At 41.8% G+C, this 72,089-nt stretch overlaps 3 protein-coding genes across 4 annotated transcripts; all 3 read left to right on the top strand.

Annotated features, from left to right (window-relative positions):
- The first annotated feature begins 4,740 nt into the window (after positions 1-4,740).
- SNRPA1 (small nuclear ribonucleoprotein polypeptide A') lies at positions 4,741-9,282 on the top strand. The gene is made up of 9 exons (XM_053464789.1): positions 4,741-4,905; positions 5,681-5,828; positions 6,370-6,448; positions 6,790-6,836; positions 6,988-7,090; positions 7,817-7,896; positions 8,371-8,446; positions 8,589-8,682; positions 9,113-9,282. The coding sequence occupies exons 1-9, from the start codon at positions 4,824-4,826 to the stop codon at positions 9,169-9,171; spliced, it is 768 nt and encodes a 255-aa protein (XP_053320764.1). The 5' UTR covers positions 4,741-4,823; the 3' UTR covers positions 9,172-9,282.
- Positions 9,283-10,775: 1,493 nt separating this feature from the next.
- SELENOS (selenoprotein S) lies at positions 10,776-16,728 on the top strand. 2 transcript variants are annotated; one of them, XM_053464791.1, is made up of 6 exons: positions 10,776-10,936; positions 12,315-12,440; positions 13,075-13,181; positions 15,108-15,179; positions 15,818-15,899; positions 16,037-16,728. In XM_053464791.1, the coding sequence occupies exons 1-6, from the start codon at positions 10,852-10,854 to the stop codon at positions 16,114-16,116; spliced, it is 552 nt and encodes a 183-aa protein (XP_053320766.1). In that variant the 5' UTR covers positions 10,776-10,851; the 3' UTR covers positions 16,117-16,728. The 2 variants fall into 2 exon arrangements, with proteins under 2 accessions (XP_053320766.1, XP_053320765.1); XM_053464790.1 differs by having other exon boundaries at positions 16,034-16,728.
- Positions 16,729-22,864: 6,136 nt separating this feature from the next.
- On the top strand, positions 22,865-50,348 carry CHSY1 (chondroitin sulfate synthase 1). The gene is made up of 3 exons (XM_053464784.1): positions 22,865-23,354; positions 26,248-26,743; positions 48,208-50,348. The coding sequence occupies exons 1-3, from the start codon at positions 23,008-23,010 to the stop codon at positions 49,798-49,800; spliced, it is 2,436 nt and encodes an 811-aa protein (XP_053320759.1). The 5' UTR covers positions 22,865-23,007; the 3' UTR covers positions 49,801-50,348.
- The last annotated feature ends 21,741 nt before the right edge of the window (positions 50,349-72,089 follow it).

Here is a 72,089-nt window from a genome sequence, read left to right as displayed (position 1 = left end):
CCAAACCCTGCCTTTTACAATTCAGTACAGCCAAACCTATGGAGAGGTTAAAACATGATCTACCTATCAAAAAGAAACTTACCCCTATTACCGGTTCATTTTCTTCCCCCTGAAGCCACTGGCCCAAAGAGGGACACATGGGGGGTGGAAAGAGTGTTTGGGTCTATGGGCACCTTGTATGGCCTTGACATTTATCCCTTTTGAAATCTAGACAGTAATTCACATTTTTTATTTTTATTTAGTATAAATAGAAACGTACAGATAAGACGCTGTGATTGAAAATGCAGAAAATGCAGAAAAGAAACCGCAGCGTTGAAACATAAGATAAATAAGATGTCTTGTCCAGTGTGCCGCGATTCCCTGATCGTTTGTCATCCCATTCTGCATACATTAAAAGCCACCTTAGTGTATAATTCCAATTAGCAATATTTTTCATGTTACAAATCATCCATAAAGAGATGCCATCAATGCATCATCATAAGGTTATTGCACTCCGCAGGTTGCTGCCCATAGAAGAAGAAAAAATAAAACCCTAACATAACTGCCACCACATAAAAGGAAAGCAAAGGAGGAGTGAAGGTATACCTATCCCCAAATGCCTCCAGCAGTACAAATAGGTAACCCCCTCTGTCTGTGTCCCCCGCGGGCCTTCCGTCATCTAGACCCCCAGACCACCAACATCCTTGTCCCTCGCATCATGAAAGATGTATTGGTGGAGTTAAGGGGGAGATCCAGTGTATTATTATACTGTTTCCACAGCTGGAATAAGGTTTTAGCCACCTTGCCTTTTGCTTGGGTTTCCTCCACCCAGCCCATGCTTGCTAGGGAATATATTTTTGGGTAAAAATCCAACATAGTAGGTGGGGTGGTGCGTAACTATGTAATTGAAGATCAACAAACTAAAGAATGGTCATTGAGGGGAATTTCTCCTGGCCATTTCGTAAGGTAAAGATGGAGTCTGTGGAGAAACCCAGAAAATACGCCGGTAAATCCCCCCTGTCTCATTTGGTAAAAGGAAAGTCGCACTTGCCATTCTGGACTTTAGGATTATTGGTAAGTGGAAGAAAAAGCAAACGTCTCCACAAGAGTTTCAGTTTAAGTCTTGTTCCCTTCCGTGCTTTGATCACTGAATATAACGGCTGGAAGCTCTCTATATGGGGTATGTGTTGTCAACTTGACTTGTTGGTAAAATTGTTGATCCAATATTGGATCAGTAAATCTTTTGGGGTCGCCATCAACCAATCTATGGCGTGCCTCAAGGGAGAAGGCCAGTTATATTGTTCTAGAGCTGGAAGATTAATCCCCAAGCGTTGTTGTAATTTAACTATACTGATTCTCTTGCCAAATAAAGCTGCTTTAATTAAAGTTAATATGGTTATTGTATTTGGGTTTTAACAACAGAGACATAGTGTGGCATGGATACAGATGGATAGGGGAGAAGATCATTTTGAATAAGTGAATCCCCCTGTAAATGTTAGGTTCATAGTAGACCAGGATTTAATTTCACGTATTAATCGCTGTAGTAACATTAAGATTATACATATCTTTTAGATATTTAGGAAGGCGAAGCCCCAAGTATGTAATATTGCTAGACATTCATTCAAGTTTATTCAAATGTGGAGTATATGGCAGACACCGTTTCCTACCCAGGTGTAAGGCCATTGGTTTTTCTAGATTGATTGGGAAGCCAACAACTCTATGAGACATAGTAATTTAAATTTTAAAAAAGAACGCAGGTCCATCGAATCCAACCTTGCTGTTGACAAAAGGAGGAAAGAATCGGTTATCTCACTGGATCAACAAGTAAGTCACCGTATGTTCTTATAAGCTAAAAATACAAAGGCATCAAGCTCATCTTTAAATGATCTATCATGGAATTTGATAGCACCAGATCTACGGGTAGCGAACTCCATGTGTTTATTGTTCTTGCTGTAAAAACCCTTTCGCTGCTTTGAATGGATGACCTCATGTTCTTCCCACAGTCCTATTAATGAACAGGTTATCAGAGGGCGGCTGGCATTGTCCCCATACGTATAATATCACATCCCCTCTAAAACGCCTTTTTGTGTAAACAAATTCAACTTCTGCAGCAATAAAAGTGGCATGTGCTGGTCTTATTTAATTGCATTTGTCCGTTTTGATTTTTGTTCTCTGACTATTTTTCGCAGATTTTAAGCCCATAAATTAAACTAAAATTGTACAGCGCTGCAGAATATGAATATGATAAAATGAAATTTAGGATTTTTGTGAGTGAAAGCATTACTGATAAAGAGATAATGTGCTGGAAGACCTAAAGCTCTTAGTCTTATGCTCTGTGCTGAATATAACAACACTGACACACTGTGGCCGATAAGGGAGTTACATGAATGAAACGATTGAGACCTTCCATTATTATTATTATTATTACCGGTATTATCTTTTATTTATATAGCACCAACCGTTTACACAGCGCTTAATACAATACATATATTCAAAGGGTACGGCAAGACGAGAATTGACAGACTAAGACAAAGCGATACATTAGGTGGAGAGAGCCCGGCTCGCAAGCTTACAATCTTGACATAGCATTACGGGTCTATACAGGCATAGCACTTGTGTATTTGTGTACGCAAAATACAAAGAAACAGCAGTAATCGTATATATACAGTAAAAACAAAAGTCCAAGGGCTGAGGGAACAAGGTGAGTAAGGAATGGGGAATAATCCTCCTCAAGATTATTAATGATGGAGTCGAGCTGAGCATCAGCCTACCTGTTCCCTACTGAGGATCAGCCAATTCCTGGCAAACCACAAAGATTCCTACAAACCACACATTGGGCACCAGATTCTCTGCACACCCAAAAGCTGTGGTATTTATGAAGCACCAGAGGGTTCTGTCATGAAAACAATGACACTAAAACTGACATAGTGCACGGTTTTCAAATGCATCTCCATCCGTTAAGACATATTGGTACAGAAGAAGAAAAGGGCATTGATCTTGTGAGCTTACAATCTATTAGGAGATTGAGAGGAATGAGCGTGAAGGAGAGGGACTACTTGGGTGGAGAAGTCAGTGGCCTGGAGATCTTGATGGTGGAGAGAACTGTAGTACTCCGAACATCTGGATCACTGCATATTTTTATATGTAACCCAACTTAACAGAGTTAAAAACGATCCCATCCACTTTTTTGTGCATTGGGCCCCAATAAACAAGGTGCTTTTGTGTACTACAACTCTCATGATCCTCAGCCAAAATTACAGCCATCAGTGTCATAACCCACAAAAAGAGGGTTCACTACTGGGGATAAAAGGGGGTAATTTTCATTCTTCATATACCCGAAAATGTCTTTTATCCCCTCGTCATGTTTGTTATGGTGTAGCTATAGAATTTAACCGCTTTATATGTTTGCCTACCCTGCATTATATCGAGCTGGGTGTACGATCTACTTGTGTGCAGACAAACATTTATTGGACGCATTTATGAAGGGAGGTCGGGGCTTTTTATTGCTTTTACTATTTGTTTTTGCGCATACAAATAAATAATAAGAAAAGGCTTTATTTGCATGTTTTACCATTCTAACATGATATGATGCAGTTATCTAGGAATATCTTAATTTGGCCTGCAAAGAAAAAATTAGAGTGAAATTGGTGTAAATCAAGAAGAAATATACAAATATTAAAATTGTAAAGTCTTAAGTATATATATATATATATAGTTTTTAATTGCGTATTTAATAAAATGTTTGCTTTTTTTATTGCTAATCCCAGGGATTCAGTTCCCAATTTGTTGATCCTGCCCCAAGTATTAGGATAGGCGGATAGGTCTGGTGGTAGTTGTGTTTGTGTCTGTCTAGGATTTTGCATTTACAAGAGGATACCGTGATTTCCTTTCACTCCTCAATGTACAAAAACTGAAGCTGAAGGAAGATGTGAGTGGGCTTGACCAAAAGCCAATGTTTCTTCCCCCAAAAAACAATTTAGAAAACCACTAAATGCAATAAAAGAACCCCCTGCACTGCTGCGTATTGCGATTGCATATTCTTAGAGTAACCTCACGTTGGTGCAGTTTCTACGCAGCAGTAGCTCGTGCAGACGTGTATGATCTTTGGTAAATATTATTGTTGCTCTGAAATAGTAGGATATTCAGCTTTATGAGCTGTAGCGATAGATTATGGGGATTAGATCACCCAGCACTGTGTATAGTATTTACATAGAAACAATGCGTACTTCTCCGGATATGAAGACTCAGACCTTAATCAGTCCTCGATCTCATTTTAAATTCAGGATAGCATTAAGTCCCTCAATGTTTTAGCATCTACCCCCTCTGCTGGGAAGCTGTCCCACTTAATTACCACCCTCTCAGTAAAGCAAAACGTCCTTACATCATATCTAAACCTCTTAGGGCCTCTAGTTCTCAAATTTCGTCTACATAAGCCTCTACCTTAGAACCTTATGTATTGACAAAAACAAAGTTAATGTTGGAAGAGTTTAATGGCCGACTCAATTAACTGCCATAAAGTGTAAAAAGACCGCAGCGGAAACCCTAATAAAGATGCTGAGTGTAAATCTCGCAGACCACTGATACGCTTTAGTTTGAAAACACATAAATGATTCCCAAATCATGCGATAGGTAGCTTCTACTATCGATTACTTAAGCCTAGGTCAGTTTGTAGCGAAGTATTATAACACAGTTCACGATTGGACAAAGTATTTTCAGAAATGATGGTCTGATTGGCTGTGGAAACCGAACGGAAGTGACGTTTCAAGGCCCAGCAAGTGGAAGGCGCAACGCGTGGATCTTGATTTTATAGTGTCGCTTTCTGTTCCTTTACTTCTGGAGGAATCATGGTAAAGCTCACGGCCGATTTGATTGAGCAGGCGGCGCAGTATACTAACGCCGTGCGGGACCGGGAGCTGGACCTCAGAGGTAAGTTAAGAGTTAATAGTGCTATTGGGCGCGGAATGCGTTTGTGTTAATGGGTGAGGGCTGAAAATGGGCAGCTGTGGTGTTTAGACGGGCATTATCGGGTGCTGTTAGGCCCGTTAATAAGCAGTATACCTATGGAGGGCTGGACAATATAACCCGCGGGTGGTGTTAGTGGGTTTTCTTTCGGGAGCCGTGGCTTCCCGGCATGTGAGTTCGTGCAGCTCGGGCTGAGAGGTACTTGTGACTGATTTCCTGGCGTGTATTAGAATGTAACCCGATTAAACCGGTGCAGAAGACTGAAATAAGCTTCGGTAACCTGAAGGGAGTCCCACGGAAAAACTTTCCTCCTCGAGTGTGAAATCCCACGCTGTACGCAGTCAGGTTACCGATCCCTCCACTGAATCTCCTGCACACCTGGAGGCTGCCATTTGTTGTCACTGATGACTTTCTCTGCACACCGAGCTCATTCTTTATGTCAAGTCAGTTCCTCTGTAGACTTCCATTAGTTAGAAAGTCCAGATGGGTGATAGACTGAGTCACTCTATTACTTACCCCCAGACACTAGGAGGAAGAGTCTGGGCGTTCGTCGAGTAGATTGGGTTAAGATAACTAGAATGCATAGCGCTTTTGTTTTTTAACCTATATTAGTAGTAAAAATGTTGGGTGTCCTTTTTTTTAATGTGTAACAAGAGTTGTGTGTGTTTCTTCATAGTCCTCACAACGTGGCATTAGTTTATATTTTTTATGTTAATATTGTGTCATTGTCCTGTTCCAGGCTATAAAATCCCAGTCATTGAGAACCTTGGTGCGACGCTGGACCAGTTCGATACAATTGATTTCTCAGACAACGAGATTAGGAAGCTTGACGGCTTTCCCCTTCTTAAAAGACTAAAAACCTTGCTTTTAAATAACAATAGGATATGGTGAGTGTGTCTGTTTGTCCTACATTTCTGACTTAGTGCATAGATTAAATTGTCATTAATCTGTCTCCAGACATTATTTGGGTTGGTCATCAATACATTTTAGAGAAGATCTTTTATTTTGATCTGTAGCATTTCCTGTTGGACAAATCTCTTCCGACGGTTATGTTTTTGGCTGTATGTGGTTATTAATATAAAGTGTGTGTGTGGTAGAGAAGTGTTCACCTGGGGAAATCAGGTTTTTTGGTTCCCTCTATTCTTCAGTGGAACTACAGATTAAATATTTTCTGAACAGTTTATACTGTATATAGTTTGGTATCCAATTCTCCCTATTACCACTACATTGCATCCAGTATTTTAAGCTATGGCAGATAGTAGATGCTCTGGAAACCTTCCTTTTTATTATGTTCCAGTTTACTGCATGGCTAGTGGGGTCAGGAACAGCAGGGGGGAAAACACAATGGTGCTAGTACAAACTGTAAGACTGCATCATAAGTTACTTTCAAACTGTAATATGCTTTTCTTTGTTCTCCCAAATCTCCAGTCGCGTAGGAGAAGGTCTTGAACAGGTGTTGCCCAACTTAACAGAACTGATCCTCACAAACAACAATATTATGGAGCTAGTAAGTGGTTGCTGCCTATCGTCATGCGGTTGGAAGCGGGAAACGCATGACCTGTATATTTTTCGGCCTTCAACGTATGCGTTTTAGTTGACTAACATGATGCATAGTATGAGGTACTTGACACTATTCACATCTCATCAAAAGTGATGTTCGTAAATGTTTATAGTTTGGTCATCAGTTGATTGCCAGATATATAGTTGGTTATTTTATTCTGCAGTAATAGCGCTTTGGGGAAATTGTATCTGATTAGTGTGTAAGTTTTGTGATTTGTGTCGTTATTCTACCGCTATTTCTTGTGTACGACGTATCTTTATTTTAATAGCAAATTTGTATCGTTATAGGGAGACCTGGATAATCTGTCGTCCATAAAAAATCTCACATATCTTTGGTAAGTTACTGGCGTGGCCAGTGTCCTGCTGGTATTTATAATGTGCAGGTTAAATATTTCATATTTAAGGGTTGCTGTGGCATGTTTTGTATGCATTTTCATTTTTGGATAAACTTGAATGCATTGTTAATGGGTTTTTTTTTTCCTCCAGCCTTTTACGGAATCCAGTAGTTAGTAAAAGGCATTACCGACTGTATGTCGTATACAGAATCCCACAAGTCCGGGTACTGGACTTCCAGAAAATCAGGCTTGCAGTAAGTAGATTTGGGGGGGGGGGTCCTGTTTGTTGGCCTCCTGATATGTTGCGAAGGAGGCATGTCGACATTGGAAGTAGTGTGTTAAGGTAGATGAATATTTTGTTTTGCCTCTTAACAAAGTCAAATGAACATAGTATACGAAGAATTGTTTTAAGTTACACACTTAAAACTTGTCCTGTTTGATATCTCAGGTTAATGCATTGTAAGTAGAGACTCTCTCACCTGAAAGCTGGCTTAGGGAAAAGCAGTTTTATGTCAAACCCCCCCCCCCCACAAAATCAGCGGCTGCTTTTAATATAAAAGACTTGTGTGTGAGTTGTGGTGTGTTTTTGTTTTAAGTATATGTTAAATATATAAATATTCACGGGTGCTTTGCTTGACATTGATGTAAAGTGAGATTTCTGAGTTAAAGGGCTATCATGCGGTGTAGGAAATTGTCTTGCACACATAAGTGCGATAAATGGAATCCTATTCATGTTATTGGCCCCGTAACACTCTGCTCCTGCCTCCTCAGAATATTCTGATCAATGCAAGCATCCCATCCTAACCACATCTACCTATCCTGATTTTTCTTATATAAGGAATTCCTAAGGAATATTTTTTATGCTATGAAACCTATTTTTAAACGATCTTCTGAAGAAAAGACCGCTGTTCAGCTAATGGGGCAGTATAGAATTTGCTCTTGTTGGTCTTCGTTTAACTCTGTGTGTGATATCGCTTCAGGAGCGAGAGGAGGCAGCGAATATGTTCAAGGGCAAGCGGGGTGCACAGCTTGCAAAGGATATTGCCAAGAGATCAAAAACGTAAGATACGAATTCCTATCTGAAAACCTGAACTCTTATTCACAAGCACCTTGTAGTTATGTAGGAAGCTTTATATCTGCTGCTCGCACTTAATGGGCTGGGTGAAGAGCTCACACATGTGAATGGGATTTTGCTGGTGTGGTGGATGAATTATCACTTGGCAAGTAGGGGATTAAATGATTTTGCTCAGTGTGTCAAAGATCTTTGACCCCTTTTCTTTCTGGTTCCCAATATGAAAGATAATGCGGGTGTCACTTCTATCATGGTGGGCCACCAGTCAGAACAACATGATGGACTGAAATTTGTTTCAAACAAGGTGCTTCTGAATAGATTTCTTTGTATCAGTTGTTAACAAAGATACGATACTACACTGATTTTGAATCTCCTTCGAGGTTATACTTTCGAGAGATGAGAGAAGCTCACACACACAGTCACTGCTTCTAACTGAAATGCTTTTTGTACTTTGAATCCTAGGTTCATACCCGGTGCCGGCTTGCCAACAGAAAAGAAGAAAGCCGGTCCTTCCCCTGGTGATGTTGAGGCCATTAAGGTACAGTATGACCGATTAATTTTTTCCTTTTGAGTTCTGGTTTAACCTCCAAAATGCCTCAGTATCGCAAAAGTACAACATGTTAGCTGGTAACAAAGATCTGAAATAGTTTCTGCTGATACTCACATTGTGTGTTTTTCAGAATGCCATTGCCAACGCAACTACACTAGCAGAAGTAGAGAGACTCAAAGGCTTACTTCAGTCTGGGCAGATTCCGGGCAAAGACAAAGTGTCAGGTATTGTGTGTATATATATATATATATATATATATTGTATATTCTGAAATAAAAGTATCTAAAACCGTATCCATATTAACTAGCGTACGGTGTATTCACTAATCTTGGAGAGTGAACTGTGCTAGCGATATCGCTGCGATTTAGGGTAACCCTCTGTTGCATTGTGATATCAGAGTTTGAAGTTCTCCTAGAGGCTTGCAATTTTCTTAAAATGGACTTTTGTGTTCAGTTTTTGAAACAGCCGAGTTCTGTAACCAGGCCCTTGGTTTCCATGTTAAATGCTTTTGTAGAATATGAATAAAGAATAATTATTCCTTATTCTCTGTAATGACTTGGAGGAATATCCTGACCTTACTTGCTCTGCTTCAAAGCATTTGCTTCACCTTAGCGTTGCCTGCATTTCTTAAGCAATGTGTTCTGTTCACTTCAGGAACATCCGAGGAAGCCGAAGAGGAGATGGAGGAGGATGTTGTTGAAAACGGGTCCTGAGTTCTTTTTCAGTATGGTTTGCTGTTAATGCACAACACTGCTCTGTTTGCAAATGTAAATGTTGTACTGTAAATTTAAGTCCAATAAAGTCGCTTTTTTGTATTTTAATAATGGCGCACGTTGTCGTTTTTATATTCTGATTTGCTTGTCCCCACCTTTTCTTTTATAAACTGAGTAGGTGGTTTAGTTTCTCAAATACAAAAATTACTCAATGAAGGGTTATGTATGAATATTTGACTGCCACAGTCATTGCTTCACCACAATTGCTCTTTATACGCCACCCCTCAAAATATCTCGGGACTGTGCTGCAGTCACAAAATATCCATCTGTACTCCTAGTGGACTTCATGTTTAACAACAAGTGCAAATCCCACATGGGTTTAATATTAATGTATACCTAAACCCTGTCTAATGTACAGTTGATTTATCCCACTCCTATTGGTTAAGCTGTTTCTAATTTTAACCATGATTCCTGTAATTACAAAAGGGTCTATTCACTAAATGGGTGTTGGCAGTAAGGTTTGCAGGACAGTCATTTCAATTCTCTCGGTTCACTATAAGCTATCAAGAGGGGGCCTTCAGGGTTTGTCCTGCGTCCTTTTTCCATCATGGTAGCGTGCAAGTCAAGTATACGGAAAAGGGAACGTCCTGTACAGGTATTGGGCACTTGGAGTTGATCTAAAACATTGCATGCTCCAGGCATTGGTGATTTTGTTTGGTGTCTTAAACCAAATTCTGCGTTCTAGAACCAGTTTTTGTGTTTTGAAAATGCAGTGTAGATTGCAGCACCAGGTATCGGCGGAGGTTGTGTTGTTTTTTTTTTAATCACTTGTGTATCATCTTGCTGCCTTAGGCGTCCGAGATAACCGCGGGTTGGAATAAGTTCACGGATCAAATGTCCTAAGCTCAGCACCAGCCCTCTGCATCTAGATAGGTCCCGTCATATGCCCAGAGAGATGCAGGGGCTGCTTTCTGCTCGTGCTCCGAGGAGTGATGTGAATCAGGGTTGGGTCTTTCTACCTCCTTGGCTTCCCTGTATAGTTAAATCAATAAGCCCTCTTCAGTCTCTTTACACATGAATTTAAACCGGGCCAGCTGCGTCATTGCCGCTAGTGTTGGCAAGTTCGGCGGTATTAAACAGTCTACGTACGGACACCTGTTTCAGCGGTAAGGCCTCGTGGAAGTCCGTGATAATAAGGGGCCCTTTATTATTATAACTCCTATCGCTAGATCGATGAGTAGCCAGTACTGGCAGTTCCTATGCATGTAATCCTATCCGTGTTTGTCCTTAAATTAACTCGCTACAAACAATACGTTCCGGTTCTTGTCCGCTCCTCGGCTGCTGGCCGCTCTTTCACAGTAACAGGCCCGTCCTCTATAGGGCAGCTTGAATGTGGCAGGATGACGTTAACAAGTATGAGCAGATACACGGAAGAGGGTTATACAGGCGCTTTATCACCTGCCGCATCAAATCGTCTTATGCAGCGCCGTTCCCGATCAGCCGTTATAACCAATCCTATAGAAGGATCTAAGAAATCACTGCGAGGCTTGGAACGCGGAAACAATCCTTTCGTTCATTGGTAGTTTAGTGCGAGCCCCCGTGGGGACACGTCATCCAGGATGTTTTTGAGCGGCGCGCTGTAAGCAGCATCCGGGTCCCGCTGTAGCGGTCGGACCTGGAATGAGTAGCATGGAGCAGGAGGGGAAGGTTTTAGCGGGGCCCACCGAAATGGAGCGGACCTGGTTCCTGTACCTACAGGAGACAGGTGATTATGCGGTACAGCAGGAAGTCTGCGATTATAATAAATACCGACACAGCAGCCGTTCGTTCATCGGTTTCAGTGATTCCAAACCGCTTTAGGGGCGGTCTTAGTGCTGTAGACGACTTGCGGTTTAAGTACCCAGCGCAGAACCACATAGTCTGTGCTGTTAAAATCTAATGAAAGCCCGTGCCTTATCCACATAGCCAATGCAGACGGTATTTCGGTGAAGGAGCCGCACAGAGAATATGCTCTTAGTGTGTGTGTGTGTGTGTGTGTGTGTGTGTGTGTGTGTGTGTGTGTGTGTGTGTGTGTGTGTGTGTGTGTGTGTGTGTGTGTGTGTGTGTGTGTATTATTGATTGTGTGTGTGTTAAAAGGGAAAAGATCTGTGTGCTAGGTATAAACCAAATTTGTCAAGCCCTGATCTGCTAAATGCCTTGCATGTCCTTAACACTTAAACACTGTTTTTAAGGTTGATGAACTACAACGAACACAAATCTTTTAGGCCCTTGCAGAGCCCTGATCACCTCCTAATAGTGCCGGTCATCTGCTGGTTTATTTGTAACCATATTGAATAGAATGACAGGTTCTAAATAATAAATAACGCTGATCACGGCAGAAGTGATGAGGTTTTAAGTACGAAGCAGGACGGGGTTGTAATCGCTTGTCTCCGCACAGGGGTTTCTCATACCCCGGCTGTTTCTAAAGTTAGGGGGGTTATAACTGTGTGTTGAAGGGTCTGACCTAATTAGTCATTTTAAGGCAGACATTTACATTTCTGTATGGGAAATACTTTTATATAACATTGTATTGTTATGGCTGACTGGCACGCGCTAGCTGGTGGCTGGCTGACTGGGACGCGCTAAAGCCATCGCATTACCAAATACCTAGTAGTATGGCCATAGGCCACAAAGGACATCGTAAACAAACCTGCTACCTGGCAAAGATCTATGCCAATACTTATATAGTAAAGCATGTAACAAAAAATGACACATTGGTAAGAGCTGTCATTTCTTTTTTTTGGAAATGCCTGTTTTTGTCAGATATGGCTTCATCCATAAAGTGAGCTTTTGTTGTGTTCTAGTTTTTACGGCATCGACGGGCTGCTAGATGAAAGGAATAGACTTCCAGCAGAAGCTCTAAAGGAATAAAAGCATGCATGAGACGGGCATAAGACCGGGGAGAAAATACGCTTTGAGGTTTTTACAGCAGGACAAACATGGGCTGAACGGTTCTGATCTGCCTTACAGTCTTAGGATGCGGGTTTTCTTGCTGTTAATCCTAAATGTGAATGGTCTTTTCTCTGTGTTTTTAGAAGCGAGCAGACAATTTCATGTGTGATGTGTTTAGTCCGATGGCGACTGATGCGTGTCTTTTTTTGTAGTGGGCACGGTTTTCTCTCATTATGGCTGGTACATCTTGTTTGGCGGTGTGGCTTTGATGCTTCTGAAGAACAAGCTGTCTCCGAACATCAGGCAGATTCTGGGAACCAGAAGCGGACCAAGAGCAGGTTTTGGATTTGATTCTTTTTTTTTTTTTTTTTCAGTTTCCCCAATAATAGCAATTAGGTATCTTCTGATTGTTTTTGGCCCCTGTGGCTGTCGCAGATAAGTCTGTGAATTATGGTTCTAATAACAATGTTAGATTTACTATTTGTTTTTCTGTCCTGCTCCTTCCTTTACTGTTTCTCCACACGCTCCCTTATCCGATTGCCTCCCTTTTTTTCCAGGGGAGAGAAGACAACAAAGCTAGTTTTTTATTGTTTTTCCTTACTCGTGGAATAACAGGAATGTAAAAGAGGTTATATTTCCACTCCACCTATTTTTCAGGGTGATCTTACCATTTTATCCTAAAACAGATTTTCAAACTCTGTGACCTACGTGTTTTTGGGTAGAGCAATAAATCTGGGCGGTTTCCACCAAAGTTGACTTCTTGCGTAGTTCGTTTCATATTCTATGAAATATTATCTTTTTGAATTCCAAGCGGTTATCAGGATCATAGAATAACAAGGCTTTGGGTGGGGTGACCCGTGTGCTCCCAGCTTTTACACTGCAGTTCCCGTCCTTGCTTTGTGGCTGAGGGTCTGGCTTGTGTTGTAGTCTAACATTCACCCAGCTGACTTTCGGTTTTCTCTCTCCGTTCAGATCCTGAAGAAGTGGTGAGACGGCAGGAGGCAATGGCTGCAGCTCGACTGAGGATGCAGGAGGAACTCGATGCCCAGGCAGAGAAATTCAAAGAAAAGCAAAAGCTGGTAATGAGTTTCACGGAGCCAATCCCCAAACCCCCAGCAGTCCCCCATCATTGCTAGATGTGTATGTGTATTAAGGACTGGTCTTGCATCATAGTGAAAGAAGAAAAGGTTTCAGTGTCCTTGCATTGCCATGCCTTCCCTATGTGTACAATTTATTCAGCAAGGCTGGGTAACATTTATATTACAGGCACACAACACGCGCTCACCCTTCCCTGCTTGTTTCCAGCACAAGTGTATCCCCGGCAGGACCTATGTTCCTGGTAGTTTAGTTGTCCGGACGTTCTGTTCGAAGAGGAAAGGGGCAGTTTATTTAGTTACACCCCCAACTAAATAAACTTCTTCATTAGTGTAAACACCATAGGACATGTTCCTTCATTTTTCAAAATGTATTTACCAATAGTTTGAAGTTGTCCCTCTCCATCGTCCTCTTTCTTCCACCAGGTGATAGCATTAGACGTGCATTTATTTAATTTACTATGGGACTTTAGGACTGCAATATAAGTCTACCCACTTTATAGAGTATGTTTCACCAGTTCATTGCGGCTGCTTTTGCTGTAGCTTTACAGCCATTGCATTCTAAAAGCTACAGATATGGCCGACAGGTGGCAGTGTGCCCCGTGATCCTCTCTCCCGTGTCCATGGAGGGTTGTTAGCCAATTTAGCTGCCATATGAATGAAAAGTTAAGCAAACATTTCATATATACGTTTGCTAGTAATAATTATCTGCAGTGGGCGTAGTGAACAATACCTTCATGACTTGTTTTATTTTCCTGCCTTCATCAACTATAGAAATTAGATTACTTTTAGATTTTTCCAACTGTTCTTTTTAAATAAAAGTTAAAATAATGCCACATAGTTGCGACATACCAGTGCTAATGTCTAAATAGCGGTTAATTTAATAAACCATTTGATAAAACATTTAATCTCACTGATTTTTAATTTTGGTTTTCAGGAGCTTTTCCCAACAAGTTTGTCCTGAACTGACCCCCTTGCACTGCGCAGTTAGTTATCTTTGCCCGTTTTAATTATAATCTAGTGATAAATTGCCACTTTAACCCTTCCTGCAGGACAAGTTTTGCAGGGTTTGGCTCTCTATAGTTATTATGCAAGCCATGAAATATTTATTTTAATCTGCAAATCCGTATTGAATACATCCCTTTCTCATGTGTTAACTGGTAATCCATTCTGATTTATATATCTAACGAGTGAGTGAAGCCTGGCCCCATTTCTCACGCACCATTTCAGTAGTCCTGCTGGGAGAGACTGAAATCCTGGCACCATCACCCAAAACAAATACTGGCAGCCACTTCTTGGCAACTTTCTTTCCTTGGTGGACCAGCCATGGCTGTGGGAATCTGAACATGACTCTGGTACATGCCAGAGATAATACATCATTTCTCAGCATGACTCCTACCGAGCAGTTTAGTTTTTGGACAGATGAGCACGCACAGCGTGTAGCCACCAGAGGATGAATTGCAGTAATTTGAATCAATAACACAAGGGAGGTGTTACTAAAAACTTTAAATCTTTCACTGCTGTTTTGAATGTAAGCTACAAAGCAGGACATACGTATTGACCATAGTTGTCATTTTGAAAACAATGTCATATCTAAGGTGTATTTGGTGGAAATATATAAGTTCTCACATTAGAAACTCATCATCACTTTGCTTAAAAATGGCACATGTTGTGTTGTGAGCGCTATTTAGATTTCAATGTATTCCTCGTAACGATAAAAATCGGCAAATCCCTCCTGCATGAGCGAATGGTCCTATGCATTCCCTTTATTGCCCACCAAACTTATTTAACTCATTTAACTTTACTTTACCATGCTGCTACTTTAACAAGGAGTCATTTATGTTTAATCTTAAATTTAATCTTAATCTTGTCTGTAGTGTTTCCCTCACATTTGTTTTATTACACTCTTAGCTGGAAGAAGAGAAGAGACGTCGGAAGCTTGAGGGATGGAAGAGCAGCAAGGTGACCTACCGCGTCAACCAGGTGAGGCCGTACAGACATCAGTTATTCTTACAGCCTCAGGTGGCATTCCTTTTGGATTAAACACATACAAAGTATATCCTAAACTACCATCTTATAGCTGCTGGACTTTATCTTTCACCAAGTCAGTAAAATCTAAATACATCTTCTGCTCAAAGACTTTAAGCTTTATAATGTTCTTCATTTACAGTTATTCTGAATTAGCAGGCAAACCCCTCATGGGTTATTAGAACTGGTATCCTGTTGCTACAATGCAACTCCTGACAAATGCTTAGTGATCATGATCTGTGTCAGCTGATGTTTTCAGGACTGGGCCTGGTGCTTGATGGAATAGGAATGAGCAGATGATGTTTTAGAAGATATTTCTCAGTGTAGGACCTAGCATAACGATTCAGGTTTATGTCTCTCATTGATGCATGTTGACTTTGTGCCTCTCATACCAGCATGGCTACATCTTGCTGCCGCAGTACCCAGCTCGTTCAAGATCTTGTCTCTTTTACCGTCTTCTTTTACCTGTGGTCTAAATATAAATGGTTCCAGTTTCTGCCGTTCTTCCTTTTATATGTGCTAGTCTATGATATCAAACACAAACCATCCTCATTGTGTATTTGGATGTAGTTGTTATTTTTTTCTCTTCTCAGACCGAGGAGCCAACTCCCAGCACTTCCACATCATCGTCTGTCCCTAAGCCAAAACTGGAAAGGAGGCCTCTTCGTGGGAGCGGTCAGTACATACAATACATACTGTGGGCTTGAATATTTCATTTTTTTTCCATTGTTTTCAACAATCATGTTTAGCAGGCTTGCTTGACTGTGAAGCAGATATTCTATAATGCATATGTTTTTTATTTGTCCCAGTAGGATATAACCCGCTGACTGGTGATGGAGGTGGTGCCTGTGTGTGGAGACCAGGCAGAAGGGGTCCCTCAGCCGGGGGATGAGGTTAGGCTTCTTGTTGGTATTTTCCCCCAAAGTACCAGCAAGATTGAGTGAGTGTGTCCACCCTCAGAAGTATCTGTAATTTCAGCAGCCCTTCTTCAGCTCTCATGTGGAGTTCAACCTGGACATGAACTGGATCACCCTTCCCTCTTCTGAAAGGTGCCAAAGAGCCAGACACCTTGTTTTCAATGACTGTGTACTTCTTGGGAAAACCTGGTGTCATCCCTGGTTGAATGATGAGACTGTGGACTTCTGGCACAATTACTGGATGCTGTGAATGATGTCACCCTTAAAAATGGCTCTGTAGCCAATGAGGATGACTGATATTGCATGGTGGATATCACTCTGTACATGTTCTATTTCTATTGTGTTTGCTGCTTCCATAGATATCTTGCACCTCAACTTCATAGGGGAAGTTCTTCATGGAAAGACCTTACTCCTCTTCAGCACAGCAGTGTCTAGCATCTTCTGGCCTGTCTCTTTACTGTACAGGGTTTCTGTATTGTACGATCGGTCTACAATGCAGCATTCCAGACCTTAACGTCTCAACAGAAAAGCTGCAATCGATAGAAAGTTCACACATTTCCATATTAATAAATGCTTTTACTATGAAATGATCTGAAGCATGTTTTGTTTTTTCCTGTCTTTTTAGCTGTTAATGTTTGCACTTTGTCCCCAGGCTGCATAACGGGCCTTATTGTCGTTAACTGGGTCTTGTATAGATACAGAATTTGAAAGCATTGGCAAAAATATAAGGGGTAGGCAGAAAGTAGCTTCTTGTTCCTGCAGAGCGCCGCGTCGCCAACCATTATGTTCTTTTATAATTATTTATAGGAAAAAAATATATTGGCAGAAAAGTTTCACTACCGTAAGTGCGATGCTGTTTGATATATGTCGGATCTTGTGTTCTTGTTACACCAACAAAATGTACGTAAAATAAATTTGCATAAAACCCCACAGAATGACCAGATATAGAACAACAAGTACTTTCTCAATGTTTTATTTAAAGAGCAATTCCTACCGGTTTTTTTGGTTACTAGCATCAGATTAAAAATAAGTTTTCAAAAATACCGTGCTTTTTTTCTTTTTCAAAACAGTTCTAGATTTTGCATATTATATTCGCTGATGTGGTCAGCGTTAAAATGATTGTCTTTATCATCCATCTAGATATTATAATGAAATGAGTCTATTTTATATAATATACTATTTGTATTAAAGCATCCCAGTCTTTTAATTGAGCTGGTTGAAGGAAAGCAGCTGCCTTACACCCCAACATGTGCTCAGTATTTCTTAAACGTGATCCAAGACGTTATTGATTAGTATTTCATTCACTCCTGTGCTATCATGTATATCGCTGTATTTTTCCCTATGTTTGTCTGGTGTCCCAGCTGAGTTGGGGATAAATGCGAGACGTTGATCCAAGGCTCTAACCCAAGTCCTGTAATGCAAACTGGCATTTACATGTGATATGTGAACGTACACGTGTGTAAGCAGAGAAGGAGCTTGGGATCATTTGAACTGATGGCTTTTTTTTTTTTTTTTCTTTCTTTCTTTTTCTGGAAAAAGCTAAGTTATTTTGAGGGAATGAGCTTTGTTTTATTGGAAGCATTAAGTATGAGCAATTCCTTCTGAATTGCAGGGAAGGTAATGTAGCATGTGGTCTACGGTAATGTCTCGACAGTCTGTAGCGGCCCAGTGCCAAGAGAGCTACATACAAAAGAACAGCGAGCTTATGGGGCCACCTACCCATGTTTGTAGAAATGCCTTTTTGGTACAGAGGAACATTTAAACCCTAAAGGAGCACGCAGCAAAGATCCTTGGGTTAGATCCACGTTAAAAATAATTCTGCTGAACTTGCAACATCCGATTGTACTGAAGTTAAATTCCATTTGGCAAGGTTGCCTGAACTAAGATGATCTGTTCTGAAAGCGCCCTGTCTCGGTAGCCTCTGAATTTGTGCAGATTTATTTCCAAACTGGGGAACGCTTTTTAAAGCCTTGACTGTGAGTCAGTGGAACACATTAAGGGCCCGTCAGATATGTTCTATGGGAAAATCTAACTTTTCTGTATTTTTATTTTAGCAAATGCAGGTATGACTAAGACATAAACGCAAGGAACCCAAGGCATGCTAATTTTGGATTCCTTACCTATGGTTACATAGGATCTCTTTGGCTTATGCCACACCACGAGGTATAGTTAATGAATCAGTGAGATTAAGAATAAATTATGTGAGGAAGTGATTAAAGTGAGGAAGCCACAACTCTCTCCCTTTTAATGTATAGACCCCAAATACTTCCTCTGCCTTTTCCTCTAATTGTTATTGCAGATGAGGTTGTCTTCGCTGATAGATGTCCTCACGAGGGTCAGTACCATAAAAAAGCCTACAAAGGAATGAAAGAAGCAATTTTATTAACATTACATCACAATATTTCCCATTTTTGAGATGCAATATCTACCACTGCAGTAATGTTAGTAAGGGGTTAAAATGATGGTTTCTTTGCATATAGACAGGATCTTTACATGATGTACAATTTAAGCAAAGGGTAGCTCATTGTGTTATTTGTGTAGCTATATTGTCACACTTGATGTGTGAGTATGATGTCATTTCAGACTGAAAGAACTCACTCTCTGCCTAAACTTTGTTACCTTCTTGTTACACGCCTGCTACGTTCCCCTGTCACGGCTCTTGTAACATTTCCTGGCGTAACCCTATGTGTTCTAGCCTCCGACAAGCTGAATGGTGCATAATTTATAGATGGATCTATTACCTACTGGAATTTAGAAAGTTATTTTCTTATAGCTTGTCTATTTTCATGACATTTTAAATAACGGATCTGCCTGTTGATTTTTGTCATCTTTAATGTTTATAATGTCTTTTACAGTTGGGGACCATTTGGGGAAGGGCAGCTTGATATGCTCATAATGAGATCCACAGCACACACAAAAAAAGTCATGCTGTGATAGTGAAGGTAAGATATTCACGGGGAAGGATCCTTTTAAGGGCCTTGTTTCTAGGATTTTGTGAGATTTTAAAACTGCTTCTAGGATATCGGCCAAATAAGAAGGGTAGGGTGGGCTTCTATCCCGTGCTTTGCATAGATGTTTTATGAATCAGTTTCCTGCAATGTCTGTACATTAGGCAGATCTGGTAATGATCCAGCTATGTGGCTATTACCTGTCTACAAGGTCAAAGAATTCTTCAAAATGTAATTTGGAAAAGGCTTTAGTGATTTTTATTTCTTGAAAGTCCCCCAAACTTCTTGCTCTGCCCTTCTTTCAGGGAATTTGTCCTAAAGGGGTTCTTTTATAATGCAAAGTGAATTCCAAACTCTTCTGCCAACTCCCACTTTAGTGAATAAACCATAGATGAGTCGAGGTCAAACTCCAGTGAGCTTCTTCTGCAAGAGGGTCTGGGTTGCCCACTGCATTATACTAATATAATGTAGTGGATTTCTTAAAACTGGTATGCACCACTCTGTATTTTTATTATAATTTCTTGGTCAGGGTGTTATTGAGGATAGCTGCATTAGTCCAGTTGTATCAATGTATTACAATATTCTATGTTTTAATATAGTTAACGGTATGATTTGGCCCATACTACAGTCGTATGGATACTTTAGTATGTTTTTAATAGCAAGGTAAGTTCTCCTAGCTTTGTTGTGGCCCAAAAAGAGTCTCCCTCAGCCAGTTTCTAGCAGAGAATGATGTGACTTGTAGTCTACTGCTGCTGCAATGTCTGAGGTCACTCATGCGTCAATCTACTAAACAAAGACTTCCCTTTCTTTGTTCCTCTAAGTGTCATTGCACAATGTTACCAGAAGGGGGAGTCTTTCCTCACAGATCACTCCATAAGGGTTTCCCAAAGCCTTTCTCCTGCTGAGGTCATCTATTATTTTAGCCAAGAAAAAAAAAACTTTGGTTAGGATTCTGACCTGGAAACCTGACATAATACAAGAAACCAATGTCTCCGTCTTCGAGACTTGAAATGATTTCCCTTGAACTTAACACATGCAGCAGGCAGAAACATTCTGTTTGCTCTTCTGTTTTCTGTAGGAAATTAGCGGACGCCGATGTCAAGATTTAGAGGACGAAAGTGTTTCCTTGTACGTTCCTTCTAGATCTGGGGGACCAGTTATATTGTTTAGCATTAATGGGGTGATGGACTTTGATGGCGGTGAAGAAATAGCATTTTCCATTGAAACCATTGTACTTATGACAAATAATAATAAAAACAGCCCTTTTCACCTATCATTGTCTTATTTACATCAGAGTGTTGTTTGGGTTATAAACCAAGGCCTACGATACCTTGTTACCTTTGTTTATTTCAAAGGAGGATGAATGTTAGAAGATTGTAAAACTAGAGGGTCGGAGATTTAGGTGGAAAGTAAGGAAATTTTGGTTTACTGGTGGTAGATAGGTAAAATAGCCTCCCAGCAGAAGTGGTAAAGACTAATACAGATATGCCGACAAAGCTCTCTCCAGCCAAACCCTGCTCTTAGCTAGTACCTACTGCGTATGATCTCTTCGTCGTCATGTAATGTACACGGTCTGTATTTCATACATACTGCTTATGTGCATTCCCTGTACTGTCTGTATGCTGAACATATACTCTGTGCTAATGCCTCAAGTATCTAGAAAACCATAAGGTGATAAAGACCAAGGATCTCGATATAGAAATCTGCATTTAATGTGGTTATTTGTCTCATGAGGGTATATGAGTTGCATCTACGTGCTATGAATTGGAGTGGTTGCGCATGATCTACATGCAATAAGCGTGACGTTTTATTATGTTTCCCTGTTTATTTTTTAAAAACCAGATTAACGGGAAATAGATTTTTTTTTCCTGGCCATAGTGGCGTTGGTGAGATTTAGCACCTTGGCAGATGGTATTCTGTTCTAGTTTGGGTTGGGTACTGGCAGGGGGATCTCTCTACTTTGGCCGGCACCAAAGTCATGTACGTGCATAAAAATCACACACGCATACTCTGGAGGCCGGCTTCCTAGTGTCAGACTAGTATTGAGGGGTCATGTAATGTCACAAGCCGGCCTGGACTGGCCATTTGGCGCACTGGGTACATTGCCCATACTCATGTGATCTCCGGGAGTAGACAGAGTGCTGCCGGCAGCTGGGTATGCCTGGCGTCACGTTATGTGAGCAGAAAACAGCGTAATGTTCCGTCCAGCTTGATAGTGTTGGAGCCGCATTGCCAATGCCAGTCCTGGTTACTAGACCTGACCCACTGAGCTCCCAAGAGTCAGACAAGGCCTGCTTTGCTTTAGGAATTTCACACGGCTTAGTTGGCAATAGTTGCCGCTGGAGCTCTAGGCTTTAAGTAACCCTAAGGAAAAAAAGGGGGCCCACCTGTAATGAGAGTAGCGAAAAGGATACACATAAACTAAGCAACACAGTGAAACATTATTGTGGTGCAAGTTTATGGCTTCCACTTACACGGGGGGGGGGGGGAGCAGAGACCTAAAGAAGTTGCTGACTCTATTAATGTGGTGCCACCTTGGCTAGGGGGCAACTTTGATCTTGTTAAAGTACCAGTTTCTGGCTCTGCACATTGTGCGCTGTTGTGTGTACGCGGCTGTGTAGTTGGTGTTGGACCACGATTTCGCTCATCCTCAACCATACTATGAGATATCAAGATGTTAGCGGCTGTCCAGGAACCAGTTCAGCGCCACCTTCCTAAAACGCTGCAGCCCCAAGGATGCAGAGCGCTGTCCCTTTCTTGTCTGAACTTCACATCAGTGTTGACTGCTTGAAGCAGCCAGTCACTGGCAGGAAAGCAATCTATAATGGAAATCAATGCAAGCGCTTTCGGCGCATACAGGCGGAGGAAGTCACTAGCCGCGTGGAACTCTTGTGTGATCCAGCGCCAGAGAGGATCCCGCGCATTAACACTGGTAAGCAGGCGATGCCTTCAGCATACCAAGTAACTGGGGCTCAGGGACGTAATGGATAAAGAGATTGTGGTGCTTATGCATGGAAAATACAATGTTAATGGCATACAATTGCCAGAGTTCCCTTCTAATGATGACGTCAGGGACATTTAGAAGCGGTATGTCATTGTGAGTGCTGTGTAACCCAGGAACCATTCTCACCCCTCCACGTCTCATCCCTCCCGCATTCTCTACTCAACTACAACCTCCGCCGCCGAAAGTTTTTATTTCTAGCCCTTGTCACGTGGTCGAGGTCTCGCTTACTCGTCGCCAATCCTGATGCAGGGACGGGAGCCGGGCGGGTTCAATCTCGCGCTCCCCTCTGTCTATGCGCTTAAAGAGCCGCCGCGAGGGTGACGTGAGGAGCTCGGGTTGCTGAGCGTTTGAGTGGCCCGGTGGACGGGACTCGGACTGGTGCAGACCGGGGGGCACGCAGGACCGGGAGGCAAAGGATGAAGGGGGCTGGATTGTGACACGAATTCCCCTCCAGGCCCGAGTTAAGAAGGAAGGAGATTTGGGGCAAGAGGGGGTGGTAAGGCCAGGCTTGGGTGAGTGAGGGGGAGCTCATTAAGTACCGGGAACAAAGAGAAACTATTCGGGGTGTCAGAGGGGGACGGGAGTCTCTGCACATTACCGGCTATTGTTAGAAGGGCTTACGTGGGGCAAGCGGTAGTGCGGGGCATTCGTGTTGGGGCACTTACTGAGTGTGCGAGTAGTGTAGCTGCCCCTGCATGTTAGGGGGCGAGACGCCACACGGAGGCTGTGTGCGAGTTCCAGGGGCAGTTCAGCGTGCAGCTGGGGTACGTGGCCAGTAACTGGTTCCCTAAGCTAAAGGCAGGATTACCGGGGGCAGCCTGACGGGGAGGTGGGGAGCCCAGAACTTCCTGGACCCTCTCTAGCAGAGAAGGGGTGACGCTGTCCCGGGCACTCTGTAGTCCTGTCCCCCCGGGATGGCCGGCCGGAGCCGCCGCTCGTGGCTCAGCGTTCTGCTGGGACTGGTGCTCGGCTTCCTCCTGGCCTCCCGGCTCATCTTGCCCCGGGCCGCCGAGATGCAAAGAGCCAGCCGGCGAATCGGTGGCAGAGGAGTTGGAAGCGGGCATGCGGGGGTCTGCGGCCTGCAGGCCGGCTTGAGGACTGATTACGCTGCGGTACTTGGCTGGCAGCAGCCGCTTCATCCTGATACGGGGGCCTCGAACACTGGGCTGGAGGAAGACATCCCCCAGGATAAGAACTTTCTGTATGTGGGAGTGATGACAGCCCAGAAATACCTGCAAACCCGAGCCGTGGCTGCTTATAAGTGAGTACCGGGGATAAAGCCTCATTTGCCCGTTTTCCACTCATCATCAGCCCCGTATTATCGCCGGACGCGCCCCCTATCCGGGCTAAATCACTAGCGCCTTGTGTCCCGTGCTATCTTCTATCTGTGTGTGTGTGTGTATATATATATATATTTCTTTTGTTAGTTACATGGTTGTTTGCAGGGATCAGTAGGGTTGTCATAGTGATGGGCTTCCCCCCCCATCCCATTGTGTTCTGTAACTCTAACTCCCATCCTGCTCAACCAGCTTTAAAGCCCTGCAACACATCAAGTCCCACCAGCCTCTCGGCAACATTTTTTGATTGATCTGCTAACAAACTAGTGACATGTGGTCACGCCGGTTGCACGAGATGCCATCTCTCCGGCATACGGGGTTGAATGTGGGCTTGTCGTTAATTTAAGATAAATACCTGTTAGAAATGGCTTTTTAAACTTCGTTTTTCCCCTCCAGGCCTGTTTAGTGGTTAGCACATCGTCTACACGACGACTAACATTTGCAGCGCATTCAACCTCTAGGAAACCTGTACTGGAATACATATTTTTTTTTTTTTTTTTTTTTTTTTAGAATGTCTGTATTCTATGTAATTTTTTTCTGTTCTTCAATGTCCTGCGTAGCATATTTCGCATTCATAAATCACAATGATTGTAAGAACTTTACCGCTGTAATCACAAACGTCGCCTGTAGGCGCTGGTAATGTTATGTTAAGTCATTATGTATTCACATCCTAACATTTTAATTGTCTCCAAGACCTGTTGGGAAGTCTAACGTTATACGCACAGACGGCCTTTAAGGCTCCTGAGACCTCTGGCTGACTCAGGTCTGCAATCTGCTCATTGACTTTGCCTAAACCTTTGGCGGAGTCTCATACATGGGGCTCAGGATCGGTTCAGCTTATCATACTTTGCTGATCATGCTAGAGGGAAATTAATAACTTTTTTTCTTTTATGTCATTAAATCTCTTGTGGTGCTCGATAACTGGTCATAGAACACTGTCGCTTTGATGTTTCTTTATTGGCTGTTCTTCCATGGGAAATGTAATGCCTAGAGGTTCATCTAGGAGCCGCAGCAAAACTACACGTCAAAATCCTTCAACCCTCTCTTGTCTTAGCTTTAGGAAAGCCTGACGCTGTGTTCCCTCGTTCTACTAACCCTTCCTGCGTCTGCCTGTGTTAATGCAATACCTATATTCATATACCTTTCTCGTTTAATGTCACGAAAATAAAGCCAGTAGACCGAGAAACTCTTATGCTGTTTGTTAATAGATATTAACCAAGGAAGAAACTTTTTTTTTTTATCTTCTATTATCAGAATAAATCCCTTTTGACTTGTTACCTCGTTCAGTCCCCCCTCTCCATACTTTGACAGGTGATGGCAGGATATCGGTTTTATTCTTTGACATAGATATACATAATATATTGAGTACAGAAATCGCTCTCGCTACACAGTGGCAGTCACTCAAGCGCTTTGCTGAATTATTCATGCTTGACTGCACAGTAAATGACACCCTTATCAGCGCCGGCATATTCATTTCAAATCTCGGCCATTAACGTGGTGTCTGTGAAACGCAGAAGATTAATTTGTTGGGTAAGAGTTGGCTTGAGCTGTAGCCTCGAGCATTGTTTCCGCTCCTTGTTTTTATGGAATTAGACGGTGAAAGTGTTGCCAGTTGCGCACGATTATAAGAGGCAGGCTGCCTTTTATGAATGGATGCAGGAGCCTTGTGGCTACTGCTCTACTCTCTATCTTCTACTGCCCTATATTAACACTATACAGTACAGGTTTATATAATGAGGGAGCATAGCATTTAATATCAGTGTTTTAAAGTTGGGTCCGTCTGCTTTATGCATTAGAGGAATATACACTTTATATTTGTGTGATTAAAGTCAATCTTTTAAGTTAACAGAACTCCTGCTGGCCATTTTTAAATGTAAAACACTACAGTGTTCTTTTCTCTTCTTGCTGGTCCCAGCTGCTTCTGGTGGCTTTGATATCTTTCTCCAGCCAGAGGGAGTCTGAGCCCCTGTGCGGAAATGTTCCCCGTCCTGTAAAAGTATGGGTGATTACTGATGCATCCATCTCGCGCATGTACTTACAAAAGCATCTTTTAATCCCCTTAAAAAAAAAAAAAATTCTCCTATCCTGCTGTACCAGATTTTTGTTCCAGATTCAGCTGTATGTACATTTATCAGGCTGCACATCTGTAGTCAATGCGACCTCCGTAGCTTTTTATAGTTCTCTGTACTGCATCTGCAGCGTGGCTTCACAGACTGAGGTTCCTAAAGTTCATTTCGCAACTGCTTGCCTTTTGACCATGAAACTAAAGCAACAAGCTTTTTATCTATTCACCCTCCCCGGCCAGCACGCAGGACCACGTAACTTCCAAACAAGTTCTCTGTTGCAGGGCTTGTTGCCTTTGTGTGTGCGATATTCTTCCTAGGGGCCCTGAGTGTACACTGGCAGCAGCAGCAAAGTATCTAATAAACCGCCAAGGATAAAAGAAGGCGACAGCCCCTTTTATTTAACTTTAGCAGACATGTAACCTTGGTCTGTGTGTTCGGACTATGCTTTTTGAACAATCTATATAAACGTTCTGTTGTAGGACGGAAGAACGATGAAGAATGAACTAGGTGAACATGTTAACAAAAAATGTGCAAAGCCATAATGAACGCTGGATCGTTTATCAACTTTTTTTTTTTTTTTTTTTTTTTGTGGCAGTAAAATGTTCATATCAACTTCAATGCTCAAAGTTTTATGACCCTTATTGTGTACTTTCTTCTCTTTAGTTGTTTAATGTCCTTCAATTTTGTAAAGCTAGCTTGTACCTGTATAACCGAAAATCTCAGTTCATCGCTCTTAATCTTTTATCTTCAGAACCTGGGCAACCTCCATCCCTGGCAAAGTCGAATTCTTCTCGAGTGAAGGGTCTGACACTTCCATACCAATCCCTATCATAGCGCTGCAAGGTGTGGATGACACGTACCCTCCACAGAAGAAATCCTTCATGATGATAAAGTATATGCACGATCACTATTTGGATCAGTATGAGTGGTTCATGAGAGCAGATGATGATGTTTACATCAAAGGGGATCGTCTGGAGAGCTTCTTGAGGAGCCTCAACAGCAGTGAACCTCTGTTCCTGGGTCAGACTGGCCTTGGCACAACAGAGGAGATGGGCAAACTGGCGTTAGAACCAGGAGAAAACTTCTGCATGGGTGGACCTGGTGTTATTATGAGCAGAGAGGTGCTGCGCAGGATGGTCCCGCACATCGGAGAATGTATGAGGGAGATGTTCACCACCCACGAGGACGTGGAAATTGGACGATGTGTCAGGAGGTTCGCAGGCGTTCAGTGCGTCTGGTCGTATGAGGTAAGAGTTTATTAAACCCAAGACTTCATTTGATATTTAAGGACAGGTGTATGAGACAAATGGTTTATTAAACAAGAAAATCTGTTTTGGTGATCTCTCCTACAATAACCAGTTCTCTATGCCTTTAAGGAAATCTTATACCCCCAAATTAGTTTAATTGCTAAAAAGTGGCCACACATTAATTACATAACACCTAAAGGTTACACGGACCATTGTCTGTTTTACAAACACTTCATGTATCTGCTTTTCTGATAAAACTACAAATAAAGTGACGTTGCAAAGAATTTTAAAGTTGACTGATCGGTAGCACAATTTTGGGAGGGTAGAGATGGCTGTTGTAGATGCCAGCTGAGTTGAGGTAGGAAAAGGAATAACATTAGATTTAATGTTGTGATTCCTGGGTTGGGCCAGCAGAATCCGATACTCCGCTAGATGTACACAGGTACTACCTAAAGGGTTTGGGCACAAATGGAAACCTAGCAAGATGACTGAGGAGGCTTAAAGGTGCTGTTCCACTGAAACAATGAGAACTTTGATCGCCTCTTAGATCTGACATTCTTTCTTTGTACACAAAAAACAATCCATTTTAAAAAATCTTTAGTTTCCCCCAGTACAGTCTTTGGGTTTTTACCAACATGCCATTAAATTGAGACATCTGTCCCTATGCATGTGCTCGCTGATAAATGCCACCAGTCAATACTGTACATCTGTTTTAACTAGGAAAGACTTCTTTCTGTGTACTACATTCTCTGTGAATTGGCCAAGTCAGCCTACAGCTAGTGGTTGGTGAGAATGAATGACCTTCAAGGTCACAGGCTTATTAAATGTTAGGGGCGACTTAACTTCAATCTGACATTTATCCGGGGAAGCCGCTTGTCTGTGCTAACTTCCAGAAAGCTAAGGCTTATTCATATGGACCTCCCGAAGACTGTATATCTGTACGAGCCCAGCGAAAATATCTGTGCTTAGACATCAACAAAATGCTCTTAAGTTAGAATGGACCATATGTATTTATCTTCTGACATCAAAAGTTTGCAAGGCCTAAACAGCTTGTAAATGTAAACCATTTAATCTTCTGCCAGAGTAGGTCCTTTTAGTGATGCACATGAATAGACCCTGAGATGAAAGTGTGTGTAATTAATATATATATATATATATATATATATATATATATATATATATATATATATATATATATATATATATATATATATATATATATATAATCACACACACACTTACTTTCATCTCAGGGTCTATTCATGTGTATCACTTAAAGGACCTACACTTGTGTCAACTTTTGGTGTCTCTGGTCACTGCTGCTGGAGGTGGTCGTGGTGCATTTTCTTTCAGTTTGGTTATAATAAGATGTAGAAAACATGAAAGCAGAGATCACCAGGAGTGTGTGGCAGAGCCAGCATCATCTGATCCATTTCCAATCATTATTTTATTAAGACTTCTTAACAGAAACCATATAAGTTAGCAGGACATGCCTGACATGATAGGTAAGTTTGCCCTTTGCATTTCTGTCTGGTACTTGTTGCAAATGAATGGGGGTATTCTTGAGAGTCCCAGCCCCCCCCCCCAGCTTTTTGCCATGTCAGCCGTTTTTAGCAAAAGTGTGAAAACCGTTTAGAAGAGGCCCGTCGGCAGCCATGGCTGTTATGCGGTCCGTAGGACATGGACTACCATCTACGGTCAACTAATTTAATCTTATTTGATGGTGTGCTGACGCACCCCTACCTGCACAGCAGTTTTAATAATAGTTAATGCAATTAGTGTATGAAATCGGGTGTCTTTGCCATTCCCTGCCCCTCTGAGGTTCTTGGATCTTCTGTGTACCCCGGTGGGTGCATCTCCTAATCTGTGTGCATGCAGAGGAACGTGTCCAGGGCTAATTATAGTGCAGCGCGCTGGAGCCTGGGTGCAGAGTTCTTACAAACAGGCCTTGTGCCCATACGGAGACTCAACAAGGCTCAGTCTGTAAGAGAGATACCCTCCGAAGGCCAGCAAAGTAAACAAGCGTTTTCTCGGTACGCTTGGAATTCGCTTCTGTGCTTTTCCTCACCGTTTAATTCCCCCAACGCGGTCCAATGAAGCTCCTCACTTAGTCCTCAATCTGATTTCTCAATTGCTCTTTCAGGCCAGGAGAAACTGAATGTTTTCTTAATAGTACCAAAATAAACAAACAAAATGTATCGGTACATACCCTGCCTTCTAGACCTAATATGCTTCCTGATCTGCTACCTTCGTTTAAATATGCAGGATGGCCGAGCGATTCGCCTTTTTACCACGGGCAGCCATTCCCAGCTCAATTACTTTGCGCCATTTGCATGTTTAATATTAATTGAGTGAGTTAAGGCAGGATCCTCATACTTGTCAGGACTACAAATCCTCCTCCGCTTCTGGTTGGAGCTGATATTGCAGGGAGGAGTATAACCAGAAACCAATTTAACTATAATAGTGTATGAGGGGGCCTAATTTCAACCCTTCCAGCATAAAACTGATCTGAAGATCAATGGCTCTATTTCTTAACCTTTTTATGAACAACTTCTTCACTCCGTTAAACCCCCGTTCATTCGTTATATGCCTCTCCTTGCGTTTTGTGTATTTATGTCACAAATTTAAACTCTTATGACCGTATCGTTTCCGGTTTAGGTACCCGATGGATGTTTCAATGGCACACTAATGTATCTTGGCTAAGAAGTCTGTAGGGTGCCGACCATTTGCGTAGCTGAATGTGAGACCGCGATTTTTCAGGGCTAAATGGATTATTTAAGGTTTTAGCAGTATTTGTCCCATTGGCTGGTGGGCCCCTGGTCTAATCCATAGTTAATTAAACCGGCGTGAATTACAGGAATAATCTGTACTAATCACCATGACGGCTACTCTGCGTTTAGTGTTTACCCAGATGCGCTGCTTTAGGGAATTATATTAGAAAAGATTGTTTGAATTGGTTTACATTTTTTGTGTGTTTTTTAATCCTAATGTAGACTGGAGTCCCTTTTAAGAAAGGCATGAAGACTTTTCTATGGTTTCATTAAAGCGGAGGCTTCACCCTCAAGTGTGTAAATATCCCCCCCCCATATAGTGCCTACATAATTGGCATATTGCAATCTGTCATCTTCTGCGTCGTTCCTTTTTCCATTTTGTTTTAAATTCTCTGTTCACATCTGCCTTTTTCTTTTTTGCATTGCTTTCCCCGTTTTCTCATACCGGTACCATATGCGGCCTGCATTTTCTTCTATAAATAACACTTTGATCACTGCAGTTTAACCCCGTCCTGCAGAGTTTAATGAAGACTGAAGAGCAGACCCGTATTCATATCAAAGCTTTTGTTTCCCTCCAAGTGTATCAAGATTATGTATCTCTGTAAGTAAAACAGCTCCTTTTTGTTAGAATTGTTTATATACTGGAATAACTGGCAAAGTGTGACCTTTTACATTAACCTTTTAGTGGATCAAAATCTATATTTTTGTGTTGATTGCACAGCAGCGGTTAAAAAGCTAGTGTTAGTTCTTAACATTAGCTGCTGCATGTGTGTTATATACTTTATAACGAGGCCACTATACAGGGCCGGGAAATCCTAAACGGATCCAGTCCGTGTGCCCGGGGCTTCGTGCCGGAGGAACACTTGAGCCGTAATCTTTGTGCCGAGTTAGAGACGCATGCTGACAATGACCAGCTCTGACCAGCTCAGTTATTTATACCCTTGAGGCCTTAATATTCTGGGGGTTTCATAGACATTTTGACCAAGGTCCAGCATATAGATTAACGATGCTGGCAATCACCCAGCCCTGACTTTACTAGAGATACTTGCTGGATAATAAAGCACACTTTAGAAGATCTGTGGTATGGGGAGCCCCAAAACCAGTGGCTACAAGTGCCTCGGGGGTTCTCTGATAACCGTGTTATAAAGAGGCAGCTCTGCTGGCCGGAACGGCTCGGTACTTGGTATTAATGCGGGACAGCGGAACGTGTCGCTTTCCTTTAAGGCTTGTAAGGGTTTTGTGAAAACATTGCTGCTGCTTGTTCTGGAATTTTTATTTTCCTTCCTGCCCAGTGGAAACTGTAGAGATAAGTGACCGTTATCTCAAGTGCCTGCTTTATTATACCGAATCCGTGACCTTTTTACCCTTCAAGCTTCAAGGCTCCGAAGCAGCTGGTCCTCGTATTTTAAAGGGCTTACTGTGCGCCTTTAATGCCAGCGGCCAGTTAATGCCGGTTACATGGTGAGCTTTGCATCGGGATACTCGCAGTTATAACCATCTTTCGTTTTCTGTTCCCATCTCCTGCCACGACATGCCGCTCGCTGGGACAAAGTAGTCCGGCCTGTAACTTGAAGTAGTACGCCCTCTTATCACATAATAATATATATATTTTTAATATAGAAACTTTTTTACTGAAAGAGGAAATGAGCAGTGAATGCATGTTACTGTGCCAAACAAGGTGCGTATTATCCAAAGACATGCATAGATGAAACCACAGAACTATCTCGCTCAAAGGGAGGCGTGACGCATCTCTCATAGACTGGAATGTTAAAGTGCAATGTATTAAAAAAAAAATTGTGTGTGTATGTAGAAAATTATGGTGGTCCCACTCGCGGGACCTCCTGACCGACCCCAAATGCCAAGCCAAGGGGATTGGAAACCTCTCAAGGCCTGAAGACAAAGCCGCTCTGTGTTCTTTGTATTTTATTTATTAAAATAACTCAAATTAATAAGGGAAACTTTTAAAGTGCACAGTTTACTTTCTTAGTTTTTTTCCGGTTAGCCAATGTTAGGTGTTTTAACGTCTCCTACTTCACACAATTATACTAGGAGGCCAGACTTTGTGATACCGCCTGTGTTGTACAATGCAGCAGCTCGTCTAGGCAGACAGGGAAACCCTACGAAAGCTTGGACCTCATTAGCATTGCCGTAAAGAATCCCAACGTGTCTTGTGACTGACAATAATGGCAGCCTGCCGATTAAATTACGTTTATTGGAACAAAATGGGGGGGGGGCAGGTCTTTGTCAGTGCTAACCCGCGTTAGTCAGATGATGTAGTCTGGTATGAGTGTGAACTCCCAGGGTCCTAAGAAAAGGTTAAATAAGTGACGTAGAGTGCAAAGCATCTGAGTGTCTGTGTTTGATTTGTGACTTGCTGACTCGGGTCTCACACCCAAGTGAGGAACAAGATGCTCTATGAATAGCCCAATTCTTCCTCTGTTTCATAGTTGTGTAGTTCTGTAAATTGGTAGAATTCCCCCCCCCAAATCTTTAGCTGGAAAAATGCATGTAAACCACATGTGTGGCAGTAACGGTTCCCCTGCGTTATAATGGTGAACTCCGCATAAAACTATTATTATTACAGAACAAAAATCAGAATAGAAGCGTTGCCGGATTCATTGGCACTCTTCACATTTACAGGGGAACTGTTACATCCGAAAAGCAAAAGCCAAACCGAGCTGAAAACATGCGTTAGGTTAATTATTTCTCAAATTTCCCTTTCCATTCCTGTGATCTCTCAACCCAAATAGGATGTTATAACGCGCTCCCTGGCCGTGGCTGCGCATGAGCCTACAGCACTATAGACTGTGTGGGACCTCTCTAAAGCGTTCTCTATAAATGTTTCCAGCCAGCATGATGTGGCCCAGACGTGGCATAAAGAGAAAAGTGATTAGTGTGTATCGGTATACGGTAGGGGTAATCCGGAAACGCATAGCAGGTAAGTGTGAAGGCTTTCTCATTTCCCTATAATGTCATGGCCCCTACGGATCCCCGAAATTGACTTTGTCCCGTGATACTGCAGTATATTCACAGCGTCCTCTTCGTTTTTTACTTAGCCTTTGGGTGAAGACGGCTGCTGTAATTATCTAAGGAACTAAATCCGCTTTTAAGCTGCCTCGTGCTTTGTAGCAAGTCTGATCTAAGCATGTCTGTCAGTCAGGTTCTCCATGCGCGGGGATATATTGGCCGAGGAGTAGGTAATTCTTTTAGGTCCATAAAAATTTATGCTTTTATGTTGCGTTATACTGTAGTGAATCCGGGGCTACCATTTTTATCTGAAAGGCTTGTGTATTTTGAGTGCTAATACTGTGAAGGAATCCACGGGCCTCTCGGGACTGTTTAAACTGATGCTCCTTTATAGGAATTCCACCCCTGCCTCCCCGACTGCTGTAAAAGGATAGCAGTCAGGATATGGCTTGCGAAGGGGGGATAAGAAAAAGAACCTTACAAAGCCCACATTGTTCAGCCCCCCTGCCCAGTTCTTGCCCCTAGGAATGGATATTGAATTCAAGTTATCTTGTGATAAGTGATGGGTTACAGAAGCATTTTCTGCACAATGGCTCAGTCAGTCAGCCGAGAACACCTTCCGCTTCCATTTAATTTGTGTTAAAAGACACTTTGTCATCTTCATGGAATGCTTAAAACGTTCCTCTTCGGAGAGCAGCACAGAGATCCCTTCGCCTGCCCTTTGCTGGGGATTTCTTTTGCTCAGTGGCAGGAAAGATGTGATTATGATGCAGAAAATCAAAGTGGGAAGAATTTCCAAGTATAAAGTAGCTGTCCTGTAATGCATATTATATATATGTGTGTGTGTGTGTGTGTGTGTGTGTGTGTGTGTGTGTAAGCTGAGCTACACGTCATGCAGACTACTTGAAGGAAGGATATGCACAGTGATTGAAACTGGAAATCTTGTTATGGCCATATGCATTTAAAATAACTTTGGCCATTGCTTTATAAATCACTAGCTGCTTTCTCTGGGCGTTTGGCGCTTTTTGGTTGCCAACAGCGAGTCACTCATTGCTCCCGAATTTCACGATTACATTGCAAATACGTGTATTTATAGTAATGTACACAGACATCTATATGATGGACTGTACAGGTTAAAGCCATGATGCCGCGAGTACTGTCACAATTACCGGGAGCAGTAATCGAGTAGATCCCTGTTGATGCTATTTAGTTAAGGTTATATTCCGCGACTGACCAGTGGTTCATTCTGCTCTAGGCTGGGGGGTCCATGGTGGGCAGTAGCCCCTCGGTCACCAAACTACAGATCATTCCGTCGGAAAAACTTTCTCTAAAGCAATATAAGCAGCAACCCGTGGGATGTGAATGGACTTCCCTCCCTAATCTGGTGATAACCGCCACAATGCGTGCGGACGATAGGCTACGGGTTTAATCTTTCCTCTTCCGATTCCCAGCGTCTGCTTTTTCTCCCTTTAGAAGACACATAAAAGCCAGTGTGTTTGGGTGTTTATTTTTGAGAACTTGTTGCAGTTCATACGGCAGAACAGGAAGTCTTCTGTTTTATGTACAGTTCAGTCATTGTGTTTGTTTACAAGTCTACATTTATCTCCTAGCTTCTCCAGTACGACGTTGGTTAATAATACAGCTCTAAAAGATCTTTCCTACAAGGTTTCTGTTGGTTTGGCTCGTTTAACGCATGGCTATATGGGAATGTGTTCTGTGCGCTAATAGAAAGCAACATGTTTTTTTAAAAAGCAAAACGTGACATATAATCCGGTTTTATAATAGTCATTAGTGTAGCTGACAACGGTTACAAATAGTACTTCGTTGCCTCTGTAGTCTAGCACTTAATGGACTAAGCTGACCAGTCTGCTCCATGGCTGATCCGTAGCATCGGACCTATGCGTAGAAGTCTATAAAAGTATTGTATTTATATTGAGAGAGAGATATATATGCAGTTGACTCAATTACTGTAGGCACAGATGTACAAAAATATCATGCGACATGAAGGTTTGCACCAGAATATAGAAATTGCCTGCCCTCCTCTTGTGTCGGTCGTGTCTCATTGCGCATGGCATAGAGCTGCCGAGGCATGAATGACGAAGGGAGCGTAAGGTGGCCTTCTCATGCACTGCAGTGTTTCGGTGGGTTTTTTTGTCTCCGCAACACAGCGACTCAGCAGTCACCACCGGAGTAAACCTGCGTGCGTGGATCAGCCTCGCTTCCTGTTTGCCGCTGCGCTCTGTGGTTCTCATCTTTCCTTTTGTATACATAATTTGTGTTCTTCTAGGCTGTGTGGTCGACACAAGTATTAGCGTGTGTGGAAATGGCCCATGCACACGGTCTGCTGGAACTTGTAACACATCTGGCAGCTGCTCGAAACGTACCGTGTTTACGGTTAATAGTAGTTGTGCACAAAGCCTTTCTTCCAATAACAAACAGTATAAAGTCTGCTTACGTGATTCTGTCTTTGGAGCAAAGGCTGTTTAAACTAGGGAATCCCTGCGCGACACAGCTGGACACGCCAGTGTGCGTTACAAACCAACTCTCGTAAGGAGTACAGGGATCCCTCCTTCCTTCCCTTATGGCATCTAAGAGGCAAGTCTGGTTCAGTTTATGGGAAGAAGTGATCTATTTTATTTTTGTAAGACTGGTTCAGGTAGAAGAGCAGGTCCCTCCATAACAACTGCCATTGGGTTTTAACCACTGAAGCGGGAGTTGGCTGGAAAGTTGACGCTTCAATGGAGTAATTTATATATTCTGAAGCCCTCATAATCGTAAAAGAAAGAAAAGTAAAAGAAAATGGTCCCGTAGGCACGTTGGCTGTCTCCTTAGGCTGCCTGGAACTCTTTTGTGAGAGCCAGGACTACAACTGGACTGTGAAGAGTATGACTCTTATAGGCATTATAGTGCATATGACAGCTGGGGTGTCTCTTCCACGTTGGAGCATAGTCTCATAAAATGCTGAAAGGAATTACTTTTACTGTATGGGGATGAGCCTCTAATCCCTTAGTCATGTCTAAATTATTAGCACTGCTACCTGGCTTCCTTTAACTAGAGTAAAAAGGGAATTTAATTCCCTTGTTTTATGGTCTAAGAAGGCTTCCTCGTGTGTGTGAATGTGTGTGCGTGTGTGTGAATGTCTCTTGCAAAAAATGGGTTCATTCTGCTAATCAGTCGGTCAGGAGTTGTACTGAATACTTTGTTTAATAGTCTGACTGTCGGGTACTCTTGTACTTTAGTGTATTTGTAATATTGTGTGTCACTGAAGCATTTTAACATGTCGGCTTTGTGGGTTTTTTTTGTTGTTTTTTTCTTTCTTCCAGTGAGTTAGAGATTTAAGTAAAAGGATTTGTTTTGGCATATGGTTAGTGCGGATAAAGGGAAGTTAGCAGCTCGCCTGTCATTAGCAATTCTATGTAATTAAAATGAAAATTCTCGGAGGCCAAAATTGAATCGAGCGAGAGATCTGTGATCGGCTGAAATCTCGCAGCATTATCAGGTATGGGCTGGGCATTAAAATTTGGCCCTGGCATTTTAAGGCCGACAGCCAATAAATGTGGCGGCCAACTGCTGGATAAAAGCCAATGCACGCTGCTCTTAAACACGTTTGCCGAGCGTAGTCACGCACTAACGCACAGGTATAGCCGTGCAAGGGGTGATTAACACAGGAGGCACCTGCTGCCAGTCCGTAGCGCTTATTCCCATGGTGCCAGCTTTATGGAGGGCCAAGTCATGGACATCTGGAGAAACCTTTCGTAGGGCAGTAGCTTGCTTATTTTGTGTCCCTTTTTTAGTTCTGCCAACAAGCCAAGATTCTTGCAAAAGGGGGCTGGCACTGTAACCTGGTTAAAAACCTGGTGTTTTAGACGCATTTAAGTTTTTCTGTGACCAGGCATTGTTTTTAAAATACCAGCATGTTTCTCATGCTTTCAAATGTGACAATGATTTAGAATGTAAGTCTGCATGATGCCAGGTTCATAATTTGATTATTGTGCAATTGAAAGAAGATTACACTGCAGTTTATCGAATACCGGGGGGTTTTTTGTTTGTTTTTTTGGGTGCCTAGCCTGCTGATTTGGCAGTTTTTGCTACTTTTTATCAATGTGCAATAAAGCATTCATTGTAATCGATAGATTACATTATAAGCTGCTTAACATTGCAAATGTTGCAGAATGTGTGAAGTGCCTCACAAAGAGCCGGTTCATACCGGGATCACGAGCCAGAATGCCAGCAGGTAACGGCCTCTCTCTGAGTAAAGTATTCATTTCTGTAGCCGCCGTCAGGCTTTGGTTTAAGAAAGAAATGCCTTGCACCAACCACCTAGAAGTCTCTCGTGTCAGCCGTGTTAACGGACTTCACATTTACATATACCATCACAATAACTTTGCCGGACTTCATTCCGCATACATTTTAGCGGCATTGCACTCTGAACCTGTCCTTGAGTCTGAAATCTCTTATCTGTTAGCAGAATGAGTAGCAGTATTAATGGCTGATTGACCTGTTACTATTGTTTTCAATAAACTTTTTTTGTAGTTTTAAATGTGGCATAGCTTGTGCTTTAGCCAACTAGATACGCATTGGGTATAACGGCTGAAGCCTACAGCAGCTTAACAGAGAATTAAGAGACTCCGCTCCTCTATTCCACACGGCCGGCTTGCTAACTTGTGAGATGTTTCGCCCCATGGCTGCTGCTTCTCAGACTCTGCTGCTGGATTCATGTTTTTCTGGGATTTGGGTGGGTTTTTTTTCCCTCCCTCATTTGAATAGTCGTCCTCTTACTGGAGTGATGCTTTTAATCCTGGAGACACACACATGAATGCAAGAATCTAATGCCAAATGTGTGCATTCATGATTACTGTAAATTGACACTCCTATGGATCAGCTGATCAAAACTTAAAGGCCAGAGGCTACAAAAAACTTCCCACTTAGCCACATAAGAAGCCTGTGCTCTATCGTACGTATTTGTATGTTTAGCCTCTCCTGCCACCTGATTTATATCTACATTGCTTTCTTGCATTGATTTCTAGGTCCAACAAACTTTGTTCCATGGTTGTCCGTGGCATTCATACAATTCTCGATTTTAGTTAACAATTGGTTTTATGCTCTTTTAAAATTTGTCGGGTAGCTCGAAGGTGCTTGAACACCATGTGCAGTATTCTATTGATCACCTATACAGTACGTTGAGGCCCTTCCTCGCATGGCTGCATATTTCTCGAACAGACTGCGGATCTTTTTTTTTTGGTTTGGTTTTGTGTCTTGGCCTCGGCTTCCTTCAAGCTTCCAAGACCCTGAGATTCAAACTGCTGATGTTTCTTTATTTTACAGGCAGTAGCCATATTATGGCTATGATGTCAGCATTCATGCTTAAAGCTCCTTTTATCTAAAGCTATTCTGTAAAGAAGCCCCTCTGTACTTCTATATCATTCTGTTTTATTTGTACTGTATTCAGGAGTCGTGTATATGTAATGTTTGCTGCAAAAAGTTGCTTAAATATTTATTCCTACATCTTGCGCACATTCTCGCCTACACATGCGCCACTGAGAAGCGAACACTCGCTACCTGCTATCATATTGGATCACGGATCACGTCATGTGAATGCTGATGCAGCAAGTGGTGTCGGACGTCCTCGCACAAGATATATAATATGTTAATACACATCCGTATTTGTAACCGTACTCTGACTTTAGGTACAGGACTTCTGAAGTCCACTCAAGATCCTACTGCCTCTTAGTGTCCATAGTCTAGCTAGAAAATGAGACGCCTGGCCTTGGAGAACCCTGGATGTGCTGCATGGAAACCATGTATAGGGAAAACCAGGAACCAAGGGGCACCCGTGCAAAACCTTATATATGTTTTCCTGATCTTCAAATAACAGACGTGGTGCGCAAATACCGCACTGAACTTCAAATGTACCGCATACAGAAAGGAACAAGAAACAGCCGTTCCTTTTATCTAGTCTCTTTTCCATGTATAATTCTGTGTGTAACGAATCGCAAACCAGCGTGTCCCTTCCTGTGGCGAGTGCGTTCAAGTAACTCGTCCTTCGTTCGGTGACTGAGCGGTTCTCGGCTCGGTGCGACAGCCCGGCTATTACTTAACACTACGTTCGGGAAAGCAAAGGATTTCTTCACCGTGGGCTGGTCAGCAGGTCGAGACGTGAGTGAGGTAATTAGTCATTTACAGGTTAATCATTATTTCTTTATAGTGACGTTTCACCTGGATCACACCTGGGTGCAGTTATTTCCTCTTGGATTTTTTTCTTCTTCAAAGGATGTTTCCTCATTAGGGCAACATCTGGTAAATCGTAACGACAGAGTAACACTTTGCAGGGAAACAACTGCTTCTGCAGTTTATTATTGGTCGGGAAAGTACTTATGGCTAATTCTATAGCATTTATGTGAACGATTACCCGCTCTGTAACTCTGCCCACATATAAATGAGCGGGAACGAATGTTCATGTAATGTACCTGAAACCTCTGCCAATCTGTCCCCAAGTGTCACTTTTTGCCCCGTTTAAATCCCTTTCAGATGTAAAGACCAAGGCGTTTGGAAATATCACCCTTTTACCAATTACCTGCTTACCTTTTCCGTTTCTTTTTGTATCAAGCCACCCTTACACTGTGCTTTACAACCCTGTATATTTTGTGTATTATTGTTGTGTAATTGTTTATAACACTAGCTAGTATGCTTGGTTCTTTATAGCCGGCGCTGCAGACTCTGGAGTTGGCGGTCCGTATGTGGAATTGTGATTTTCTGTTACCTTTCCGCAAGCCGTGCCGTTTTCCTTCCTTGTGTTACTGCTGGGTTTGCTCTCTGGGGAGCCGATGCATCTTACGCTGTCTGCCATCTGCGCACCTCCTCCTCCACCCATTTATTTTCTATCTGCCATGAAACATATGCTAATCCAAAAGTCCGGAGCCAAGGAAATCTTAAAGGTCGTGCAAAGTCGCCTCGCAACCCCACAGGGCTCTAGGGCTCTTATTGTGTTTCAAGCAGTATGGGTTATCATTGACTATGCGTTTTAAGAATGTTATTTTAACAGGGACCTCGGCCGCGTGTTGCGTAGTTATTAATACATGTCTCAATAACATGCTTATTCCATGACTAATAAAGTGTGCATATAACATGTCTATATCTAGAGGAATGGGACTGGCCATACAATAGTGTCTTTCAGTGAGAATGGGCAGGAAATTAAGCCACCAACTTTGTGGGAAAGTCAACACAGGACAAAGTAAAAGTGAATGGTTTCTTCTAATAGCGATCAATTCATGAGACAAGAGCCTCCTGCAGTGCACGATCTACTCGACGCCTTTAAGATGCTCGAGGATCTCCTGCCGTAAACCCGCATTGGCAAACGCCGTGTCCTCGGAGCTCTGGAACCGAATAACTCAAATCCTTTTTAAACTAACTCTTAGCGGGCTGGAATTTCACAGTCGCCCTTCTTTAGCAGCGCTGCTTGTAAAACTGATTCAGCTTTGTCTTGGTAATCCTTACGTGTTCAATGTGCAATATAATGAAAGGATTACACGTGACAGATTTACTTTGTGTTGAAGTAGCTTTGTGACCGAGTAAACCTGTGATCCTTCTACTAATATTTGGTGTGCGTGAGGTGCTGCTGTAGCTGAAGTGACCACGTCCCGGCAGGGGAACTGGAGTGTAAATCGGAGACCGTCCTTATTTACCGTTGGCATTAGCTAAGCTGCTTCGGATGTTTGGGAACGAATGGCTTTGTTACAAGTATTGGGAATCTGCGTTTGTGCCGGGTTGCTGTGTATAAGCATTTTCCTTTCTAAAAGCTGGCTGTGTACTCGGTCCTGGCCGTGTGTTTATTCTTGGTGGAATGTTAATTGTAGGACTGGGCTGGAGCAGTAAAAGTAGCAGTTGGATTGTCCTCCCACAGCATAGAAAACAGCATGAGAGTGGAACGCTCTGCGGCGTTATGTCCAGGAAACCCCAAATCATCTGTTGTGTTTCTATTTTCGCTCCAGCCTTTCTTGCTGGTCGTGAGTTAAACCCTTAATCGTTTCTTGCTGGTGGCAGATGGCCTGGAGAGAGAGGTGGCAACTACTTGTCTCCAAAAGCCATTCATTCAAGAACATGGTTCTAGTTTGGGGTTGCTCCCTTCCCTCTAACAAAAAAGGAACATTTTTCTTCACTGATTCCTACACTTTTTTGTTTGGATGGGCCAGGCTGCTCCTTGTGTCTAAAACCTGTGGCCGTCCACGTGCCGATACCACGGAAAGATAAAGGATCCTTTTTTATCGTAACATGTTCCAGTTGTGGTTTCCCTGGGGAATTTGTTGCTCTGTTTGTAACATTTTAAATATTTTAAGCATGAAAATAAATAACGATTTCTTTTGAACACAGCTTGTGTTTTGTTTTTTTCTGTCTCTAGCTGTGTCATGGTAGATTACGTGCAGATGATTACATGAAAAGGAGTTCCATGCACAAAGTTAGAACACCTTTTGGACAGGCTCCTTCAAGAAGAACTTTTACTCCCGGCATCTAAACTTTTGTGATCTTATAGCGGTCACCATAGATTGATCCAATCTTTCCTTAATAAAGTTGTGTGTGTGTGTGTGTGTGTCTTAAACATGCAAGGGCGAAGCAAAGGTCATATTTGAGGTCTCTTACAGTAGGAACGATGGTCTGAATGGGTCTTATCGCTATACAGGTGACTTGCTTGGCCTCAACTATGAATAAACCAAGCCAGAGATGACAATACTGTTCAAGCTGACTGTCTCTCAATGTCACTGTGAACCTAAAAGCTGTCCGTGTGACCTGTTAGCATCTTTAAATGTACTTGGCGTTTTCTCGTCTTCATGTGTCCAATCTTTAAAAAATAAAAAAATAAAAATTGTTTTCCAATTCCAAGTTGGGTTAGGGTTTGAATTCTAAATCAAAATATTTTCAAAGTGTTCATGTGCGTGTTAAATATTAACATATGGCCATTTCTTCATACCTACTAATATGCCAAGGATATCACTTGGCAAATCAAGGGTCACCTTACTTACCCGTTTCTATCTGCCTCTGTGTCAAATAAAATGCTAGTCAAGTCATAAGGTTATGAGGCAATTGATCTCTTAAGTATTTTATTGCTTTATATGTTTAGATAAGCAATGAGTGAACATTCCGATCAAATGAACATAACTCCCCCCCCATCATCAATAACACTTGTCGGGTATTTTTGCGGAGCCGAGTTGATCATGCATGCAGCTCCACGGCTGCCTTACACGTTTGAACCCTAGATGTACTCTTCAACTTTTACATCCGCCATCTTTAATATCCTGCTTAATTTTTTTGATTTTGCTTTTCCGAAGAAAATGCGAACCAGGTTCTATTTCTTCCTTATGAGAGCCTCGAGCTGCTGACGGGCACCGGTTTCATCTAAAATGCTTCCATATTGGAACCAGACACAAGGATGTGCGGTTCCTGTTTGCGAGGATTTAAACCCCTAAACTGGGGTGCGGCTTGAATGTGTCCCTTCTCCATTTATATACCGTTATTATATGACTCTTCTGCTAAATCCTGATCTGTGTGTTTTATATATATATATATATATTTACCCTCTAACGATCTGTACTGATTAGTATTGTAGATAACCCAGATAGTTAATATGAAAATATTCTGTCGTTTTCTTTGAGGATAGTAAATCTTTTACTTGTGCACACCCGGTTATCTTCCTACTGCCGTGTAAGTGCCGTTAAACCGTGTTACACATGTTGTAACTCTTGCACTCGTTAAAACGTTATCATAGATGTCTGTAGTTACCCCATTTTGTGAAGTGGTGCAACTAGATCCGTTGACTCTTAAGTGAGTAGCAGTATATGAAATAAAGATGGATCTTATTGCAATGCTGGTAGGGAACTATTTATTTTTTATTTTAACACTTTAGGCTTTATTCCCCATGTTTTTAGTGTTTTTAAGTCTTAACTCAGGCTAGTGTACATCTCGGGTATAGGCATCAATTTAGTTATTCCCCATTGGCGATAACTTTGTATTGGGTTTAATTGGGTTTAGTGGGTTACCTGACTGGTGATGTCTACCTGTTTCCACCACGAGAAGCTGCCACTGATCTGTGCGTTTGGCGTTTGTTTCCTTTTCTTCCTTTGCTGTCCTACTTGTGGGGTTTGCGTCCATCTAACCTTCAGCTCTCCCCTCCCTGTCTTTTCAGAACTACGCAATTTATTCTATTAGTTCAGGGCCGCAGAACTCGAAGGCCGCAGACACACCAGGGACTGTGTATTCTTGCCTTAAACAAGTAGTTCAGTGAATTTAAATGACGGGATCTGTGCCCCGTCTGGTGTATACAGCCCTGGGACCGGAGTGTAACCCTGTATGGGTTCCTAAATTTGCGCTTGAAGAAAACTATTCTGCAGGACAGGGTGAGAACTCGGGGCAGATAATGGGGCGTTCCTTGGAGACATTGTAGCTGCTTGCCTGCAGAGAGCGGACACCTCTTCCAGTCTCACATTTTAAGCATACAGTGTGAGCATCTTTTTGTGTCTTTTATTTCTTTGTACTTTATTAATTAGGGTCTTAATCAGTCCTCGGTCTGGTCTTAGAATCAAGATAGCTTTATGCCAATCACCTCCATGTTTCTGGTCCTTCTCCGCTAGCCTTCCGCTGGTGGGAGGCTGTTCCGCGTCTCTAGTAGTGGAAGTTTCTGGTGACGTACCCAAAATACCTTTTTAACGGTTAATAAAATATATATGTACATGTAGGGCCTTTATTCCTTTGTACGTAAGTGAAATGATCTTCGGGTCCTCCCTTTACATAGTGTAATATATGCCTCTGTCCTTATTCCCTATATGAAAATGTCTTGTGCTTGAATATTTTAAATGCCACGTACACAGCTTTGAGCGTAGTCCACACGCTGTCTTCTGACTGCAGCAGGCTAGCTACGCGGTTATCTGGCTGGTTTTAAGCCTGTGGGTAAAGATTCATGTGGTTGGTATGGTGCAACAAAACAGACATTTCTGCCTTCTAAAACTGAAACGTTTGTGGCTTCCTTCCTAATTACGGATCTATGTATATACTTCATTAGACTCGAACGTTAAGCTCGTGTGGGAAGGTGACTGTCTCGTGTCCGGTGCCACATCACACGCTCTCTCTCATGGGCTGGCAGGAGAGCTCGGTGCATATTTCTACTCCCTACATCATGACCGCTTGGTTAAAAATACAGCGTTAATGATCATTTGGGATAAAGCTTTAAGTGCAAATGTTATTTTGAAATATATATGTTTTGCAGGAGGCTTATTATGGTCGTAATATACTTATAATCCAGCAGTAGGAGGAAACCCCTAGTGTTGGGGGTTGCGAAGGTCTGTGTGAGTGTACTCTGCACTGTACATGCTGCAGTGGTAGGGATCACTATGTCTAGTATCCCTGTGAATTAGTTTGGCTACACCTATTATGTGTACATTTTAGGTAACCCGCACAAAGCTACATAAAAATGCCTTTGCTTCTTCTTTTGGCCCGTGTTCTATAAAAATAATCATGCAGGTTTCCCATGCTTCCTTCAGTAGAAGAATTATGATCGCTTTCCGTAGTAAATTTTAAATACACCCAGCAATTAGCCTTCCCTTGACTTAGCTGAAACAAGTCACCCGGAATGACCTGCTCAGACCGTATAACATGCCCGTACCCCGACGCACCGTAACCGAGGACTGCGATACCGCCGCTCGTTTACACCAGCATTACAACGACTACTGTTGGCTTTGGCAAAAATCTACAGGTGCCTCGGACTGTGTGACGACCGGCATGTTTCCTTCCCACGCCAGCCGCTGCACCCTTGTTGAGGGCACTTGTTCAGTCTGGCTCTGTAGCTTATCACGTGTGTGTTTTGGAAGGGAAATGTTGTTTTCTTAGCACAGGTCCCCGCTTTTTCTGATTTCGAGATGTCCTTGCTCTTTCTTTCTGTGACTTCAACCTATACACGATGTCCAGTACGATTAAATTATATGTTATCGTACCTAGATTACTACGGCACAAGAAAGTCAACACGGGGTGACCGCCTTCAGTTTCATGTCAACAAAAAGACAGACTTTGGTAAATGTTAATAGCAGCGATCCAAGAAATCAATGATATGCTTATTAAATAATATCGTTCAGATGGCTCGTAAGGGTCATTGTACATGTTGTTTTAAAGCAGCCTTCACAAACCCCAGTCCCCGTTTAATATGTAAAATGTCTGAACTCCATGATGGTAAAAGAAACCATCTTTCCTTATCTGACCTGAAAACGCAGACCAATAACGCCAACACTATCTCGTGACACACAGAGCTTTTTGTGTAGAAGACCTGTGGCCGAGAAAGCAGACATGTATATGAGAGGGCCTTATATCCTTTAGGTATGCTGCGTGACAGATGACTATTCACCATGCCGAATATGCAGAAGAGTAACTTGGTCTGTTCGGCCTTTTCCCAGTAGGCACGAGACACATCTCTGATCTTTGGCCCGCGTGCTAGAGGCGTCTACCTCGGACTGTTTGATTTTCCTTTTAAACTGAAACTTTCAGACATTCCATTAATCCATCACTTTTTTTTTTTTCTGTCTGCTTAATCCACGGCTGGAATTATTTTGCACAAGTAACTATTTTTAAACCGCTAATGGTTTTGAAACAAAGACCAGTAGTTCCATTTGGCTTTAGTGCATTTTTAAGGAGAACATTACATTGCCTCTGCACAAAGAGAGAATTCTGAAGAATAGCATTAGGAACCCATAGATTGTTCCTGCTGACGGCATCTCATTTACCACTTTGTGTCAGAATTACTATATATGTATATATGTGTATATGTATGAACTACTACCTTAAATAAACCTTTAATGTGTTAAATATTGTATATTTAATGTATTAAAAGCAAGCTTGATGTTCATGGTGAGATCATATCTTCTCACAATCTGTATGTTCTGCCTAATGTATCTTTTTATCTTCTAAAGTTGTTTGGTAAGAGTGCGAGAAGAGGAAAAACAAAACAACTTCAGAATAGCAAATGGCTTCTGTGAACATTTTTAACCCCTTTACGTCCAGCACAATGGCCCATGCTGCCATTTTCAGGGAGCTTTATATCCATGATGTAATCATTTTAATTTCCTTATTGTTTTAGGGTGGAGGAATGAATTTTATTTTTTTGGTCCAGATTTCACACCTGTCGTATGAATATTTACAATGCTAAACGATGGGTCATTATGTATACATATCTCCTGAAAGCTCTTTCATCATAGTATAACTATATATTAAAATAATGCATCAAGGAGGAATCATATCTACGATTTGAACAAATGCATCCCAAGAATGCTGGTTTGTTTTTTGTGTGTCCAAAACCGTTGGTTATGTAGGGATTAAACCTATTTCTTAAAAATTGTCAGTTTCCCTTTCACTGGAGAGCTGAAGAATCCCGGCACACACTAGCCACGTGGCTACTGCCATACCCTCCCTCCTTTGGGAAGTCATTTTCTGTACATTTATTTCCAAATATGTGTATTTTAATATAATTAATCAAAAGCGGGGTTAACAATAACGGCAGCTCATATCTGTGCATTGATAGGCGTCTGACCATTTAGCCTTGTTCATGAAATGCGCTGCCCAGGAGTCTGTGGCAAACTCCCCAGGGATGCTCCATGGGCAGTTGGCCAAGTTTATTATGGACTGGGCCTTATTTTTAAGTCTGTTTTTAGCCCATGCACTCCACTCCCTCGGACAGGCGTTTTATCTTCATTAAAACTCAACAACGCCACCGTCTTTTCAGTTGGACTTCCGGGTATACAGCTCTTTATTGGGTGTCCTTGCAGCTTAAAAGGCATCTCACAGGTTATGAGTAAATAGAAGTGAGAACTTTTGGCTATCTACATCTAAATGTGGTGTCTCTTAAGTAAAACATAAGACCTGCCCGCTACGCTTTACTGCTTTGGCTGCTTGAAAGCGTTTCAACGAATGGGATCACCAAATGCACAGGCGCTCAACGGTCTGGATGTGGGGCCGGGGGAACGCATGAATGCTAAACATGTGGTGGGTTCTGATACGGGGGCTGGGGAAATGTTAATTGCAGGGTAACTCAACCATCATATGCAGTGAAATGCACACGCAGGCTGGAGCGTACCGTTTAACATTTAAGAACTGCCCATGTGAACCCTGCAGAAAATATGTATAAAAATGCGATTCATTAGGTGCAGGAAGTGCCGCAACGCTTCGTGACTTAGGTTACCGTGCCATTCAATGTCATGATTGTATTGTGCAATGCGCATCTGCCGATTGAATTAACCTTGCAGGAGATTTTGGGATCTCTAATGGACTGCACTGATGGGGTGGTAGATGGAACATCCATCCAGCAGAAGTGGCTAATGCTCTGTGCAAATTTAAACATCCATAGGATAAGGAACCTGAAAAAGTACCTAATAATAAAGTCTGAGTCTTTTACAGCAGGAAAACTTGGGCCGACTAGTTGAGCTATTACATTCTGTGTCACCAACTCCAAGAAGAATGATTATCTTGTTCCATATGGTTTTATCCTCTTGTGGCTCTCTCATGGGCCATACCACTGAAATATACATTTTCCTTTTCCCTTGGCTAGGGCCGTGCCTGAAGGGCATCTTTGCAGAAGCTGGAACAAAATTCCAGAGCCATGACAAATTTTTTTTTTTCCCCCCATTTTAAAACCTTACCTCAGCCCTAATCTTAAATGGATTTTATTATCAGAACTTTATTTAATCTTCTCGATATTGCATTTTTAGATTGATAGTGTCACCTTCAAGGTGTGTCAGTATTTGTGTAGCAGTTCTATACAACTCAAATCTCATATGCAGACAAGTATATAGCATTCTTACAGAAAACACTTTCAGTACAAACCCCAAAAAATGTTCTTCTCTGCGTGTATCTGTAGTTACTAAGTAACGGCTCTTTGCTATAGCCCCCTTTGCAATGTGTCTTATTTCTTGGGGCAGCAGAGATGTAATCTTGCCTATCCACGTAGCTGCGTATCGTACTCCAAAAACCAGCACCTGCCATGTTCCTGCGCAGATGGCTTCACATAAATCTAGCAGATCGTTTCATTTTTCCATTTGAAGATTTAATTGAATAAAAACACAAACTCTCCTCTCTGCCTGGTTTCGGGTCACATAATGAAACCTTCCTAGAAAGATTGTGAATAAGAGGAGTATTTGGCATGTGTAAATGATTCCCCCATTCAGTACTAGGGATGATTCTAATACCACACGTTGCATAGCTGCAGGTTAGGTGAAAAATAATCTATATGGCACTGCTGTATAAGCATTTTATTAAGTTGACATTAATTTAAGAAATTTAGTTTATTACTCGCCTAGTGCCAGGACTAAAAAAAAAATCTGGAAATGTATGACTTACAGTATAGCTTCACTATAACCAGCCTCAGTCTATCGCTAAAAAAGCCCAGATTCCGTACATTCTTGTGGAAAGCTGATCATTTAAAGGCTTTTCATTGGGACCGTGTCCCCCCCCCCCACCAAAGTTGATTTTTTTAAGTGTATGGACTAGAAGGTGAACCTGGAAGTTTTTTGGATGTGTTATAGCACGCCTTTGTTAATTAAAGCTAGATATTTTTTTTCTCTCTCAACATTGCTAAAGGGACAAAAGGTCAATACACATTCTTCTAGCCGTCAAAGAATTGAATTTGCCTTCAAACTATGTGAACTAAAATGTTGCAAGCCCACCGTGACTGATTTTTTTTTTTTTTTCTTAATATGTTTACAGATGCAGCAACTGTTTTATGAGAACTATGAGCAGAATAAAAAAGGCTACATCCGTGACCTTCATAACAGCAAGATTCACAGAGCTATAACACTGCACCCGAATAAAAACCCTCCGTACCAATACAGACTGCACAGTTATATGCTGAGTCGGAAAATAGCAGAGCTTCGGTACAGGACAATCCAGCTCCACCGGGAAATTGTTCTGATGAGCAAATATGGCAATACAGAGATTCATAAGGATGATATGCAGCTGGGGATGGCACCATCTTTCATGAAGTTCCAGCCAAGGCAAAGGGAAGAAATCCTAGAATGGGAGTTTTTGACTGGCAAATATTTGTATTCAACATCTGACGGGCAGCCTCCCAGACGGGGAATGGATGCTTCTCAGAAGGAGGCTCTCGATGATATTGTAATGCAAGTTATGGAGATGATTAATGCAAATGCGAAAACACGAGGTCGTATAATTGACTTTAAAGAGATCCAGTATGGGTATCGCAGGGTCAATCCAATGTATGGCGCAGAATACGTTCTTGATCTGCTACTGCTCTACAAGAAGCACAAGGGGAAGAAGATGACTGTCCCTGTAAGGAGACACGCCTATCTCCAGCAGACTTTTAGTAAGATACAATTTATGGAACATGAAGAGATAAACGCTAAAGAATTGGCAAACAAAATAAACAAAGATTCAGGGTCGCTGTCATTCCTTTCTAATTCTCTAAAGATGCTTGTTCCTTTTCAGCTAACTGCATCAAGGGTTGAACACAAAGAACCAAAAGAAAAGAGAGTCAACATCCTGGTTCCTCTGTCTGGGCGCTTTGAAATGTTTGCCAGGTTCATGTCCAACTTTGAGAAGACCTGCCTCGTTCCCAATCAAAACGTGAAACTGGTCATTCTCCTTTTTAATTCCGACTCTAATCCAGACAAGACGAGACAAGTCGAGCTCATGAGAGACTATCGGGTGAAATACCCTAAAGCAGATATGCAGATATTGCCTGTGTCTGGAGAGTTCTCCAGGGCTCTGGCTTTGGAGGTTGGGTCCTCTCAGTTTAGCAATGACTCCTTGCTTTTCTTCTGTGATGTGGATTTGGTGTTTTCCACAGAGTTTCTTCAAAGGTGTAGAGCAAACACCGTTTTAGGGCAGCAAATCTATTTTCCAATTATATTCAGCCAGTATGATCCAAAGATTGTCTATGCTGGACGGGTACCCAGTGAAAACCATTATGCCTTCACGCAGAAAACCGGCTTGTGGAGAAACTACGGTTTTGGCATCACGTGTATCCATAAGGAAGATCTTATCCGTGCAGGAGGCTTTGATGTTTCAATTCAAGGCTGGGGGCTTGAAGATGTGGACCTTTTTAATAAAGTTGTCCAGGCTGGGTTAAAGACATTTAGGAGTCAAGAGGTAGGTGTGGTTCACATCCACCACCCAGTCTTTTGTGACCCAAACCTTGATCCCAAACAGTACAAAATGTGTTTGGGCTCCAAAGCTTCTACGTATGGTTCTACCCAGCGTCTAGCCGAGATATGGCTTGAAAAGAGTGACCCAGCATTTGGCAAAACCACTCACACAAATGACTCCGTGAGGACAGCCTAATGACCCAGCGCTGCTGGGGGGGAAAAATGAACATTTTCATACTGACCTAATTTATTTTTTTTTTCCTTTTTGATAAATCAAATTATAGTTTTTAGAAATATTTTGTTGTGTAGAGCTCGGCTGTTGATGAGCTTCTTGAACAAAAAATGTGATCAGTATTTGATTTCATATTTTAAACATAACTTGAAGTTTAATAACAAATCTACATAAACCACATTCCTTACATCCCTGTGTACTCTTTCCTCTACCATCCAAAAGCCATAATCTTGTGCATACACCTTCTATGAAGACATTGCGATGTACCTGGCTTACCAGGATTTACAGCCCTGGTTCCCTAAACTTGTATATTCTGTGGTCACATTTTTCATTTTATAGCGGCAGACAATATGCAAAGCAGCTCTTGTCCACGTGTTTGGTTTTATTTTTCTTTTAAATCTGGGCTTTTTTTTCTGCTGCCATATGTGCTTGGGGTTGTTCGACCTTTTGATTTCAATAGAAGTTTCTGATGTTTACACTCCACTTAAATAAAATGGTCAGATTTCGTCTAATTCTTCTCCCCATCCCATATATTTTTTTTTTTTTTTATTTTTTTTTTTAATACTGTCAGTCAATGATAATTTATTCAGGAGATGTGGACTTTTATGTTTGTGTGCTTGCACATTGTGGTAAATGGTCTAGTCCTAATCTTTTAATTTTTTTATATTATTATTATATGATATGGTACACTACAAGATCTGCCTGAGCAGAGACTTCATTAGGGAATAGTTTGTACTCTGTGGAGGCACCGTGTTGTCACAGCCCTATAATGTGCCCTTATCACTGGTTATACTGGAATCCCGCCACCAAAGCAGTTTCAGTATTAAAATGTATTCATTTCTAACGAAAGACCAAATACTTTCACATTCCCACAATACCAGCAGATCTGGTGTTTGTCAGTTTCAATTTATTTTTACTATGTGCCTTATTACCTTTTGAAAGCGATGCTCCTCGTTCCGCTCTTCAGATGTTCTCATGTTGTGTGTGTGTGTGTGTGATCAGACGTACTGTGTGTTTTTTACTTTTTGTTAATGGGAAGGTTACTGGCATAGGTAAAGTATTATGGCAGACTGTGTGTCAAACATAGCTGTGCCACACCGTGAAATCAGTCCCTTGTTTTAAATGTGGCTTTCTTTCTATGTAGCTTTGTCTTTTTTTAATTGAAAGTGTTTCAGTGCCTTAAATGCCCCACTTCTGCCCACTGGGGTGTTGCAATGTAAACATGGGCACTGATATTTCTACCAAATGCATTTCCTAAGCTTTTAAATCAGGGCGATAGATCAGGTCTCCTCACTCTGCTGTATAGTTAGCGATTGTATAGTTTTAGTAGGGGAGGGAAATAGTGTGATACAGACAATGTTTAAATTATTTTATTTTTGCCATTAATTCCTTCTTGGAGCACCATGTCTCGATCATGTAAAATGTTTAATAAAAAAAAATTAAACTGCAGACTTTGTCCTGTTTAGTTAACTTAATTAATGGAAGATCTTTGGTATGCAAGTCATATTTTCTTTCCATGTTGGGGTTTGTGTAGAGATCACTCAACTGTTTGATCCTGTCTTTTAACAGGTTCACATTAACATAAGTTACAACACAAGTTCAAGAACAAGAAGCTGTCATATTGGGGGGGGCTCCTAAATATCCCCAGATAAGTTCTGCATCATGTAGAAAGAAATGGCAAGCAGTCATTTTTTGTTCTTCATGGTTACTGATTCTTAAACGGCATTTAAAAGTTTATTAAAATACTGCAAATGCCTAGAAAGTGTATTATATCACAGCAGTCCGACCGCCTATATAGACTCCCGTCAGCAATTTCATGCTTCTATACGATCCACGTCTACGCAGACGGCCAGTGAGTCTGATTAAGATGTTCTGTATGAAAGGTGTGATGAGCGTAAAGGTAACGCCCCTTCTGTGATGTCAGAGATGGGCAGGCTAAGTATTAAATACAGACCTGATTCAGAGATGTGGTGTTAGAGAAAAAAATGTGAAACGTAGAACTGCACCTTTAAGTAACTGCGCTGCAAGCCCTGCGTAGGGCTGTCCATAATCCGTGCAAAGAGAGGCTTTATAGTATCAGATTTTGAAGGGTCGCACCAGGAGTGCAAAGTAGTCCTCATGTATGAGCAAAATGTCCTGCGGTCTCAAAGGAACAGTTGAACATCCCAGACACCTTCACTAAAGAAGAATGCATACTAAATATTGGGGGGAAGAAAGTAAAAGTCCTTACATGACACAGATGTTGCTGTCATTCGGCAGCAGCTGTACCCTCCCTCCATGATCTGACTGATTCTTGCCACTGCTTGAAGCTGTCGGTCGAGGGCATAAAATTGCTTGAAATCAAGCCCTTTCCACAAATACATATCTGAACATATCTTTCGAGGCAATTAGCTGGGGTGAAAGAAACAGACCACGCATTTAAAGGCACCATAAAGCTATCCTATGCATTAAAGTGCATAAGATAGCTGGAGTGCCCTTTTTAACGCAAGGGGTTTCCAGGTATGCTGATCATTATACCGTATTTTGCTTTCTCAAGAAAAACCTGCATCTTATGTAAACAAAGGAGGGGGGGGCAAAGGTACGTCTGTTGTCTATTGATTTTATATAGCCCCGTTGTGATCAGCGGTACTGTCCAACAGAAAATAACAATCCACAGCTGAACCCTGCAGGGTTTTCAGGTTACTGGTGGAACAATAGCTTCTGAAAGCAGACTAATGGTTCGCCAAGAGGTGCGCAGAAACGTATTAACAGAAAACCTAGTGTGTTGGCAGAAAACTGCCTATTTAAATACACGGTGGTCCTATCAATGCTGCCTAGGGCGGGAAGAAAAAAATTCCTGTCTAAGAATTCACATTTTAACATGAAGTAATATATTTTGCTAAATAAATGATGTATTACGGTTTAAAACCGGTATCCTGCCATGAAAAGGTCAACTTTCTAATCCTTGTCATTAGCATTTGCTCCAAATCCATTCTTAGGTTATTTTAAGATTTAAAAAAATAAAAATAAAAAAGGTAAAACAACGTGTGTGTGTGTGTGTGTGTGTGTATATATGTATACACACACACACACACACTGCTCAAAATAATAAAGGGAACATCTAAACAACACAATGTAACTCGAAGTCAATCACACGTCTGTGAAATCACACTGTCCACATCAATTTCACATGCTGTTGTGCAAATGGAACAGACAACAGGTGGAAATTATAGGCAATTAGCAAGACACTCCCAATAAAGGAGTGGTTCTGCAGGTGGTGACCACAGACCACTTCTCAGTTCCTATGCTTCCTGGCTGATGTTTTGGTCACTTTTGAATGCTGGCGGTGCTTTCACTCTAGTGGTAGCATGAGACAGAGTCTACAACCCACACAAGTGGCTCAGGTAGTGCAGTTCATCCAGGGTGGCACATCAATGCGAGCTGTGGCAAGAAGGATTGATGTGTCTGTCAGTGTAGTGTCCAGAGCATGGAGGCGCTACCAGGAGACAGGCCAGTACATCAGGAGACGTGGAGGAGGCCGTAGGAGGGCAACAACCCAGCAGCAGGACCGCTACCTCTGCCTTTGTGCAAGGAGGAGCACTGCCAGAGCCCTGCAAAATGAACTCCAGCAGGCCACAAATGTGCATGTGTCCACTCAAACGGTCAGAAACAGACTCCATGAGGGTGGTATGAGGGCCCGACGTCCACAGGTGGGGGTTGTGCTTACAGCCCAACACCGTGCAGGACGTTTGGCATTTGCCAGAGAACACCAGGATTGGCATATTCACCACTGGCTCCCTGTGCTCTTCACAGATGAAAGCAGGTTCACACTGAGCACATGTGACAGAGTCTGGAGACGCTGTGGAGAACGTTCTGCTGCCTGCAACATCCTCCAGCATGACCGGTTTGGCGGTGGGTCAGTAATGGTATGGGGTGGCATTTCTTTGGGGGGCCGCATAGCCCTCCATGTGCTTGCCAGAGGTAGCCTGACTGCTATTAGGTACCGAGATGAGATCCTCAGACCCCTTGTGAGACCATATGCTGGTGCGGTTGGCCCTGGGTTCCTCCTAATGCAAGACAATGCTAGACCTCATGTGGCTGGAGTGCGTCAGCAGTTCCTCCAAGAGGAAGGCATTGATGCCATGGACTGGGCCGCCCGTTCCCCAGACCTGAATCCGATTGAGCACATCTGGGACATCATGTTTTGCTCCATCCACCAACGCCGCGTTGCACCACAGACTGTCCAGGAGTTGGCGGATGCTTTAGTCTGGGAGGACATCCCTCAGGAGACCATCCGCAACCTCATCAGGAGAAAGCTCAGGCGTTGTTGGGAGGTCATACGGGCACGTGGAGGCGACACACACTACTGAGCCTCATTGTGACTTGTTTTAAGGACATTACATCAAAGTTGGATCAGCCTGTCGTGTGGTTTTCCATTTTGATTTTGAGTGTGACTCCATATCCAGACCTCCATGGGTTGATAAATTTGATTTCCATTGAGAATTTTTGTGTGATTTTGTTGTCAGCACATTCAACTATGTAAAGACGAAAGTATGTCATACGATTAGTTCATTCGTTCAGATCTAGGATGTGTAATCTTAGTGTTCCCTTTATTATTTTGAGCAGTGTATATGTGTATGTGTGATGAGGAGGGAGAAATACTTTACACTGATCAGATTTCTGATTGTTTAGAACAATCAGACATTATACTCTAACAATGTTCAGTAAGCCTTTGATTGATAAAAGACACAATCCATCTTTATCAGTGTTTCTTTTATCTGTGTTTAAGGCAATTACTGATATTTTGGTGCAAAGTGCAACATATGATAAGGCTTGAATTGTTATCAGACACTTCCTGTCCCATTTCTGCAACAGTCACTTGAAGCAGAAGCGATTTCTGTGAAAACCACCTTAAAGTTTGACACGGCTGGTGCTGAATGAAATGCGGTGCACGAGCGCAGTTTAACACTTTAGAAAACAATGCAATATAAAACTTTCTGCTAATCTGGAACCCGCAGATTAGGTTATCGTGGTACTTGGCTACTTCGATACATAACTATTTTCCATGTCGCTGGACATGGTCATTGTGTGGAATTAAAGGATTCTAAAAGAATTGAGAAGAAAATGTCAGTGGCAAGCTGGCATCTTTTGATTTGAGAGCAAGTAAAGCCGTGTGCCCCACCATACAAATGTACGTATAATATATTCTACTCACATGTGATGTGAGCTCACCTAACACAAGGTTACATGAGCCTACTGCGCTCCGATCTTGAGCCAGAATCACCCATTTGTCATGAGGTCAATCGATGGCCTGCGGTGTGATATCAATACAATCATTTATTTAAAATCTAAATCTGTGTGTACAAATGGTGTATATTATACATTACAAACAATTTACAGCGCTTTTGGTCAGACATTTTCTTCTGCTAATATGGGTGGTTGAACCTGGACCTTTTGAGCTTCTCACCAGGAGGTGGAGGAGGAAGAGCCTTATCCAAGCTGTAAGTGGAACCATGTTAAGCTCCCTCCTTCCTCCGCTGGCAGTACGCCGTTGTGGTGTCCTTTCTGAGTGTGGAATGCTCTTCATCTTGGCTTTAGCGATTGCTTTGCAAACTAGGGTGAGGGTTTTATAAAATAAAATAACTCGTTTTTTTCCATCAAAATGTAGTTTTTGTTTTCTCTCAGTTGTTCAAACTATAGGTTTGCATTGATAAAGAAAACCTTTACTGATATATATATGAGATTTTCCCCTTCTATTCTGTTTTAAATGTCACGGCCCTCCCTCAACTCTTTACTAACCTTGGATTAGAAGTGATTCCTCACAAACCGTTTTATGTTTTCTTGCACTTTAAGTCTAGTTTCCTATTCTCCACATGCACTGAGCGTTCCGCTACAGGCTGACGGAAATACCCCAGGTAGGGGAACAATATTTTTTCATATATCCCTCGTACTGCACGACAGTGCTGTATGTAGATGAGAACAATGAATAATGCACATATGGACCATGCACATGGCGTAAATGTCTGCCTCTGTATCAAGATGTTTCCTGGTGAGTGATACGCCTTCAGGAACATTCATAAAATGCTCTTTAAATGTAGGCATGTTGCCTTTAACTTGATGTGAGGGGGACTGGAAATAGGGCTGCAAGGGAGTGCTGTAAGGATGTATATAATGATGGTACTGCAGGCAAACTGCAGCAGATAAGGGTATGAATTCACTACAATTATTTAGATCTCACTGCCATAAAAAGAGAGCCAGTAAAGACGTATTGGACCCAAACTCCAGAGAAGCCATGGGGCTCCACACAAACATGTCATTACTTGAAATACATGTAACATGGAAGGTATAGTGTAACAGTAGGGACCTTTTTTTCTTTTTTTTCCCTCCCGTTTCATGGAAGGTGTCTTGAGCAATTGAGATAATGCACCTTCATGGACCTTCAGGGACCTTGGCCTTAAATTTATACAGGGTCTGCAAAGCCACATGCTCCATATACCCTATTGAAAATGTGTATTATGTGTATGTATGTATGTATATATATATAATGTGTGTGTATATATACACGTTCACACACAGATATTTTTTTTTACTTTACTAGCGCACACCGGCTTTTGAAAGCATCCTCTAGTAACTTTCTAGGTCCACATAGGAACGCTGTAATCTGTATTAGAGTTCAGTGTCCATGCCGTTGAACTCCCATAGCCAACCCATGATGCATAGTTTCCACTGAGGGAATGAGAGGCACATGCTGCTCCAGCCTTCACTCAATAATCATTTTAATGTGTGCGCCAAAGTAGCAGTAAGAATGCAGGAGCTAATCCCAGCAGAATTCGCTTCCTCCTTTAACAGGTTACGATTAGGATAATTACAGTATTTCTTTCAGATGTCGCTGCTGTTTGAAGTCATTCCGGAAGAATGTGTTTTAAATTGTAAAAAGTCAGTAGGATTCGTCTACAGCTGACAAAAGAAAAGTGTATTTCTTATTTCCCAAGAAACCACAATAATCAAGGACATGCTGATGAGGGTTGTCTAAGGCCATTGTCTGTGATCACGAATTTATGTGGTGGGCTTTATTCTACAACGATTACCACTGAAATTAACATTGCTGTGCTACTCTTTGAGCCAATAATATATTAATATTTAATTGTAACATATTACTGTATTGCTGGGGTAACCTTTAGAGACTTTAAAAAAATGTTTATTTAAAAAGGCTTTTTCACTCTCGGTCAACAGCAGGTGCAGTGACGAACAAAGAATGTCTTTTAAAATTCTTGACACTGGCACAATGCCACTTACCAAATAAAATAAACACCGACCACATCGAAAATGAGTTAGGGCCGAGACAGAGCCGGCGCTAACTAAACGTAAGGTAGACTCCGGCCTAGAGCACAGATCGCCCGGAGCCACCTCTTATGTAGCAGGCTGTTCAGGAGATCGTTGATCTCTCTCTAACTGGTAATGCGCCCAACCTCACTGCCAAGTGCTGGCATATTTCATTTCCAGAGACTCCGCATTAATCACCGGCAGCAGCGCTAGGGAGCGATGGAACGCAAGGCCTGATGCAGTGAGATTGGGTTTACAATGATGGCGTCCTGCAAGAAGGACAACTTCAGAAAAAGCAAAAGGTAGGTGATGGGGAAACATAATGTGGAGGAGAAACATCGAGAAAAGGGACAGATGAGGAAAAGGGGCAACCATATTAAAAAAGGGGATTGATAATGCATAGTGGGAGAAATATGGAGAAAAGGGAGAGATGAGATAGAGGAAGTGAGATAGGGGAAGTGCTGAGAGATAGAAAGAGAAGAGAAAAGTAGAATGGCAGATTCAAAGAAAAGGGGGGAGTAATAAAATATGTAGGGAGAGGGAGGGATAAAGAAAAAACAGTAGGGATAGACAGGGAAGGGGTGGGAAAAAGGGTGAGGGAAAGGGGAACGGAAATAAAGAGAAAAGAGAGTAAGGAGAGAGGAGGGTAAGAGTAAATGTGTATGTGTTTATCGCTAGGTGTGTGTTTTCTGATGCAGTCTGGGTGGTAGGGCTGCCCTCTGGGGTGTGCGACCTGGAATCATTGCTGTTGAGATAAAGCATCAGCAAAACGGCACACCAGGTATATGGACAGCTCTAATTCTTACGTTCAGTTGAAGACATCACATTACCAAATGTTCAGGCAGCTTAACTACTGGGGAAGACAAGACAGAAATAGCCAGTGCTAACCACAGGACTTTTGTATCCTTAAAAAGCTCCAGGGCCACCAAAATTGGCAAACATTCCAGGAAAACCAAGACAGTAAACTATAATTTTGAGCTTGGCCCTGCTGCCTAATGTAGGATAAGAAGGATCCCATGCTGGAACATCCACATCCATCTTAACAAGCAATGGCTTTTTTCCCATATTATTTCCAAATTTGCATTTTGCCTGTTCCTAATTTGAATTCCTGGAAACTTCTCACAATAGGCTACGAGTAGCAACCCACCCGGAGGGGTGACTCTGTGAACTGTCAGGCCTAACCCCACACAGCCTGTATTGGGGGTGAGAGGGAAGTGGGCAGGCAGGGAAAGGGAACAGCCAAATACCACTACCCTGTCTGGAGAAAAAGAGAAATGGACCTGGAAACACAGGAAGCAGCTCATCACCTGAAGAGTCTTGGTGAAAACTGGAGAGTTCCTAGGTATGACAACCGGTTGTACAACATGTTGATGATTAGAAAGTACCCTATAGCCTTATGTTAGAGCAAGGGTAGCCAGGAAAAGGTTTGACGGAATGATAAGGACATTATGGAGATTTTGGGACAAAAGCATTTTGTGTTTTTCTTGCAATCATATGTATAGCTGTAGGGTTGTCAATGGCTGTAGGTAGAATTGATATTGTACTGGCATTGTTCTGCAAGCTGAGTGAGGTGTTATATATGAAGTCAATCTCCATGACTCCCAGGCAATCAGAGTTCTTAAGGCTTACGTGTTGGCTTCCACTGTTTACAAGCTTCTCAAACGGCTGGAGTTGGGTCCTCCTGCATCCACTGCATTTTTCTTTCACATACCTGGGCTGTGGAGCTAATGCTGCCTGACAGGGATCTCATTAAAACTTTTCAATTTTAGCTTTGTCTTTAACACATGCTGTGAACAGTGCTTCCCTGTATGTTTGCATGACTGGTTCTTTTTAATTGATCCATTACTGTGTTCTTAAATAATTGGTTAATATCACTAGGAAGACGAATATAATGTTTAACCCTGCGAATATTTCAAAGGGAAGGTGCGAGGGGATCTAGGGGTCAAGGGGTAATCCCTAACCATTGTTGCCCACTATGCCTGAAAGTTCCCCAGCCATCCAACACAGTCCATCCTACCAAGGACCACTCAAAACTTTGTTAAGGGGCTAACCAGGCACAGTCCTTATTTGGGAAAACATGGAGGCCTTTATGTGGTACATACCAAAGGGACCAAAAAATGTATATATATCATATACTAACACATGTTTCCATAAGACATGCACACTTTATCATCATGCAGGTACACACACTCATGAACACACTAACACCCTCACTTCAACACCACACACTGTTGCAATCAAATACCTCTGCAGTGGTGGCCTTTCAATCAGCTACAAATCAGTAGCTGGTAGCGCAAGTTTTGGCTGAAGCATACTCGATGGGTGCTACTTCATTCTTTAGGGGCTCTGACACCTTCAGTTATGTGCTCAGGAGGTTGGTGCTCACCTCTGTAATTTTACTCTGGTTTGGTGCTTTGTCCTTTCCCTTGCTTCTGTTCCCAGTCCTTGTTACCTCTGATCCATTGCTTCCCTGCCCCTCCTGGAGTATTACAATTTGGCTTTGGAATTGTCTCTGAATTTTGTCTTATCATTATTCCTGACTACAATGCTGGCTCGTTGCTGATCTCCGGATTGCCCCAGGCTCACATTCTACTTTCTGTGCAAGCTGCTGTTCTACTACCACTGGATCACATGCGGCCCCTGGTCCTTAGGCATGACAACAGAATAAACTTGTGAGTTGTGGTGATGAAAAGTTTTATTCTATATAATCAATTATGCATTATGAACTCCAACACAGGCAAACCTCATGCTTCACCCTATATCATGCAATAATAATTCATTGTGTCAGGAAAGTTTGGCATGTGTGTAAACCTCTCCTAAAGAATGAATAAGTAAAATGAGTCAGAAAAGGGGCAGGCTAGTCTCATTGTTTTTTCCTACCATTTCTCTCAATACATATGTGTTACAGCCAAGATCATTGTATGAGCATGTAGGGTCCATTAAATCAACTTACGACATAGATGTTTGAGAAATATATGTAGGCAACTCATATTCCACATCTCTGACGCTACATAGTAGTACTGATATAATGTTGGGTCTGCATTGTCTTGACAACATTTATCGTTGTTGTTATTATTATTATTATTATTATTATTATATACCTCCTGGTTGTTTTATTTTCAGTCATTTAAACTCTGTACACAGTTCCACAGAGGTCTTTTACCCCACAGTTTGTACATGTTAGCAGAAGAACGGAATCGCTTGGGTAATTCTGATTTTATAACAAATTGAAGACATGTGTTAAGTCTTAACTGGATTATGTTTGTATTTTGTGGCTGGAGAGCCAGATGTATGGAGAGTACAACGTATCAATGCCTAACTGTGTAAATCAGCGCTAACTGCTAACAATTAATGCTGCCATCTGCCTACCATGATTGGTATTTATAAGTTTTCTTCCATTTATTATAATATATATATATATATCTTAGGATATTTGGACCCCTTTGCAACCAGGGCTCCCATTGTTTTCCCTAATGCTTGTGGTTTCTGAGGGTCCAAAAGAACCAGAAAGCTGGGATATGACATCAGAGTATGTTGGTGTTCTGATTCATTCAGACCATCAGAGACCACTAGTGTGAGGGAGAGCAGTAAGTAGCAGAACTGTGAGGCCCTTGTGAGTGCAGGGCCCAAGGAGGCTTTTTACATAAGGGTACCTTATATTAGTTCTTTATGCACCTTTTTCTCTTTATACAAAAAATAGATTTTTCCCCAAAGAATAAATACATATGTCATTGTATATGATGTCACCCAAAGATAGCCACAACTTGATTTGTTCCAATGTTCCTGCCAGTTGCAACATTTTGTTACTAAGTTTCGTCCTTACATTAATCTTGTCTTTACATAATGATGGTGATAAAACCATTACTTTTCCTTCCTTTCATCTTGACATTTGGGAACAGACAAAACTTTTGATCCTCAGTAAACAGCCCTTGGCACAAATTTAGCAGACAACCTGTTGCAAGCGATGGTCTTTGGTCAAGATTTCCTGACATGATCTAAGAGATTTCCATTTCTTGAGTGATTTGTCATTAATCATTTTGAATAATGTTTTTCAATGTAGCTACTACTTTATTACTGCGTGATGTTGTGGTTCATCTGACTGACTTGTGACCTTCTTTATCTAGTGATCAACAACTTCTTCCTCAAGCAGTCATCTCCAAAGGTAGGGCTGGTGGAAGATTTTTGCTCTACCATTTTTACACATATCATACACTCATGTCTTATATTCTGTGTATTTTATTAGAACACTTGTAAGAAATATGCCTCTCTTTGAACATCCCTTTCCAAACGCTGATATAAAGTATGGGGAATGCCTTGTTTCTGCTTGGTACACACATCCGCACAACTTACTGCCTCTATCTCTCCACACGTAATAGACAAGTGGGATCAGACTCAACCCCAGGTGCATGCACTTGCATACTATAATTCACAAAACAACTTGCTAATTCACTATTCTACAAGTTGTTTGTGAGGGTATGTGAGTGCCTGTAAAGAACACATTAATCCTTACATTAATGGTTGTAGGGAATAATGCTACCAAACATTCAAAATTCAAATAAACATGTAGTATCAGATTTACAATGTAAAAAAAATATGTTTTTGAGTTCATCAAATACCATGCACTTTGTGACCAGAATTGAGATACATCCACATGCATCTGCCTCTTTCATAAAAAGTATTTCCAAGCACCATTAACACTTCATAAGCTGTCTGACAAGCAGGGGCGTTGCTGGGGGGCTACTGGTGCTGGACCCAGAGTCTCAACTTCATAGCCCGAAATTGAGAATCTGGAGCTAAAGCACACTTTAGCCCCAGAGTGTCCATTCTGGGCTATGGGCATGTGAAAATGAAGAAATCAGAATTTTGTTAATTCAGAAATGTTTTGCAAATATCTGTATGTATGTGTGTATATTTTATGCACAGTCTGGGCACCGATCACTCCCAAAGTCGACTTCACTGCTCTCACATCTGCTGTGGGCTCTCGCTCCAGATCATTTGGAGACCTAGCAATGCCCCTGATGATAAGGAAACCTTTGCTGACTCTTCTATACTAGTGCTTCTTCTATATGTATACCTATGATAAACATGTTTGGATATTCAACAGGACTAGAAATTATGTTTTTAATACTGCATTAAGTCACAAATGTGTGAAATTCAGGCGCTACCACCATACTGATAATGATCTGTGTTTTTGATTGACCTTGATATACAGTTTTTAACCTAGTGTTTATGTGTCACTGGAATAACGAGTTGTGATATATTTGTTCTTTTTATGAAACCTTATATATTTTGATTTTTTTTACATGACTTTACATTTTCCACTTACTGCACTGCAGGGTTCACTTCTTTTGTTTCTGAAAATAAGTTGTTTTGTGGAATGTGTAATCTATCCCCACTGCTTTCTTTTACCCCGCATTCACCATGGTGGCTAGAATAAACGTCTTCACATATCTGTTATTATTTACCAGGAAATCATGTGAAACAATGGGCTTGTGGGGATAATATGTCCTCGTGAGGCTGTATGAAATAAAGGGGACAGAAAATAGATACCGGGGTTGGATTTGTGAGAACAATTCTGCTAAAAATACATTTTAAGAGAGTGTAAGATTACAACGATGTGATTACAACGAGCTTTTTCAAGGTTCAATGAGTTATCTGTGTGACGCAGGTTTTGTATAAGAACCACATTGAAGATAGTAAGTCAGAGCGAAAGGGGTTTATTCCACTCCCTTATTAGACTTCTTTGTTTGACTAAAACGAGGGTTAAGTTGAAAGACATGAGAATATTTATGGAAAAACTGATCAATAAACACTGGATGGAAGTGAAACATAAGCAAGCAGTGGGGAGGGTTGGAAAATAATTCTTGCAATACTGACAACCAAATAATGTTTTAATGTCTCTTTTAACAGTTTTTTTATTATTAATATTTATTGGTTATTACATTAAATTACATATTACTTATATACATATTACCACTTACACATGTGTGCCAAACAGTTGTAGCAACATGTGATCATACATGTGTAGGGCTTCAAATACACTCTATGGACACCTGACTATTACACCAACAGGGACTTTGATGACATTGCATTCTAAATACATAGACACTGATATGTAGTTGGTCCCCACTTTGCAGTTATAACACCTTTTTTCTTCTGAGAAGACTTCCTGCAAGATTTTGGAGTGTTTCTGCGTTTCTGTCCAATAGAGCATTTGTCAGGAACTGATGTTGGACGAGCCAGTCGAGTTCTTCCACGCCAAACTCATCCAACTATGTCTTTATGGAGCTTGCTATGTGCAATTCATTTTATACACCAATGTTTACATATTAGTCACACCGCCCAGTGAAGTCATTTTTTAAAGAGAGTCATTTCAACCCAATTTAAAGGTACACCACGGGGTCACAGGGAGAACCCTAAACAGAGAATGCATGTGTGCCAAAGAAGACCAGATTACCAGTGCTCTAAACCAAACCTGGTTTGTTCTGTGTTTTGCTCAAAGTACCCCATGAGGTGACTCCCAACTTACATTCAGTCTCAATAGAATTGGACTTCCAAACCAAATATTTATGATAAGAGGGCAGGATGAGAAACAGTCTCTCCTCTTCTTTGTGTTTTGAAATTCATATTAAGGGGGAAATGTGTGAGGTATATAGGACCTATCATACATATTGGTATTTTGTCTTGGTTTAGAGACACTGAATGTACATTTGGACTCACCACAGTTTGGTGTGATATGACCACTAAAACATAGCCCAGGGGCGTCCAACATGCGGCCCGCGGGCCAAATGCGGCCCGCGAGACCTCGAGGTGCGGCCCGCGTAAGATCGGCAGCCAGGGCAACCGATCTTACGCGAGCCGCAGCCCTGCTACTTACTTGTGGGAGGGTCTTCTGGACTGCACAGAGGAAGCGGAGTTCACGTGACATCCTACTTCCTCTGTGCTTTAGCAGAGAAGGCAGAGGGAGGCCGCGCCCCCTGCTGAAGTCTGTAAGCGGCATCGAGGAGCTGCAGAGCAGGTAAGGGGGTGGGGAGGGTGTTTGAATGAGTGTGTGTGATTGAGGGAATGAATCTGTGAATGAATGATTATATGAATAAATGAGTGTGTGTGTGTGTGATAGCATGGATGTGTAAGTGCTGGAACCTAGGCATGATGTGACTGTGACTACTGTTAGCAATCACACTCCTATCATGCCAAGTCAGCCAGTACATGCTGAAACCTGGCCAGCTGCCCCCCTTGTGTAGTGATGCTGCCAGCAGTATGGGGTCTGCACTTACAGCCACCCTGTACCAGCATATACTGGCTGACTTGGCATGATAGGAGTGTGATTGCTAACAGCAATCACAGTCCCATAATGCCTAGGTTCCAGTATTTACTGGATGGATGTGTAAGTGCTGGAACCTAGGCATGATGGGACTGTGATTGCTGTTAGCAATCACACTCCTATCATGCCAAGTCAGCCAGTACATGCTGAAACCTGGCTAGCTGCCCCCCTTGTGTATTGATGCTGCCAGCAGTATGGGGTCTGCACATCACTTACAGCCACCCTGTACCAGCGTGTATTGGCTGACTTGGCATGATAGGAGTGTGATTGCTAACAGCAATCACAGTCCCATCATGCCTAGGTTCCAGCATTTACTGGATGGATGTGTAAGTGCTGGAACTTAGGCATGATGGGACTGTGACTACTGTTAGAAATCACACTCCTATCATGCCAAGTCAGCCAGTACATGCTGAAACCTAGCTAGCTGCCCCCCTTGTGTAGTGATGCTGCCAGCAGTATGGGGTCTGCACATCACTTACAGCCACCCTGTACCAGCATGTACTGGCTGACTTGGCATGATAGGAGTGTGATTGCTAACAGCAATCACAGCGAGCACAGTCCCATCATGCCTAGGTACCAGCATTAACTGGTTGCCTGGGTTGCCAGCATTTACTGGTTGCCAAGTCATATTGCTAATTTTGTCCAGTTGTGTGTTACCTACTTTTATTAAAAATGTGAGTTTTTATTATTATTTTTAAAGGTGGGGGTCATTTTCGGTTTTGGCTGAGTGAACCCTGAATGTTTTGGTCCAGAATTTTCATTTTAGTTCATCCCTAGAATAAATCTAGGGAATCCTGAATTTGTAGTCGCAAAACTTTCTAGGCCCAGAAATCAGTGAGAGGAAGAGTAAAGGTTTTGTGTCATTTTACTTTATTTTAATCTGCATATTTTATTAAAAGCCATATTTTTTGTCACAGTGAAAAATGAGTGCGGCCCGCGCACGTATACAATTCTGATGAAGTGGCCCACTGCAGAAAAAACTTGGACGCCCCTGAGTCATAGCCGAATAGTGAATAAAGAAACTCTAGTGTTTTATCGAGGCTTAACAGCACCTTTATTTGAGAAAACATAGTAACAGGTAATGAATTACAGTTGGACAAAAACTGGCCAAAAGGTAATCTTTGAAAGCATGTTGGACTGATGCTGCGGTGAATTTGAACTATACATAGTACTCTGCTCTATGTATAACAGCATACCTCCCAATTATCCTGTTGTTTTGTGACACAAGTATAATTTTCGGGTACTGGCCCACAGAGCTGGCCCTAGTCTCCTGCTTTTGCATGCAGTGAGAATTACGGGCGAGTTGGGGAAATCTTCAGATCATGGACCTCCATGCTTTGAAATCGATGCTGCACAGACCATCATCACAACTCCCAGATGGATGTCTTGTTACATATTGAAAATCAGCTTAGCAAAGTGGCCGAATGGGTTAGGTAGGCGGGTGGTCCTGCCCATGCCTCACACAACCACCCGTCCCCATCTCTATCTGCTCCCACCAACAAAGGTGTCCAGACTGGGGACAAGTGAAATGTTGGGGGTTACATCACAGTAGCTAGTGAACTTTGAGGAAAAAACCCAACTCAGGCTTTCTTAAAGACCTGGCGTGAACATTGGCTGCAACTCCATGGCTAAATCGTCTACAGGAGATGTCTGGCAGAACAGTTGCAAAACTAATAAGAATGTTTTTCTTTCATGCAAATATCTGATACATTTTCTATTTATTTACAGAATAACATCACCAGAGCTAAAAGTCATCAAAGCCAACTTACTGTTTTGCTCATCCCCAGAGGTATCTAGAAGATGTTCCAAGAAAAGGTTTTTAACATATGTTACAAATGGACAGGAAATTGCATGTGAATGGGAAGGAGATGCCTTTAAAACTATTAATCAGAAACAAACATCAAGCTATTTTAGCCAAATAATAATAATAATAAGAAGGAAATATTTACACACAGACTGTTGGCAATCACCCATCTCTTAAGGGCTTTTTCTGTTCCACTTCTGATGTCCTTTGGATGGAACCACACAGGTCTGTTAAGAGAAACAGGTTGTAGCCTTTCAGATTGGGCAGTCATTGGTCATTAGCATACAAAAGAAACCAAATTAAAAGGTAGCATAAAATTGTAGCACAGGACCATCAAATCAGGACAATTAACTGTGATCAGCTTGGCCATCTGGCTCAGGAGGCGCATTCTCGTGCATATGGTGCAAGTTGGCGCACTAGTAGTGAGCAGTCGTGTTACATGCCCACATACTGCGCATGGGCAACCAGCTTGTCTTACAAACAAAAGGTCACGTACTGGACATTCGGCAAACTGAACACAGCCCTGAATAAAAAAACTGTGGGTATGGCTGTCCCTTTAACCGATCTTGATCGGAAATAGTGAAAACTAAAGGATAAACTGAATTCAGCAAGCTAGTACTTCTGCAAGCCGAGGGTCAGGTTTCAACTCCTGACAAATGTGCACATATGGAATCAGAAGGGCGAAATTTAACTACAATCGTTACTGAGAGAGACAGTTAAAAAAAAAAAGGTTGGAGACAAAAAGCAGCTGTTATCATCAGCATGTCTAAAGCCGACCGGCCCCCAGCCATTGCCCAAATGGACACGGAGAATGCAAGATGAAAAGATACACACATGTATAGGAAAGGGTAGCTCCTGGGAATGGATCAGTTAAGAAAATCATGTGTTAAATAGACAGTTGTAGAAAGCTACAGCAGAATAATTTAGAAACAGCAGGCTCCTTGTTAATGAGGGATCGTGCATTCCAGACTGCATAGGCCATGCACAGGGGCCAAATTCAGAGCATTCTGGAATGGTTGTGGGGAGGGCTAATAGCACACCTAGACAGGCACACAGGAAGAGTCAGCATTGGGAGAAACACTCCCTGTTACAAGACGGACGGAGAGGCACATTCTGCTATAGGCAATGTAAGCAGTTTTTGTGTGACAGCCTTCATGGCAACTTGGTCAGGAAGCAGGGAATGTGGAGCTTTGTTGAGTGGAGATTATAGAAGACTTATAGATGAACTCTGTTTCATTCATAATATGTGCTGGGGACACTTAATTGCCACTTTATACAAAAGCAGGCACTGGTTGTTGCCATAAAATCTGAAAAAAACGTTTTAAGAGTTTCTGTGTTGTTTTGTGTTCCATCCTTCAGAGGAAAAGAATACGACAGATCTGCTGAAGTTTATTGCTTAACTTACTAGAGAGTCTAATTCATGTTAAGGGGAACAGCATCTTTAAGCTGCATTTTTAGTGTCAGTGTTTTGGAGGTCTTGGAAGGGATGTTTGTGGATAATCAGTATGTTAAGAAGTAATAAATACGTTAAGAATGTGGATTTGTGGACACGCTGTTCCTTCATTAATTGCTACTTGTGACTGGCTTATATGGGTACTGAGATTTGCAGCAAGATCAGGAGCATGGAGACGGAAAAGCTGCAGCCATATCCCTCATTAATCAAAGCATCTTCCAGAGTCTCATAAGTTCAATAAAATGTGACGTTCGGTAACGCAAACCAGCGCACTGCATCATATGGAAGTAATATATATTATGGAGACACAGATACACAAGTATTGCAAAACACGCTCCTTGAGGTCCGCCTTCGTCCTGCCCATTAATTCTGGGCTCCTGCACAGTATTCCCTAGACATTTTCACTACAATTTACTGATTGAGTTAAATAAATATTCCAGTACAAGGCAAAGACATAAAGATCACTGCAGACAGCGGGTTAAATTACACATATGGTGATTGTAAGTGATGGGGTCTCACAGATAGCGAAAGTTTCCTCCAACAAAGTGAGAAGAATGTAACTTCTTGCTTCCTGTGGGAGGCCTCTTGGAACTTGTCTGTTCTCTTTTGGAGGCCCATGAAGTGTCTACATTGATATCCGTGTCTTGTGTCATCTTCTGCAGAAATAATCAATGTTGCAGACTGGTTAAAGCATGTTTTCTGTCCATTCCTACCCATAACTGAAATTGTGATGATTTATAAATATGACGCTTACACATAATAACATGCCATGGAGTGAAAGCATGTTAGCTTTCTAGCAAGTTGTAACGAGCAGACAAGCACGGTCCTAAGGAGGGGTGAAGCAGGGAGGCAGCTGGTATTCCTTAGTGGGCAAGATAAATGTGCCTAAGGTTAAAGATTCAACATGAAATAGAAGGTCAAGTGTCCGTTGACTTAAAAGGGATAGTAAGCCACACGACAATTGGACTCGTTGGTTTTTATATATATATATATATATATATATATATATATATATATATATATATATATATATATATATATATATATATATATATATATATATATATATATATACACACTACCGTTCAAAAGTTTGGGGTCACTTAGAAATGTCCTTCTTTTTTAAAGAAATGCATATTTTCCATTAAAATAACATACAATGCATTTGAAATACAGTGTAGACCTTGTTAATGTTGTAAAAGACTGTTGTAGCAGGATTATATATATGTATTTAAAGCCAAAAAGGAGTTAAATTGGGTATTTTTGCATTGGTAGGTTTAAAGACCTTGTTTTCATAGCAGAAAATGTGATTTATGTGATAAATGTGTGTTTATATGCAATTTGGTCCTATATGCTGTCCTTGGCATGATACTCGGGACCGTTGGGGTACTGTGCTCCCTGCTCGGCCTAGCCTGAATGGGAGGTGAGAGGGTGACTTCTCTCTGGGAACTGCATGACATCCAGAGGTAAATGTGTGGGCTTAAGAAGTCTGCTGGGGATGGAATGGAGTGGACTCCCCAGAGGGTTGGGGGGTCCTCCCCAGAGTTAAGGGAGCTCTGCCCCAAATGAGCAAAAGAGAAGAGGGAGCAGACAGAAGCTAGTTTACCCAAGTGAGAAAGAGGGAGAAGCTTGGATCAACTATCAATATGGACACATGTAAGCTATTATCAGAGGAGACAACCTCAATTAGAAACCTGAGGACCTTCAATCATGTTTTATGATGCCCTGACCCTTTCGGTTTTAGTATCTTGGGTTGCACAGCCTAGGCCCACATGTGTGCCCCACACTAGCTGTAAATTGCAGGGAAGGGAAAGGATTAGAGGAGCTAAACCCACAAAGAAACTCAATTTGTTACAAGCACCAGAGCAAAGAATTGTTCATCTCATCATCCTGCGATGAAAAATTAGTAACTGCCACACTTAACAACAGTATGCTACAATGTAATGTGTGGTTTGGCAGCAGAGAGGTTAATCTATTCATCCTGACTCAGGACCTAGTCCCCCTGCACTAATGTTTTTAATGAGGACCCCTTCTGTTTTACTGATTTCTCAAAATTCCAGGAAAAATCTTTCTGGACAAGTGAGGCCAAGTTACCGTGTGCACTTTTATTCATAGTGACACATGCACATCTCCAATAGATTATTCCGTTGGCATTAAACACCATTAGAGCGTGTGTGACCCGTGCAGTGACCCACTTTCTCTTGCCAGTGACCAGTTGGGCAAATATCTAATTATTATGGGAATGTCCTGCCAAGATCCCCCCCCCAAAAAAAACAACCACCACAGGCTGAACTCTTTTTACACCAAATTATACTTGAGATGTTTGTTTTTGATAAGTTGTATATATATATATATATATATATATATATATATATATATATATATATATATATAGACACATATTATGTAATATGTTATCTTGAAGACAGGGTAGTTACCATGCAGATCCCCTGCATCAACATATTATTTATGTGAATTTCAACATAGCAACAAACCCCTTCAAAGACTGATTGCATACAACCCTTTTTATCTCTGCCCAAACCATTAATACCAACACAGTAACCAGTGTATTCATTTCTCTGAGAACATCATCAATTAGTGGTCTTGCTGTTGGTTGTTGTTGCAGAGCTTTCTGCTCTTGATCAGTTAAAATACAGTGTATTCCGGCATTGAGGTTGGTTGGAGTTTAATGATGAGTAAAGGTGAGCAGGAAGAATCTGGTATATAGGTTGGTGCTGATAACTGTTGGCATGTTACCAACTAGAACTTTAACTACAACATTGCTATTCTGAAGAAAAGACCTCTCAAGTTTGGTAACCTTATGTGACTACTTAGTAGCCCACGTCTACGAAAATTGTTCCACTCAAAAGGTGTATCAAACTTCTTTGGATTACAATATATATGCAAATTGTCATCTGTTAACCAGTCGTCATCGGCAGAGGTCCAAGCCGGTGTGCAATATTTTGCCATCCTGTTTCCTGTGACTGGAACGCTGTGCTATAGTGTAACAATACACCATGTTCAGAGCAAACACATGTTTGTATCTGGAGGTTCTGGTCCACCCTCTGCTCCCCTTCTTGACCCTTCAGTTATGGAGCATCTGGTTCATTTCAGCATCACGCTCTCTTAGAGATACTTCCAAGCTGGGTATTATTCGGTTGATGCTGAAGAGTAATGTAATGAAGTTAATGATTGTTTATTTGTGTTTAAATGTTCAGCTTATTTCAAGGGGCCTCTGGACAGGAACACAAGTCACATGTGGTGCCACCTATTCATCCCTAGACTGACTGACGTCATTAGACTTTTAATCACTAAATGCTATGTGCTTCGGGCATAAACTTCCAGGAACCATTTTTTATCCCGTTACTGACACTGTTACCCAGCTACACTCACTAACCCTAAACGGGCATAGATTAGCTGAAAATGCAATCAATACTATTATACTTCTTCAGAAAAGCTGACAGTCTCATTTGGTATAGGGAGATTGTTCAATCTTGATAATAATTTAATCACAATTGTTGAATGGTTTATTGGATTTTTTCCTTGAATTATTTTACCCCGTTTCAAACATCTGCCCCTAATTATGTCCATTTGTTATATTAAATGCAGGCTCCTTTTCATCCCAGTTTCAAACAATTAGATTACAATTTCTGCTACATAAAGCTTGCGTAGCAAAAACAAGTTTGTTAAAAGACTTCTTTTTTGTCTACATGTTGTGTTCCGTGGGGGGGGCGAAAACTTTCTTAGATCTTCACAAGCGTGATAAACAATCAAAGTTTATAACACCAACAGAAGTTCACGATACATGGATTAGGAGCAACATGTTTAATTATGGGATGTGAAAGAACAGTGCATGGAACTAACCGGCTAGTTATTCATTAGCGGAGGTGGCAACCTTAAATACATTAGAGGGACAGACATTCTGTAGGACTCCTACTGAACATACTGTATATGTCCTACAATAACAGAAGGGTGAAATGCGAAGTTGATGGAGAAACACCCTGTGGCCATGTGGTGATTGATGAGCCGGACAGACCAATAATGTTACTTTATTGCAACATGTAACAAGTCTTTCTGGAGAACTCAGAAATCTGTTTGCAGTTAGGATGTCACTCAGCAGCTGTATGGCGCGGCGCTTGTTAATCCCCCTGAAAATGTGTTTCAGATAAGGACAGGAAATCGGGGAATAAAAGACATTTTAAACACCTAAAACGTAGGTGTACAGAGCATTATCGATGTACGGAAATAATCATTATAGGGAAAGCACTCTATTCATATTAATATTACTAATAATTTATGGGTAAATGTGTGTGTTGTTAATCTTAATACTGTTAAAATGATGCATTTACCCATGTCGAGCTCCTGTCAGA

This window comes from Spea bombifrons, chromosome 4, assembly GCF_027358695.1.
Source record: "Spea bombifrons isolate aSpeBom1 chromosome 4, aSpeBom1.2.pri, whole genome shotgun sequence".
Taxonomy (NCBI): Eukaryota; Metazoa; Chordata; class Amphibia; order Anura; family Pelobatidae; genus Spea; species Spea bombifrons.
This window is presented reverse-complemented; position numbering and strand designations above follow the sequence as displayed.

Coding starts and splice junctions, on each gene's coding strand:
- SELENOS (XM_053464790.1), top strand. CDS start 10,852: ATGAGTAGCATGGAGCAGGAGGGGAAGGTTTTAGCGGGGCCCACCGAA. Junction 10,937..12,314: donor CCTGTACCTACAGGAGACAG/GTGATTATGCGG, acceptor CTTTTTTTGTAG/TGGGCACGGTTTTCTCTCAT. Junction 12,441..13,074: donor CAGAAGCGGACCAAGAGCAG/GTTTTGGATTTG, acceptor CTCTCCGTTCAG/ATCCTGAAGAAGTGGTGAGA.
- CHSY1 (XM_053464784.1), top strand. CDS start 23,008: ATGGCCGGCCGGAGCCGCCGCTCGTGGCTCAGCGTTCTGCTGGGACTG. Junction 23,355..26,247: donor CGAGCCGTGGCTGCTTATAA/GTGAGTACCGGG, acceptor TTTTATCTTCAG/AACCTGGGCAACCTCCATCC. Junction 26,744..48,207: donor AGTGCGTCTGGTCGTATGAG/GTAAGAGTTTAT, acceptor ATATGTTTACAG/ATGCAGCAACTGTTTTATGA.
- SNRPA1 (XM_053464789.1), top strand. CDS start 4,824: ATGGTAAAGCTCACGGCCGATTTGATTGAGCAGGCGGCGCAGTATACT. Junction 6,837..6,987: donor AAAAATCTCACATATCTTTG/GTAAGTTACTGG, acceptor TTTTTCCTCCAG/CCTTTTACGGAATCCAGTAG. Junction 7,091..7,816: donor TCCAGAAAATCAGGCTTGCA/GTAAGTAGATTT, acceptor ATATCGCTTCAG/GAGCGAGAGGAGGCAGCGAA.